Source organism: Ipomoea triloba, chromosome 15, assembly GCF_003576645.1.
Source record: "Ipomoea triloba cultivar NCNSP0323 chromosome 15, ASM357664v1".
NCBI lineage: Eukaryota > Viridiplantae > Streptophyta > Magnoliopsida > Solanales > Convolvulaceae > Ipomoea > Ipomoea triloba.
The window spans coordinates 26440372-26510107 of NC_044930.1; the positions used below are offsets into that span (position 1 = coordinate 26440372).

Below are 69736 nucleotides of genomic sequence, written 5' to 3' on the forward strand. Positions count from 1 at the left end.
CAATATCTTTGTCTATCTTGGCCTCTACTACCAAAGCTTCGACAAAACAATCACTATACGTACGAGTCCAACTCAACGATGGATCAGAATTAAATGAACCTGTTTTAAACAAATAAAAAGAATGCATTATTAAAAGAATTTTCTGTACTTTGACATAGCTTCTATTTAAAGCAGAGTTTATGCTAATCGTCATCAAGAACCTAAGCTAGGGCTTATAATTGTAGGCTTAATTCTGAAGATTGTTGAAAGAGAAGGGGGAATCTGAGCAATAAGAGCATACTTTCTGGGGTTATATTTGAAACTTCAACCATCTGATTATCTTTTATTTCCTGCTGTTCTTTTGTTATGACATGAACCAGAACAGGACCCATGGAATCCAGTGAAGCCACTTCATGCAGAACACAGATAAGGTCAGCAACGTTGTTCCCATCAACAGGCCCAATGTAGTACAAGCCAAGCTCTTCAAAAAGAGTCGATCCAGGTGGACCAATCATACCACGTGCATACTCATCAATCTTAGCTGCCCACTCATGCATACCTTTACCAATTTTCTTAGTTAAGACCTAAAATAAACATAAAACGTGAGCATACTCATAACACAGAGACAGATAATACGTATATAATGTTGTACATAACTGGTTATAAAATGAGACAAAAGCATGTACAGATGAAGACCTCACTTTATTATCATTTATTGTCTCTAATATCTCAATTGAATACAGTCATACAGACACGTAAAATGTAACATAAGCATAAGAAACAGACGTATTTAGTTCACCACTAGGGTATTAATACAAAATTAGCAGGTGATCATTGGTCTTAGTACACTGGAAACTTGCTATGACAATAAATTACTATATCATTAGTTTTAGCATTCATATAATCATTTCTATTTATCACTTTCTTTGTTAAGTCAGCATTTTCTGGAATGTGGGCTTAGAAATCCATGTTTCACTTTTCTAACAGCTTTAGACTTAAAAATAAAAGGACAAGCAGCATGGATACCTTAGCAAGCTCTCTAAATCTTCGAAAAAGTTTACTTGACTGAAGCTTGCTTAGAGTACTAGACAAAGCATTGATTGGTGTTTCAGGAGCCTCCTCAAGCTTTGGATGCAAAGAGTGACGATTATCGTTTAATATGACAATCATATTTGAATCTAAGTAGCCAGCATTACTCATTGCCTCATAAACTTGACCAGCCATAGTTGTTTCATTGCTAATGACTGCAACTATGCGGTCTCGCTTCCCTTTAATATCTCGAGCAACAGCCATTCCTAATGAAAAATAAAAAGTGCTGTAAAGTTCAACTAAAAATGTTGATGATAATGAAAGCACAGGGGAAAACTTTTTTAAGATTTTAATACAATCATAAAGGGGGTTGATTGTAAAAGATACTACTAAAGGCATGACGAGAAATAGTTTATTTGCTGACGAAAATAAACAAGAGAATGTTATTACCAAGTCCAGCAGATATACTGTTGCATCCATGTCCTGCTTCAAATGGATCAAATTCACTTTCAGAGCGGCACATGGGACTTGTAAAACTGTTTGATTGTAGATGGGAATGCTTTAGAGGCATCCTTCCGGTGAGAATCTTGTGTGCATAAGTCTGTCAAGTCACAGCAAAATAAAATATACTAAGTGGGAATTGTCCCAATTAATACCTGAAAAATGTCAACAGCTTTCATTCTGCTTTGCTTTCTTTTTATCACAAGTAATTTCGATATTCAATAATAACTGTGAAGCGAATGAGTGGAATGTTCCATATTGCAAGGTATGGGGTAGCATACCTAATGCCCACTTTTTTTCTTTTGTTTAGAAAAAAGGAGTTTATGAGATTCATTAGCGTTTCTAAGTATTTTACAAACGGAATCTTACTTGTTCCTCCATATCCCACAATATCTTGTCCACTGGAGCATGGAAAACATGGTGAATAGCTACAGCCAACTCCACCACCCCGAGACTAGCTGTTAAAGGTTTCTCAGTATTTGACATGGCAAAGCGCAATTCTGAACGGATTTCCTCAGCTAGCTGCTTCAGTTCCTGTATGGTTCCACTCTAGGTGAGCTAAACTTGCCAAATTTGCATATTTGATGACATATATGGTGTTATGTCAGACACAACTTCAAACCAATATTTAATGTTTCCAAGTAAAAAGGAATGAACAAAATCCAGTCGCTTAACCTTCAAAGATAAATTCTTTAAGTGCATGGGATTCTCAATAGTATCAAGTATCCTTCTTGGTGGATCATCAAACTTGAGATCAGCATCATTGGGCAAACAATATACTTTACTGTTGTCCTGCATCAGGAATGCCAAATTTCAACTCACTGTTCTTTACAACACTTCCTTTATGGCTATGAGCACAGAGAGAACTATTCTTTCACACTTTATCATGGCAAATATGGCATTATTTTGACTAATCCAAATATAAAAGAGAACTACTAAGACAAAAGCTCATAAGGGAAGAAATGGGTGTTTGGTAGGATGGAACTGTAATTCTAGGAATTACAATTTCATAGTTTGGTTGGAGGGAATTGTAATTCCATCCATGGAATTGCAATTCCTAAGTAGCTTAGAAATTGCAATTCCACAAAATGTGAAAATGTAATTCCATAGTAAATGACTATTTTATCCTTCTTCTTATTATTATATTATTATTATACAAAACCATTTTAATCTTTCCTCACTTCTTGCCTTTCATTTCCCAATAATTATATCATGTCTACCAAACAATTTACTTTAAATTTCACCTTATTCTTATCCAACTGAATTACAATTCGTTTCCTTCCTAATTCCCTACTACCAACCAAACGCATGTTAAAGTACAAAAATCATACAAAAATGCAATAAAGGATAGTTATTGCATACCATAGAAGAAGATAGGATTGAAGAAGAAGTGGGGTAAAGATTCAATCTTGAAATACCAATGTTAGAAGGGAAGTTCACTGTTGGGGAATCCGAACCAGACGACAATTTTCTGGAACCTCCATGGAAAATACCAACCGGATACTGAGCAGTGGCAGCACCCATCAAGAAATGCAGAAATGGAGAGACCTACTTTGGTAAAAACTGGCTTGACTAGTTTCAAGAAAAAATTGGAAAATAAAGGAGATTAAAGGTTGGATTTTTCGGATTGTTTGAATACCCAGGTTCAAAAGTGGAATTTTGTGTCTGGGATTACTCTAGATTTTTGGAAAAAATCAAGCGGAAATGCGAAGGAGCTACATGACAAGCAGAGCACTGTTTGGCATCTCGTGTAATGCTGAAGACCCAGGATGAAGCATATGGGCTAATTTTTGGGCTTTGTATGTGTTAATTGGACCTTATTTTAAGTGGGCCAAGAAAAGGCCCAATAGATTACTCCTGACAAATTATATTGTCGATCATAGTCCACATTATAACATGAATCGAAGATAAATGTTAGAGAGTTTTTTTTTTAAAACATTACAGAGTATTTTTAATGTATTGAAAGTACTATTCTAGCGATGAATAGTAGGATAGCAACGAGGTCTTCTTCAGGATTGAAAGAAGCACTCAATTGAAGAAGCTCGCTCATGAATGCATATTGTGATCGACAATTAGTTGATATCAATTCTATACTCTATAGCTTTCCTGTTTGATGGCGTCGTCTTCGAGTAGTATTAAAGGGAAACCACGTACTAATATCAAGAATATAATTGACAAGCACTTAAATGATACATAGTATATAGGAAAATAGACAAAGAAGTGTTATTGGGTCAAGGAAACCAAATATTGTATTAGATCGTAGTTGTCAAGTTATTACAAAGACAATGTAACGCTGCAGACTATGATAAAAAAATGGATACGAATGTCTTAATGAGACAATAGTAAAGGGACTTATACATAGTAAACCACCTAACCACCCCCTAAAAAGGAAAGTTGGTTGTAACAACCTTGGACCACGTCCATCTGAGCTCACCTCTGACCGTGCCCCTACCGAGCCCTCCCCCGCCTAAGCTCGCCTCTTACTGACCTGGGCTCGGCTGAGGCCGACTCGAGCACAGCCAAACCTCGGCCAAGGCCTCCCAACAAGATCGATTTGGGCTTGGTCAAGCCTTGGTAAGGTGCCAACCCGAACTTAGCCAAGCCTTGGTCAATGCCACGAAAGCGCTGACCTAGGCTCGGTGGAGGCCTAAGGTGACTGCCCCGGCCATGGCCAAGGCCCAAAGGGTCCGACCATGGCCTTGGCTACCCGGGCCAAGCATGGAGCTTGATCTCAGGCCCATGTCCGCTCGGATCTTCCTAGCTCCGCTCTTCCAGGTCGGTTATTCTGGTCCATTTCTTAATATATCCATCATATATATTTATTTATTATTTGTCTTCGCCTGTAACCGCCATCGCCATATGACAAGTTTTTTTTTTTTTTTTTGAACTTCTATTATCCTATCTATTATGAATTTTACATGCATAGGTGTGTTTGTGTATACATATGCCTATTAACTTAAGGTTTGTTCTTAGAACAATTATAGTATAACTCTCTGATTATCTGTGTATCTAGATTGTTTACTGTTTTATGTTTTGTGATGCTATTTTTTTATTTCCTCTATCTTGTGTATTTATTAGTTCCTTTACTAGTTTGCTTCCTTACGTTTTATAAATTATGAACTCTAACAGGAGAAGGGAGTGAATTGAAATGAGGTTTGTGTTACTCTAGTAACATTGCCGATCATTACAGTAATTTGTTTATGATTTTGTTTTGTTTCTAGTAAATTGTTGTAGAAATATTTGCATTGTTCTGTGTTTGGCATTGTGAACTTTTATAAAATAATTTGTCGGTTGTGTGCACTTTTACTAATGCATGCCACCACATCGTAACTTTTAATTTTGTAGTCGTATCCCCCTCAAGTATCACAGTTATATATAGATACAACTCTGACTATATCTATGTACGTATGGTTGATTATTTACTGTTTTATGTTTTGTGATGCTATTTATTGATATCATCTTTTGCATTTGTTAATTGTCTTACTAATTTGCTTCCGTACGTTCTGTAAATTGTGAACTCTGATATGAGTAGCGTGAATTGAAGTGAGGTTGTGTTGTTCTGATAATATTGCTAATCAGAACAAGTTCTACTACACATACTCTCAAATTCTACTCCCTAACTTCTACTCCCTGAGGTGACAAATAAACATTGGTTATTTTCATCATTTGGACTCATAGAAAAGTGTCTACATCAAAAGCATATAAGAGGGAGTAGTATAAAGTGAGAGTACAGCAAATATTTTCCTAATTTAATTTGTTCGTTTGGGCGAGCTGTATGTAGCGTTGGCGGTGGTCGTAAAACCAAGAAATAATAGAAGCCAGACAAGAGAAATAGATGGATCATTTATTATATTCATGACAACTACAATATTCTCCCATGCATGTTCCCAAGATTATAAACATATACATAATTATATTATTGATGTCTTTTCTATACATGCAACTTCAATTCATTATTCCAGATATGCATGCATATATGCTTGAATTGATGCTACAGATTGGGTTCCTTGGATAATGGTGGCTTCACTATGAGAATGGGGCAATGCACATGATGTGCGCAATAGTCACTCACACTTCCTAGAAATGCCCTGCACCATGCATTATCATACTAAACATCATATCCTTAGTTAATCCGAAGACTAATACCATATATATAATGATTATAATCAATTAATTACCTTTTGATTTTGCCAAGGCCTCGACTGCCCACCACAAGAAGATCAACATGCATCTCCTCAGCAGCCTCACAAATTCTATCCTTTGCGTCCCCTTCAAGAATCAAGGTTTCTGCCCTCACCTAACCCCAAAAACCACAACCTTAAACAATATATATACAATTTAAGGATGTTTAATCCATCTTAATTAATTAGATGGACCAAGAATGTCAATAGTCCTATGAAGTGTAATTATCAAATTAACAATCAGATCATACCAACTTTGAATTGTAATTACCAAATTAACAGTTAGACTAGTTTTGAATTGTAATTACCAATACTCATGCATATATGTACCTTATTTTCCCTGCAGATTTGAAAGGCCCTAGAAAGTACTTCACTCGCGTTATGTTCTTGGCCTTTCTTCACAGCTTCCACCACCATAGGCGTTAATTCCACAGCTATACATGGGATGAATACATGAAAAGATTTATGAACCAATTAAGAATTAATATAACTTTTGCAAGTAAATGGGAACAAAGGGAAGATCATGAGTTTGAGTTCCACTTGGTAGTATTTATTCTGTGTGATTCAATAAGTTTAAAAAAATATATATAAACATATACTACAATGTAACAGAATTAATAATACTAAAAGAATACTAAATTTTTGCAATTAAATGTTAAATTCTGATCTGTGTGTTAATTTTAGCTTACGGTCTGGGCCGGGAGGATAAATCAGTGGCCGGAAAGTAGGCTGGACATTGACCAAGGTGACCATTGGGCCGGCCGGGGTCTCGTCGGCGGTGTCAGCGGCAGAAGGGTAGTTCCGGCGGAGCAAATAGTCGATGGCCCATTTAAGAGCATAGAAACTCTCGCCACTGTCGTCGATGGCCACCATCACCTTCCACGTCCTCGTCGCCGTCGTCTCCTTCACCGTCGTCGGCACCTGAGCATGCATGGCTTCTCCGGGACACGCATATGCACTACTCTCAGTTCTTGTTTTCTCCATTGTTTCTTCTTCCTCGCTACGGTAATAATTTCAGTGCATTTCAATAAATATTTTTTAATTATTTATACATAAGTTCATTATAAAATATGGCTTAAATCTTAGAAGAGCTACGTAACCCAGAAAGAAATTGAAGGTGGCAGAATAATAGCGTCATTGTGACAAGTGGTGAACATGCAAAACCTTAAATTAACATGCATAATGCGACGTCGCCGGAAACCATGACACGTAGCGCCTTGGTTTTTATCCATTTCCAAACACGATATACATGTAATTTTGTCCAAAATAACAAATTTCTCGATTCTTGTTAGCGCTCGATTTTGTATCTTCATCTATAATTTTTCACTCATTTATTAATTGAATTGCGATTTTTTTTATTAAACTCTAATTTTATCTATATTTTTTTCATAATTTCCCACTTAATTACCACAGACAATATCGATGTAACACAATATATACATGACGTCACGTTTACCAATAAAAATAAAATAAAGAAATAGTACAATATATTATAAACTTAATTTAAAAGCATATATATATTATTACTTGAATTAGATTGTTGCATAAACGGGAAAAGGGGTTCGGAAATGAGAGCGTTAGTGGGAATAGACGACAGCGAGGAGAGTTTCCATGCACTCAACTGGATTCTCCATAAGTTCTTCTGGAAATCCGATGACCCGACGGCCATGGACGGGTCGGGCCTCGTCGGGGACTTGGTCACCTTAGTCCACGTCATGGAGCCGTGGCCTCACAATTCCGTTCTAGGAGGACCTGGTAGGTTCATTTCGTTTTTTCAACCACTAAATTTTAATTATATTAAGATTTAAAATAGTTTTTTTTTTAAGTATTGTTGACTAGTGTATCTGTTTAGAGAGCTAATATCGTCTCTGATGATGCGAGAACCCACCCCTCACATGTGAGGGTGCAACCGGTTGCCACTAGACCACAAGGTCTTTGAGAGATTTAAAATAGTTTAAAATGTGATGAAATTTAATTAATTTATTCTTGATCTGGGTATGCATGCATATATATATGCTTTGAACTCCGGCCATCTGCAGCGGCTGAATCTGTAAGCAGGACACAAGAACAAGGAAAGCCCTTTAACCACTACTTAAATGTGTATATATTGAATAAATTTCAATCTCTTGAGAAAAGAATGTCAAAAATGTAAGTCATCAGTCTAAGTTATTTATAATTGACGAGTTTAAACTAAAAAACTTAATAGCGACTCTCCGTTAAAGTAGAATTTGTAACTTTGTGTCTGAAGTTCAATGACCAACTTGATTGATCTTTGACTAACTTCATTGAGATGCCCTTATTAAGGTGCTAATAGGTCCTTTTGTTGAAGTCGAACTTATAATTTCTTGATTATTAAGGCAATAGTGTAACCAACTTCATTGTGATGTCCCTATTAATGTATTTTCTTGATTGATTTTTTCATGAATATGAAATTAACCTGCAGAGAGTACGTATACTATGTAATTATGTATGTATATATGTAGGTGAAAGCAAAAACCTTAATTGTGGAAGGAGATCCCAAGAATGTGATTTGTCAAATGACAGAGGAAATGGCTGTTGACCTTGTCGTTGTGGGTAGTCGAGGACTTGGCCAAATCAAAAGGTATATATGCTGCCCGCCCTATATATTAACTTCAATATATAGTTTTACACCAAATTAGAATTTAGAATGATACAAATATACATACATATACTAAATTTGATTGATAATATTTGCAGAGCTGTTCTGGGAAGTGTAAGCGACTACTGCGCGCACCATGCAAGATGTTCAGTTCTTATTGTGAAGCCACCTACGAAGTCTCATGGATAGGTTGTAAATAAAAAGATGTAATAAAGGTGAATCTTAATTCTCTTGTGCTGTACTGTAAATCTGTAATGGTGGTATAATGAGCCTAAGTTTGGGCAAACAAAAGTGCACCGGTCCAATTTTGGTCCATTTCTATCTGGGTATTTGGGTTGATCTACCACATGGACAGTCCAATGAATAATGGAAGAGGAAGATCAGATTGGAAGTAAAATAAAAGAATTAAATGTTTTTTTTTTCTGGGCTTTCTTGCTATATGTTGTAACCTAGATAATAAAAACAACTATCACACAAAAGACGAGAGAATAAGTGGGATTCGGAAAAGAACAATGAAGCTTGAAGCGCATCTTCTGAAAGCTACAACGTACGTACATGTTTCAATGTAACATTATTAGGCAAAGTTAATAATTGCATGGAACATTGCACCATGTTCATGGTGAAGCAGCTAATAGATGCATTGATTGAATAGTGCCGATAGTAACTTCAAACATTTATAGTTTAATTTGATCTTTGAGAAATTTTGGCATTATTTTATTTCTTAAGTAAGGCAAAATTTTCTCGCCTTAAGACCCTACAAGTCACATCTCTGCTTGATAGGATAGTGAATGAGTAAATTATGGTGACGGTCAATTATGTGAGAGGATCAGTGTCTGATCTCTGCTTGATAGGATAGTGAATGAGTAAATTATGGTGACGGTCAATTATGTGAGAGGATCAGTGTCTGATTGTCTAGTGCTCATTAAAAGTCCACCACATTAAATCTTCTCAGTGTCTGGTGCTCATTAAAAGTCCACCACATTAAGTGATCACAACTTCACAATGTATTTCAACCAGTTAATTAAGATAATTATACATCAACAAGGATAATTTTAGTCAAGTTGGATAAACAGTTGACGTGATTGTCACAAAATTAATCAAAAGACCACACATTAATTAATATTATTCGTGGCAAGCAAAATTTTAAAAGTAACAAAATACTATGTGGTCTAGTGGCACTTGGTTGCACCTCATATGGGAAGAGGTGGATTCTCACCTCAATAGAGATGATGTTGGCTCTTTTTTGTGCTTTATTTGGTTGAGAAAGTAGCTATGAACAGATACTACACTTTAACAGAGTCATACAAGTTTTATTAGATAAATAAAAGTGAATGAATAAAAACGCAAACAGAAAATAAAAGATAAAGTAAAAAGTAAGAATAAATGTAATATTACTCTCAAGCAGATCTGAGGACTTCGGCGAGACAAGCCACGCTGTTGAAATCCGGACCGGAGCTCCCATATCCACACATTACAAGACATCGATGTTAACATAGTTTGAGGCTAAACTCTTAACCCGGTCCACTTCAGTAAATTCGCAGGTTCTAAGCCCCACTTTGGTGTCGGCTCACATACAATAAAGCCCAAAAACAACCCATGATCATGGTTTACGAATCTGATTTTGTGTCCCAAATGTGGGTCCCTTTTCAGATAACTGGCCCCGCACCTCAGATGACCTGTTTTCTACAAGGCAAATGCAAAATGCAAATTTTGTAGTATCTGTAATTTGTGATTTTGTGGTTGTTGACAATGTCACCATGACTCCAGCTACAATGATTTTATTGAATAGGGTCAAAGGATTTTTTGGTCATTTGCATCAATGATACATTTGGAAGTTGAAACCAAAACCTATAGGTTTCATTTGGTAAATCCTAAGATTTAGGAATGAGAATTATTCATCTAATAAATCCAAATTCATCATTGTTGTTATATATGTATTTAAGTAATTTTTTTTAATTATAACAATTTTTAATCTCTATATTATTGTTGGATGCATACTTAAATGATCAATTCTAGCATCGTCATTAAAATATGATATTGATTGTTATACATATACATACATACACACACATATAGATATAGATATATATAAAGTTGTACATTCACTATTAGAGCATCTTTACTAGTTTTAATTTTTTGGTGGTTTTTTGGTGTTCATGTAGGCTAGGAAAGAGATTAGGAGGGGGGAAGAAGCAAATAAATAAATAAATAAAAACGCACCTGCCTTGTTTTTCCATGTTTAATGCATCAGTAGCAGGGCCCACAAAGATCTATTATTTGTAGAGATTAAAAACTACAAGAAAATCCCTTCCCACACTAATTAAAAACTAACCTTTGGTTTTTTATCTGAAAAAACCTCCTATAATCCACAAATGTGGATGCTCTTAGATATAATATTTGGTGTAGTGATAAATATTACTTAATCACAAAATAAGTATAAATTCACAAATTCAACTACTACATGAGTTTATGAAAATAAATGTGTGCCAAATTATGATGTAGTTTAATGATTGTGTTGCTATATGCATTAAAAGTAAAGGAATGTATTAAACTAGTAAAATGGCTTATGGAATAATTGAGCGACTGAATTGTAAATTTTCCATTGAAATATTTGTAAGTGAGTTGTATGTACTTCCTGTCACGTCAAATTAAAAGAAGAAGCATTATTGATTATGATTTTAGTTTCTAATTAATAGTTCTTACGGAGTATTACTCAACAGCAATTTATATGGTATTAATATGTTTTTTTTATTAAACAATGTAACCACTGTTTACAATGTCCTATAATATTGTATACTAATTTAAAAATAAAAAGAATTGCATTATTAATTGATATTACCCACACAACCACCCTTTCCAGCTTTCGAGCATTACACGAATTGAAATATATACAAAATGATCACAAATGAGCTTAATTATTCGAGGGTGTGCATGTGTGTATTACAAGAGCATTACCCTCCACTATAAAGATTATGTGCAATGAGCTTAATCGAAAATATGTTAGTGAATCAAACTCTTGACTATTTTATATTACCCACACAACCACCCTTTCGAGTTTTCGAGCATTACACGAATTGAAATATACAAAATTTCCACAAATTTGTAGCTGAGCTAAAGAAAATATAGGCTTCATGAATATAAGAATTGTCTTTATTGTTTAAAAATCATAAAGGAATTCAAATAATTATACGACAAAGAAAGAAAAGCTGAATTATGAAATCACATGTGGCTGTCGCAATCTGAAAAAGAAGGCTTCAAATTTAATTTATAAAATTAAAAAAAAAAGAAGAAATAATGTATCATGTATATTTAAAAATGTTCATATGTGTGTGTGTGTGTGTGTGTGATGAGCTGAGTAATATAACATATACAAATTTATATAATAAACTTCATATGATAATATATTAATAACATCTAGAATGTTTTATCTTAAAAATGTTTATATAAATTTTTATAGACACCATATCTACTACTAAAAGTAGGAAGGGTGACCGTATTTTTATAAATAATTATCATTATATTTAGCAAAATGTTACTAATTTTTTTAATTTATAACAATAGGTACAATGCCATTTTAATATTACAATTTTTTTTTTAACTTTTGAATAAAGAGGGAAATCCATTCTCGTTAGTTAAAAATTGATATATTAATTTTATGATTTCCATTTATCAAGTTAACATGCTGATGAACTTGACTGATCTTATCCAATATATATATATATATTATGTGAACATTAATATATTACGATTTGATAGCACATGTCATTGTTGTGAGGATGTTTATCACATGCATGCATCTGATGCCTGTCTAAAAATTAGGATAAGTATTAATTAGTATTTTGTAACTACCCACATTAATGATATATGTTTCATGATTTTATGGTAGTTTTAATTAAGATATTAATTTGACGGCTATGATATCTTGAAAATGAAATTATAATCGGAGTTGGTAAGAGTTATTTTATACTCCGTATGTTGTATTTTCGTATACTAATAACGTTTTAAGTTGCATGCAGAAGTGTCGGCCAATCTCGCATGAAGTAAAGACAGTCATCATGATTTTTGGATGTACAAGGTACAACGTTAGCTCACATGAATAACTTTTTATTTGTCTTGTGATATTTAAGTCTTAATTTTTATTACTCCAATAATTATGAGGGATATTAATGGTAATATTTGACCTTAAATTTTAAGTAATGATTTAATTCTATTTTTGATTTTAGATTTATAAGTGACAATCCACTTTTAGTCATTTTTTATTAGAATATTGGTTTTAGTATTATTGTGAGATAATCATTTTTAGTCATCCATCAACAAAATCGTTGAAATTTTAAATACAATTCAAAGATATTTGAATCTTTTTTATACAAAGTAGGTTGAACCGCACTATATTTTTTGTGTTTATTTTTTTTTTTTGAAAACATCCCTAATGGAAGACCAAAATGTCCATGTATTTCAAAATATTTAAACTATTTTGTTGATAAAGGACCAAAAATGGTCATGCTACAATACTATTATGTCCAAAAGTGGATGTTCTAATACAAAAGGACTTAAAATGGATTGCCATGACAAAAAATATGGAATTAAATTATTTAATGTTGAATTGGGAGAATTGTCACAAGGTCTGATGATGTCTAGCTCAACAAGCAAACCTAACAGCTTAGCAAGGTTAATTACTAGCCACACATATCCAGGCACAAAGTAAACATAAACCGTGCTAGTAGCTTGGCCGCATATATTCAAAAAGGTCCAATGGTTAGTATGACACTGGCCAGGATTAGCAAGTGAAAGCTCCGATCATTGACTTTGGGTATGAAGCATCTTTAAATCTCCAGATCAGCTATTCTACTCAATAGAGGTGTCTACAATATAGTGAGGGGATTAGTCTCTGTGTCCGACGGTGAAAACCCTAAGCTACATCCGAAAAAATCAGCGAATTGTGCATTGATACGTCTTAAAACATGTCGTAAAAAATATATAAGTAGAGGATATGTGTAACCACCTTGTTTATTTGACACCTATAACATATTTAAATTATTTATTTGACACCTATAGCACATATTAAACCCCTTAAGTGCGGTCAAAAAATGACGCCCCTTTCGTCCGGCAATGATATAGTTTCCTAGGAGAATAAGAAGAGGAATTTCAGGATACATCTTTGAAAAAACTGCAATGTAGATTTTCAATGAAGTTTTATGATGCCACCTGCATTTTTGTTTTTGGTTTTTATTTTTAATTTTTAATTTTTAACAAAGTTTTATGATGGAGTTTATAGCACATGTATGTTCAGGTAGCTATATAAATCAAAGTATACTGTGTATTAAATAGGTCATGACCACATGACACATATGATGGGTAACTATATAAATATAAAATTTTAAAGGATGATAGGATAGATATTGAAAGTTTCATTGTAGATATTGCTTCGACCGTCAACAAAGGCACTAAAATAAATATTTCGTTCAATCTCCATATGCCTAATCAACATGGACAGTAGTAATTAAATTTTGAACTAAATTAAACTTGGACCAATTCTTTAATTTAAAAATGTAAAGATAATTTAAAAGAACCTGAATCTACTTTAACTCGATTAAAATTAAGAATAATGAACATATTTAAAATTATATATATCTCAAAAAGACTATTATAAAATATAAATATTAATTTTTCTGACATATATAATCAAACAGTATAGCATATGAAAGTGACAATTTTTATGAATTTTATCACTGCAAGACCGTCATATATATATCACGATATGCACTCTTCTTCTATCTTGAAAATAAAAAATTTTCTGAAATAATTTATTGATGAGCTGTTATGATCTCATGTCCAAAGAAGACAATGTACAAATAAAACGCAATAATGGATTTTTGTATTTTTTGACTAGTAGAAAAATGGGCCTTTTAGATAATCTTAAGGGGAAAAAAAAAAAAAAAAGTGTCACGGTCCTAGTCTTAGATGCTTTGCATCATTTTGGGAGGAAAGTGCATGTGACATTCATCAGCTTCTGTCGACCTAGATAAATTATTTTCCACAATTAGACCCCATTTCATAGAATTTCTAAAATTAAAACCCAAAACAAAAAAGAGGAAAATTATAAAAACATGTAGAAAAGAGTAAAATGACCACTAAAAACCTACTCACACTCGCAACTGTAAATGGTTAAGGTGATACTTTTTTCTCAAGTACTACATACTGATTGTATTCTAAAATTAAAACCCAAAAAAAAAAAAAGAGAAAAGTTATAGAAACATGTAGAAAAGAGTAAAATGGCCACTAAAAACCTACTCTACACTCGCAACTGTAAATGGTTAAGGTGATACGTTTTTTATCGAGTACTACATACTGACTCTGTTACAATGTAATATGTGTTCATAATTATTTTCTCAATCTACTTCGTGTCACTAGACCCCAAACTATTCTTCTCGGTCTAGGAATTTCCAAATGATCAGTTGTTCACATTCTTTTTAGCAGAGGCTCAATCAATTAACTCCAACTATTGCTATGTTGAATTGCCATGTTTGCCAAGATGTGGGATTTTGTTAAATGATGAACATATATTATGTGAAGGGGTAAAAGTGACATTACGTGGTAATAAATACAAATTAAACATGAAGAATTGACAAGCTGGTAAACAAACATTGGTCTGTAAGTGAAATTTAGAGTTGGTTTAATTTTCTTGAAATGATGCATGTCTTAGTACACAAACTAAAAGATTTATTTATACTTTTAGTTGAACTATTGAGGCATTTGGTATATACTTTTCAACATTAGTTTAGTTTTAGTTATAAAATTGTTATATTACGAAAACCGGTGCATCTTAATTCAAGTACTCAATTTTAAAATATTCTAAATATATTTTCATTACTTTCTACTTAAATATGTGACATTTTTAAATATGTGCATTCACCTGTTTTCGTGAGTCTCGTGAGACCCTTCGTAAATGTACAAAAGTTACTACATAAATGCACAAAAAGGTAGCTTGTGTGTATTTATGTTGGACAACTTGCGCACAATCTAATATATGTGTATTCATATAGTAGTTTGTGTGCATTTATGAAAAGTCTCACGGGACTCGCGGGGAGTGGTGGTTTTGTTTGATTATTACTGTATATATATGTTTTGGATAGCAATTTTTTTTTGAACAAAAAAGGATAAAGAAAAAACTATAGGGACAAAATTGCAATAACCCCAAAATCCATGCCCCTTATTGAGGGTGGGCATGCATAAAAGGACACCTCATTTCAAACCAAAACACGAATCCCCCTTTTCAGACTCTCTCCTCCCTTTCTCACTTTTCAAAAGCCAAATGAAAATGCAGAGTAGTAGTTCAAAAGCGCAAGCGGTTGTTTTACTGGCGGTGCTGCTCTCCGCCGCCTGCCAAATCTCCACCGCCCTCATCGACGGTAAGCTCCTCTTCTCTCTCCGGCATCCATATCACCTAGCTCCCATTATTACCTATTTATATTCACACTTAATTTCCACTACTTTTGCACTTATATGCTTCAAAATCTTTGCCGCATTATTCATAATTGTACTACTTGAATCCTATTCAAATTAATATTCTTACAATAATAAATATATTAGTTGGTTAGGTGCATAAAATAATTTCATTGAAAACTCGTCATTTATTTCTGGAAAACATTTATGAATTTTGTATTTTTACCTTTTTTTTGGAAAAATAAAAGAAGAGAAAATATTGGTGGTGGCAGTCACTATCGGACTGGGTCATTTATGAAGGTTACAGATTGGCTAATTGGTAGCCTGTTTCTCTATGGCCTATTGGTCCCAAGTGTTGCATGTACATCTATTAAATGACTAAAATAACCTCGTCCGGTTGAGCCTGTGACTCTAGATGAAAGGGTGTTCATGTCAATTACAGACAAGCATTTAGTACTCATGACTTAGGTAGTTCGTATTACGTAGGTGTCGGACTGAACAGCTATGCTCTTTGTTATAAGATTTTTGTCCCTCCCGAACTCCAATGTGAACGTGATTATTGTCCTTCCACCAATTAATTATCAAACGTGATTCTGTATCTGTAGTTTACACATTCTGTATTTGCAGTTGACAGTTTTTGTAAAAAGTAGCGTTTTTACTGTGAATGCGAGGAATTACTGCAACATTTTTCACGTTTTAGCGAGGTGAGGTGCACGTGCACCGACGTGAAAGGCACGTGAGCGTGATTAATTGGACTCCATTTTGATTGATTTTTGAATGGTAAAAATATGACTCACAGGACTACTAGTGAACGGAAACTTCGAAGCTCCGGTGAAGAAAACGGACCTAAACGGCACAATCGTGACCCGACACGACGCCGTTCCGGGATGGACCGTCACGGGGTTCGTGGAGTACATTCAGGCGGGGCAAAAGCAAGGCGACATGCAACTAGTGGTGCCGGAGGGCTTCGCCGCCGTGCGGCTGGGCAACGAGGCTTCAATCAAGCAAACGCTGAACGTCTCCAAAGGGATGTACTACTCCATCACGTTCTGCGCCGCCCGGACTTGCGCTCAGGAGGAGAGGCTGAACATCACGGTGGCGCCGGACTCCGGCGTGCTGCCCATCCAAACGCTGTACAGTATCAACGGCTGGGATTGCTACGCCTGGGCTTTCCAGGCTGAAAATGCCCAGGCTGAGATCATAATTCACAACCCCGGCGTGGAGGAGGACCCGGCTTGCGGTCCGCTCATCGATTCTGTTGCGATCCGAACATTGTATCCTCCCAAACCTACCAACGGTATGTTTCCTCAGTTTAAATCCTTATTTTAATCAAGTTTTTCCAATAGTAGTCGCAATCCTACATAGTATCTCATGACTCATTTAGGTGTTAGTATCCACAATTTACGTACTAAATATTCACAATTTTATATATTAAATGTTCACAATTTACATATGCAGGGTTACAATAGGCGCTAAGCACTAGTCGAGCAGTAGACTAGCGTTGGGTGCTTAAGTGGTACCTAAGCAACGACTTATAAAAATAAAAAAAAGTATGTGTGTAGGCGTATGTCATATATTATATTATATATATATATCTTACTTATCTTATTTATATAAATAAATAAATATAAATATAATAAAAATAATTTACAAGGATGACTCGCCCAAGTTAACTCGGTTAACTCTGTTTAGTTGGGTAAGTTAACTTAGCTGAATTCGGCCGAGTTAAGCGCTAGGCCGCAAGACACTTAGGTGGACGCCTAGGGAAAAATTCGTCTCAGTCTAGGAAGACCTAGTGGGCAGTTGATTTTTGCAACAGTGAACATACTGAGTGCTTATAATTTAAATTGGGAACATTTCGTATGTAAATTGTGAATATTCAATATATATTTTGATTCGAATTCATCTGTGAACTAGGTCCATGTCATAACTATTGATTTATATTATTTATTTTGCAGTGAACTTGTTAAAAAATTGGGATTTTGAGGAGGGCCCATACGTGTTTCCGAAGGTAGACACCGGCGTTCTTTGCCCGCCGTTCACGGAGGACGACCACTCGCCGCTACCGGCGTGGACGGTGGAGTCTCTGAAAGCCGTGAAATACATAGACGCGGAGCACTTCAGCGTGCCGCACGGCCGGAGGGCGGTGGAACTGGTGGCCGGGAAAGAGAGCGCCGTCACCCAGATCGCGCGCACCGTCGCCGGCAAATTCTACGACCTCACGTTCCTCGTCGGCGACGCCAGCAACAAGTGCGAGGGGTCCATGGTGGTCGAGGCCTTCGCAGGGCCCTCCACGCTCAAGGTCCCCTACGAGTCAAAGGGCCAAGGCGGCTTCAAACCGGCCAAGCTCCGGTTCAGGGCCACCGCGAACCGGACCCGGGTTATGTTCTTCAGCACGTATTATCACACCCGGAGCGACGATTTCGTCTCGCTCTGTGGCCCCGTCGTTGACTTCGTCAAACTCGTCAGCGTTCGTAACCCTCACCGGAGACTCGCCTGAAGTACACGCCGGCGCCGGCGGCATTTGCCTACGTACGAGGTTGTTTTATGATTGTTTGATTATACTAAGGAGATTTTTGTTGGTAGTTTGAAGTGATGACGGGGAGAGTTTTATATATATATTAGCTTTTAATATATATATATATATGTACCTTCAAGAAGCTAAGCTAAGCATGCATGTTACTTGCATACTTTGATAATCTATCTCTATATATAATATGATTAAGCTATTGAAAGTTGAAAAGATATATGTATGTATATTGTGTTTTGCTCAGTGCTATATTATGTAATTCAACACAATAATGGAGAAAATTCATAATATAATTAACTCCGAGTTTAGTTTTGTTGAATGAAAATATATTTCTTTGATTTAAGATAAAACACATTACCACTACTTAATCAGTCTAGATTATTCGTACTTGATCTGGCTTGTTTAGATTGAGAAGGTCCATAAGTGGCTTTTGAGGGAGTTGAATTGGTGTAACCGTGTAAGAGGTGTAATTAGACAATTATTGATGAATAATGACAAACACCTTACAAACCTAAATAAAGGTTGAATTGAGGGGGAACATGTTGGGTTAGATTGATGGCAGGCCACATGCTATTGTGGCATAAACATGTCATTCCAAGGCTTGTATGGATTAGGCCCTCCCTCGGCCATGTCCCTTGATGTTGGCTTTGGCACTCTTACTTTTTTAATGAGCATTTAGGCCTCCATTCTTATTCTTCGGCTAAACAAGTTGGCCTATAATCCCCATTGATTGTAAGGACATTTCTAATGGTTTGGAGATTTTGACAAGCTTTTATCAAATTTATTATAAAATGAGAGAAAAGAGAAAAAACAATTAAATAATGCTCCATAATAATATTTGAAAAATAAAGAACTTAAAGTAGTATTCGACTAACTGAAAGCTCAAAAACTATGCAAAATTGAGTATTTAGCCAAAAAAAAAGTCTACTTTCTCTTACCCCTCTTCCAAGTAATCAATTTTTCTCAAAAATGGTGAAGAATCCCCCATTGGGAATACTCTAAAAAACAAAAGTTGGAGTTTGTTCACCAATAAACTAAATGTGATTTTATAAAAAATAAAGTAAAACATAAGAATAAGAATAATAGTAGTTGATAGTGTAAATTAGATTGAATTATGAGTCATATTCTTATCATTGATTAAGTACAAATTAAAAATTGTATGACCATATAATGTGACCAAAAAGGGTCAACCAGGTGTGATCAAACAACCACTCTTGCAAGGGTCAACCACTCTAGCAAATGAACTCACCCAATAAAATAGGTTTTCACACATACCCACATAGATATATGATGGGTAACACTTGTGTAAGACCGTCTCACGGATCTCAATCTGTGAGACGGGTCAGATCAAATATTTCATTAATAGGTCAAATCTTTGACCTCATTAATCAAAAATCCAACCCGTCTCACAAATTGAAGCCGGTGAGATCGTCTCACACAAGTTTTTGCCATATAAGAAAATTGAAATCAAAGCACAGCCAAAATCTTTGGCAAAAAACTGATAAAAGTATACAAATTTATGTAAATTGAAATGCGCCATGGCACAAGTTGACATTAATCTCACTGAATTTGAACGTCCAATAAATGGTACATTCAAGCACAAAAAGTTTATTTTAAAAAAAAAAAAAAAAAAAGTAGTCTACAAAAAACAGGCATTTTGCAGAAGGAAATAGAAAGGTTTTAATGGAGCCATGATGCTTGACAAAGGCACGTTCTCTCTACTTTGCAGATTCCAAGAAAACAAGAAAAGCATTCAACTCTTGCCAACACTTTCTCCAGTCTCACATCAACATGTTAAACTCCTAGAAACAGTCGCAACAAGTTACATTGTCACCCAAAATATGATGTTTTATTCTCTCTGTTCGAGAGTTGTCCCTTATTCGGAACAACACCACTGCCTCGATGCCCAAGGTAGAGCATTCAGACTGCAGCCAGATAGAACCACAACAGTTATTAGCAGTTTGAGAGTTGTCCCTTATTCGGAACAACACCACTGCCTCGATGCCCTAGAATCACAACAGTTATTAGCAGTCTGACAATGAATAAAGTATAAGAAGAAGAAGAAGAAGATGGTGGTTCAGATATAATAGCTCAACCTTCACCATTTACATGAATGTTAATGAAGGTAGTCCACAACAAACGAATACCACAATTAACAATAAGGACAGAAGCATCGATTTACAGCATGTATTCAAAAGAAGTACCTGGCAGAGTCGTAGGATCAGGCTGATGTGCAGGTAAACACTATACAAAGTTCAGGGGGTAAAGTGCACTGGAAAATTTATATGTAGTAAATTGCAATGGATCCTAAACTATTGTATTTCAACAGTGTTATAGAATAGCAGGCAGTGGTTAGTGGTACTACTAAATGACTTCAATCAGAAATTGTTCATCTAAACCTAGAGATTAGAGACTAATCATTTATTCAATTTATTTGTTTAAATCTAATCATTATTATCAACAAATTTACAAATCATTCAAACCCAAGATTACCACTAAGCCCAATAAGTCCGATTATGCTCACCAAATAAGCATGGAAAAAAGCACAAAAACAATAACCGCACTCATGGAAAAAAGCACAAAAACAATAACCGCACTCATAAAATATATGACGTTAGACTTGAACCTGAGACCTCGGCTATCCAAATGCCAATTCAACCTCATAAGTGTTGGCAGCAATTCACTGAACTTGAAATTGTACCTTCTTTATTTACAAATTTTAAGGATGTTGCGGGAATGAAAAGTAAATGAAGCTACTAACACTAAAAATGAATTTCCAACAGGTTAGGGGAAAAGGGTATTGTTAAAAGTTCATCAGTCATAGAAGTAGATAGACATTCTAGAAATGCACCATTCCATTGAAAATTGAAATGCATCCAGAATCAGCACAAAAGTAATACTATTTTGATGAAGATATAAATAATGGACCTATCAATAAGTGAGCAATGTCAGCTTACCAGAGGCTACCTTCAAGAAAAAACCAGACAAAAGAAATCCCGCAGCATGAACTAAATAGTGTATAACAACCAATAGAGTAAATAATACCAGGGATTGAACATATTGTGTGGAAATTGGATGGATGCATTGTCCTGTAGTATGTTCCAATAGAATGGCTGGTAACCCCAGGCATCACTTTTGAATTAAGAAAGGGACGCATCATGCATCCACCAGTGTCCCTGGAAAATGCAGGGAGGCTAATCAAAAATATCCTTAAAAGCAGAATTCATATGCTGCCAAGCAGTGTGGAGAGAGTAAATGTACTTCAGTCCAAGCATGCATGCATGCCAAAAATTAAGCAGATTCACACATCTCAAATACATAAATGAAAAAGAATAGTAGTTACAGGAAACATGAATCCATATACTCATTTGAGTCATTTCAATGCAACATTTCTGTAATTTTTTTTATAATAAATATTACATAATCCCATAGTTACAAAAATCAACTTCCCAAAAAATCTGAGAAATAACAAGACTAAATATACAAAGTGCAACCTTGCTTTTTAAAATATATAGGGAAGAGGGATGAAAATTACCCAACTAGAACAGAAGAGACATGAATCCTAATTATCATATGGTGCCTTAGCAGATATTAGGTTTTTTAGCTCTGTCAAATGTTCATCATCTGAAATATGGAGTTCAGTAAGGAGATTTGTTAATAATGCTTCTTTTTCCCAAGTTAAGGGTCCAGAAGCATATAATGCCTGCAGAGTGCAGCGATAAGCTTGCAACTCTAACCTATGAATAGTTTCTCCCAAACCATCATCTGGAAGAAGGGAATGACTTGAATCCTCATCTCCTAAAGGACAAACTGACTCTGCATCACTGACAAGGGCATCTGACACTTTACGATGAACTGGAACAAAATGGAAACCAGGATTAATTTGACTATTGCTAGCAACACTACAACTACCAACAGAGCTACCACTATCAGAATCACTAAATTCTGAGGTTGTCGATGAGGAATGACAAAAGACACCATGTAGTTTTTCTTCGTACATTTCATTATATCCATTTGATATAACATTAACGGAAGTATGCATGTATTTTTCACCCAGTGTTTCTCTTGGGTAAGCAACAGCATCTACCTTTTCAAGTGATTGTGATGGAGCTACTACTCTTTGTCTCTTGCAATTTGTCTCCAAGGCTCTTAGCTTCTGAGAGTTTCCAGGATATGATTCAACAGTGGATGAGTAGTAAGGAGACTCCCGCTTCAAGGATCTTGAAGAGACCACATGAGAGTCCTGCAATCTAGTGATGTCTTCAGAGGCAAAACACTCCTTTCCTCCACGTACATTAGCCCAATGATCAGATGAAGGTGACTGGAAGTTCAACTTTTTATGACAATTATAAGATGATAATTTATGTGCTTTTAGAGCTTTAAAATTTCCAGAACCCTGTTAAAGGAAGAAAAATAGCAGATTAGAATCTTATTGAAGCCATGTCGCAAAGAAAACTGAAAATAAATATTTCTGTGTGCATTAGTTTTCTTTTTTTTTTTTTTAATAAATCAACTAGCCAGTAACATAATGAAACTGCATTTATCCGGTCTAATACTAAATCTAAATAATGTTATCAACTTATTCATTAAAAAAGAAAAACTCTCATAATTGCAGAGACAAGGCCAAAAGTACCTTAGGCAGCAAAACCCATTTTCCATCTTGCCAATATTGTCGGCTTCTCATCTGTGATCTGTGGATGGAAAATTCCTCAGAGCATCCAAGTAGTCTCACCAAATAATGATCTCCTCTCAAAACCTTGAGAACACATGCAACTTTCCATGAGTATTCTTCATTAGATAAACATACCTCCACAAGGTCACCAACTACCCAATTTTCTCCACTTCGGACTGGAGGGGGGCAAGGTCTAATAAGCTTCCTAGGAATTTTCACCTTCCTTGATGGACTTCTAAACATGGAACAAGAATCATATCTCACAGTGTAGGTATGATCATTTCCAGAAAGTACCTCAGCAGTATGCCACGAGATTGGCACCTCCGAGGTGTTCATTACCTCCACTTTGTAACCACTTTTAAGCCTCATTGTGGCTGTGATTCTTCAAATAAAGCAACCTGATTGTAAATAAAAGCCAGTGAGAAGCAGGCAAATGCAATTCCATCACACAATCAATATGAAAATCAAACATACATCTTCTGGACAAAAATACAAAATAGATTTTTAAAAAACTCTACAAACACAATCAACATTATACAATAATATACTAAACTCTTTCAAATCAAATCTAATGAAAATTTACAAGGGAATAAGATGTTAACAGTGAAACAGTGTATACTGAAAGCTTTGTCAAACATGGAATAAAAAGACGAAAGGCATAATCTTTACAGAACGAATCTAAAAAAGAGGCACAAGATAAAAGTAATTGCTCAACAATGATCCTTGGCATAGCATAAAAATAAATAAATAAATACATAAATAAAACTGATCAGCTTGCCAATCCAAAAATAAACGTTAGGAATTAGGATACATAACTAAAATTTCATTAGCAAAGAATTAAGTACTCAGATTAAGCTCTAATAACAGTTGATCACAAATATATACCCATCAAACAGAAATTGCACAAAAAAATAAAACAACAAATTGGTAAATATAAAAATTTATAACCAGTATGAATTAAGGCAACAAAACAAAACCAAAATCAATCAATCAAAACTGAAACTTACAAAAATAAAATAAAATAAAAACAAATAATATTGCTACACATGAAATTCAACCGAAGAAAAAACTCACCTTTTCGAGAAATTGAAAGAAATCTTTTGATAAAATCTGCTCCCTTGAGCTCTTGATTGCCTTCTGTATTATCTGCGACGATCCAAATTGAATTGGGAGTTACTAGGGTTTGTTTCAGATTGTGCTGGTCGAGATGATGATAAAATTGGGGAAAACTTTAAACTTGGAGCAGTGAATAAATATGGGTCGTGGAGTCGTGAGGGTATTGTTGGAAGATCAGGTCAAAAGGTGGTTTTAGTTTAACTTTATAAATAATAATTTAAAAAACTAAAAATTAACCAGAAAATAGGATTGTGCGTAACGCACGACACCTATCATAAATCGTCGTGTAAGTGTAGGGAGTTACTAAGCCACGCTCCTGACTTGGTGCGTGGTGCACACGATCTGTTTCAACGTTGGTGATGATGGAATGGAGAAACCGAAATGTTTTCAAAAGTGGTTTAATTTTAGTTTGATTAGGTTTGACGTGATAATTAAATAGTATTATAATTATAATTTAGATTTCTCTCTATTAATTTTATGTGTATTTATTTATTATTTAGTATGATTTGTTTGTTAAGTTATTTGTTGGTTAAGATAATGATTGTTGGGTGAAGGTTTTTTTTTTAATGGTTTAATTTTTATAATTTATTAGTTGGATTGATGAACATATGTATTTGTATTGGGCCATATTCATTTCATTTGGGCTCTTTTTTTGGGGCGGGTGAGGGGTTGTCTATTACATCCATGTCCAACACATGTTACATATTTTGAAAGAAAGTTTTTTTTTTTTTTTTTTTTTTTTTTTTTTTTTTTTNGGGGACCCCGAGAAAGTTATTGCCTCCTAACAATAACATGATCGACATTGAACAATAGCTCCTAGTTGGTCGTTGAAGAAAACTTCTCTTACTGGGGTAGGAGGGTCATTGAATTCGCACCTGTCAAGATACCACCATTTAAGGCTACCTTGGCTAAGGTATTGGCCACTTGATTTTGCTCACGATAAGTATGTATAATAATTCAATTACGTTTCTTTTAGACCTCATTAGCCTATTGATGTTTTTAGTGAGTGCACATAGTCTCCTAGAGCACAACACAATATCCCGTTTGTTGTCCTTTGTGTCTACGTATTTGTCTCGTTAAATTAAATCACCAGGCATTACCAAAACAATCAGATTTTGTTATATTTAATAATAATTATTAGTTATTGTTTAAATAAAAAGATTTAATAACTAAGAAATAATATATTTTGTTATTAACTTACCTATTTTGACAGAGGTTTGAAATTTTGTATGGACAAATTTGACCCTTAGTTGATGTTAGGGGGATTTGGATTGTTAATTAAGCGCATGAATTTAGAGTGTTGAATTTTAATCATAGCTATTTATTACTTATTTTCTATATGTACCATCTCTCCATTCCATAGTTTTTATGTGGGATAGTATTTTCATAGGAGCGATATATATATATATATATATATATATATATATATATATATATATATATATATATATATATATATATATATATATATATATATATAGAGAGAGAGAGAGAGAGAGAGAGAGAGAGAGAGAGAGAGAGAGAGAGGGAGAGGATCGCGTTCAAATGAGAACGGTGCGCCCATGAGAGAACTGAGAATGCATGATATCCGTCCACGTGTCCAGATCTAACAGATGAGAAATACTGATTTAAAAAAAAAACGCGATGACATTTTCGTAAATATTTGAACATCGAAGTGCAAGTAAAATGTATTACAAGTGCAAATAACAGTTTCATATAGTGCACCTAAGTGCAAGTAAAATGTATTATAAGTGCAAGTAAAATGTGTTACATGTGCAAGTAAAATGTACACTGAGCATCAATACTAAGTGCATCTAACATTATAACTAGTTGCAGCTAACGTTATCATTAGTTGTGCCTAGGTGCATGAATGTTAACAAGGTAAATTAATAGTGCAGTTGGGTTAAAAGGATACTGCAGTTGTGTTGAACTGATACTGTAGTTGTGTTGAAAAGAACTACAGTTGCGCGGAACTGAGGTCGTTCATCCGTTCAAAACCACTGCATTATCCGTTCAACACAACTGCAGTATCAGTTCAACACAACTGCAGTTCCAGACGGATGAAACGGTCTCTGTTACGCGCAACTGCAGTTTCCTTTCAACACAACTGCAGTATCCGTTCAACACAACTGCAGTATCCTTTCAACACAACTGCAGTATCAGCCATGACCCATGGTCCACGGTATAACTACTGTAGTTTGAATAGTTGTGATGACCATAATTAAAATATACATTTTTAATATATTAAAAGTATATTATTTGTGTATGTACTGAAGTCTGAAGTTACATTATTTTGTATACTATCATGGGTTCTCTCGAAATTCTTCCCCACAAAGAGAGTTCACTTGCCACTTGAGCTACCCCACGGGGTTAAATGTTTTCTTATTGATTATTCTTTCAATGTTATTTTATTTTTTCAAAATATAAAATATAAAATTTATAATGTTAGGCCCATTTCAAATATGAGTTAATACCATTTGAGGTCCTTCGAATATAATAGTTTTATCACGTTTGGTCATAAATTTTCAAATTGACAACGCATTGTCCTTCGACTTTCAAATTGTTATCATCCGTAGTTCAAATTAACTACCCATGATCCTTTAACCTTCAAAATTTAACCAGCTGTGATCCTCCTAAATGACCATGAGTTGTTAAAATTTGATATTTGAAGGATGGTGATTAACTTAGACTACAGATGGTAACAATTTGAAAGTCGAAGGATCGCGAATGATAAATTTAAAAGTGTAGAACTAAATGTGCCAAAACAACTCTACTCGAAGGATCCGAGTACCCTAAATGATATTAAGGGAGCGTTTACTAACCTTCTCTGTTTTCTATCATTTGTTTTAATTGTCTGTTTTTAAATTTTCAGTTCAAAACTTGTTTACGGATACTTATTTTCAAAATTTAATCTTCACTTACTAAATTATTTCATGACAAAACATTCCATACCAGCAAATAGTAAACACATTCCACGACCCTGCTCTCTGCTCTCCTTCACTTTCTCACTAGCAAGTCGCAGCCTTTCCGGCAACACTCCACCGAAACCCATTTCGGTAAATCCTCTGTTATCCTCAGCCGACGTTCGCACACATATTTGATATTTCAACACAGTTTGTGGCAGACAAAGTGTACCCAAAGAGGAAACAGTGAGACAAGAATTTTCAAGAGAGAGCTGAAGGTTAGTTCTTTTACATTCACTTCAAAAGATTTAATTTGATGGTTTAGCGAATTAGTGGAGCTTGTTGCTTGTAGTCTTGACTATGCATAATTAATACTTGAGACTGATAAATTTGATATATGATATCTGATCTGAGTTTCAGAAACACTTCAGAGTTGTTCAATAGCTTTTGCTGTTGTAAACTCTCTACTGGGAATTAGGCAAAAGTTTTGGCAAAGCTAGCGATATTTTGCTTAGATATAAAATATTTTGCAACTATTTTAGTTTTGAAGGTAGAATGATATATTATTTGAAAACCTAGAAATTGTATTACTAGTTGAGACTAACAGCTGTTGAATTTAAAGAGAACACTTCTCACCATTTGTGCTATGCCCTAAGCATTTCTTGTTCAATTGTTCTAACCATCTCTGCTATACCCGTTCCAGTTTTTTGATACAACAATTGGGACTAAAGCTCTGGTTTGAGTTTCAAGAACAGTTTAGAGTTGTCCAATGGCTTTTGTTGTTGTAACATCTCTACTGGAAATAGTAGAGCAACAGCTTTTGAAGCCCAATTCATGTATGATTATTGATGATAGAGAAATGATCATGTTGTTGTCTGGCAAGCTCCGCTTTTTGCAAGCGTTTCTAGAGGAATTTGGTACAAAAACAGATGATCCTCAGGCTAAGCAAATTTTGGATGCAGAGATCAGAGATGTGGTTGCTGAAGCAGAAGGTAAAATTGAATCAAAATTGAGAGAAGTTTATTTGGCAGCTAACAGAGGAAAGTGTGTAGTTGAGACTTGTAAAGGACTTCATCAGACCTTGCAACAAGTAGTAAAAGATATTGAGGCAGTTGAACTAAAGACCCTGGTGCAAAAAACAAATATCACCTCACTTGTTGGTTCTTCAACAAATGATTTCAAGGAAGAGAACATCATGGTTGTGGGAACTTCACAAAATGCTGTAGAGTCTGAGGATGAAATTATTGTAGGGTTCGACGATGAAATAGAGACAATAAGGAACAGGTTTTTTTGTCAACAAGAAGTTGAAGTTATCTCACTTGTGGGGGTAGGAGGCATTGGAAAAACTACTTTAGCCAAAAAGTTGTATACACTTTATCAAATTCGGGAGCACTTTCAAATTCAAGCATGGGTTTTTGTGTCTAAAGAACATAATGTAAAAGAAATGCTCATTGGTCTTTTACGATGTATTTTGCCAATCACGAGTGAAATCTCCAACAAAGACAATGCTCAGTTAGTAGCACATATATGCGGAAGTTTAATGGGTCGGAGGTATTTCATTGTCTTAGACAACATATGGAGCACCGCCGCTTGGGATGCTATCCAAGGATGTTTTCCACATAATTCTAATGGAAGTCGAATCTTGATAACTACTCGGCTAGAAAAGGTGGCTGCATATATTTGCCCAGGTGTGCTTCCACACTTCATCAAATTGCAAACTACAGTTTGTAGCTGGAAATTATTCCGGTCGAAGGTGCTTGGGGAAAGAGCTTTTTTCTCCCCCGAATTTGAGCAACTTGGGTTACATATTGTTCAGCAATGCCGTGGATTACCACTATCAATTCTTGTGATTGCTGGACTTCTAACCACCGCCAAAAGGTCATTAAAAATATGGAGACAAGTTGCTAAAGCTTTGGATGGAATAGAAAGTGATGATAATAATAGAACTTCAAGAATACTTTCATTGAGCTACAACTACTTGCCCAGTCATTTGAAAGCTTGCTTTCTTTATTTTGGAGTTCTCCCTGAAGGCAGGGACATTCCTATTAAGAAACTAATCAACTTATGGATTGTAGAGGGATTTCTGAAGCCAGAGAAGAATAAAAGTTTGGAAGGAGTGGCAGAGAGTTACTTGCAAGATCTTATTACTAGAAGTTTAGTTCAAATTGAGAAGCGAAGTATTGATGGCAAAAGCAAGTCATGTATGATTCATGAGCAATTGCATGAGATTTGTGTGAGAGAAGCTAAAAAGGAGAACATGTTGTCCGTCATTGATGAAAATCATAATCTAGAATCTAGTCGTTGGGTAAGCTATGGATCAAGTCATTGGCCAATCACTCAAGCAAGTCATGGGAACCAAATTTCCAATAAAATCCGTTCCATTATTCTTCACACAAGTAAAGATGTATACCTTTCTAAATGCAAGTTTGCACATCCATGTTTCAAATTGCTAAGAGTATTGGATTTATCTTTAATAACATACTCTCATGGCACCCCTAGTGGGATTGAGGATTTGGTTCATTTGAGATACCTAGCTTTAAGGACTATAGGTTCTCTTTACAAATTTCAATTGTTTAAGCTTCAAAATTTGCAAATTCTCATTGTTTGTTCATGGATGAAAGAATATACTTTGCAACTGCCATGCGATATTTTGGATTTGCCACAGTTAAGGCACTTGCACCTTGAAAAGAGATCTTCACAATACCTCCCAAGCTTGGTTCGAGAAAATCTACAAACTCTTTATTGGTTAAAAGTTGCTAGCTCGGACCAAAAACCAAACTTTAGAATGGTTCCAAACCTAAAGGAACTAGGGATTTACATTGAGGGTGAATTGGCGCCTAGTTGTCTTAAGAGCCTCATCTATTTACATCTACTTGAGAAGTTAAAATTTGAAATGGGAAGAAATGGGCTCTTTTATCTTCCTAATAGTTTTCCACCAAACCTAAAAAAGTTGACACTTCGTTATACCTATCTTCCTTGGGAGAAGATGGATATAATTAGCAAATTGCCCAACCTTGAGTCATTGAAATTGAAGGATTTTGCTTTTTGCGGTCCAAAGTGGGAACCAAAGAAGGGGGGCTTTCGGAGATTAAATGTACTGCTTATCGCGTGTTCAAATCTCAGATTCTGGACTGTAATTTCTGATCATTTCCCAGTTCTCACGTGCCTAGTCCTAAGATATTGCTGGGATTTAGAAAAAGTTCCAATTGCTTTTGCAGAAATTGAAACACTGAAATTAATTGTGTTAGAAAGCTGTTATTCTTCTCTTGTATGTTCTGCATACGACTTTCGACGGAGGGTAGCTCCTCGTAGAATTTGTATTCGCGATCTCGGAACTAAGGTCTTCCTCCTTCCTATTCACATTCATGATTAAATATTAATTTTGTGTCTTCTGATTAATCTTTAATTTTTTATTTTTTTTTTTAAAATTGTTCTCATGTTGAATTACTTTCTAGGTTGAATTGCCAAATAATAAAAGCTATGAAGAATTAAGTGTTGTGTTGCCAAATAATGAAAGCACTGCAGAAGGAGGAAGTGTTGAATTGCCAATGAAGAAAGTGTTGAAAGCTTTGAAGAAGAAAGTTTTGAATGCTCTAAAGATGAATAAAATGTGACTGAGAAATTTGTTGCCTTACCAACAATATGTCCATGTATCATTGCTTTCATTAGGTTTGGTTGGGTCCAAGAAGAAATTGGTGGCTCTAATGTTGACTTCAAATCCCAGGGATTCTTTATGCTCAGTTCAGACTCAAATAATTTATTCATCTGTTATTTGTATTAAACACTTTATTTGTTTGTACTAATTTGACCATTTGATTCAAATTGAAAATTTATCACGATAGTCCATATTGTGGTAGATGTAAATGGCATCTGATAATATAATTTATTTCGTGATCCGAAAGAAAGATTAACGGTCAAAGACCAAAACTGCAAGGCAGACTAATGGCAATTGTCATTTGCTATATATGTTGTTTATTTTCTGATTTTCTCTTGGCCATGATGATATTGTTGGTGATCCAATTCATTTACTTTGATAGTAATATCATAACTCGTCATTTTGCAGCCTGAGTTATATGCTTATAATACTTTTTTCTCCTGAATTATTCAAGTATTCATATTTGTTCCCTCATATCAGTTATGTTAAAGTGACGATTTTCTTCATTTTATGTTAGATGGACATTTTTACCCTTAAAATAAGTATTTCATTTATTTTTTTCTCTAACAAATTATTGCTTATATGTATGAATGATCACAGTTCGATTCGAATCTAACCCTAATACTGTAGCAACCGAACCAAAATAGTACAAACGGTTCTTGTTACAATTCAAAACCGGAAAAAATAAAATAAAATAAAATAATTGTTGAATTTAGACTACTTTAAAAATAAGAAATAGAATTTACAAAAATAAATAAATAAATAAATTTTGAAGTGGCGGTTCATATTGAAACTGGAACCTTCCTAAAGGGTTTCCGTTCTGATTTATCATTTCCAAGAACCGTGAACCGGCGGTTCAAACCAAAACTGGAACCTTCATAAACGATTCCTGTTCTGATTTATCATTTCCCAAAACCGTAAACCGGAATTGATAAATCGATTTGGTTCGATTTCAATTTTAGTTTTGAACCGCCGATTCAAAATTTATTTATTTAATTATTTATTTATTTTTGTAAATTCTATTTCTTATTTTTAAAATAGTCTAAATTCAAAAATTATTTTATTTTATTTTATTTCACTTTTGAATCATAACCAAAACCGTCCCTATCGTTTCAGTTCGATGGTTACAATGCCCGATTAGGTTTGAATTGAACCGTACTCATCCTACATATAAGCAATAATTTGTTGGAGAAGAAAAATAAATAAAATACTTATTTTAAGGGTAAAAATGTCCATTTAACAAAAAAAGGGAAAAAAATCGTCACTTTTAACATAATTGAGGGGTAAATATGTATACATGAATAACTCAGAGAAAAAAGTGTTATAAGCATATAATACATGTCATTTTCCCTATATTTGTTGGCATTTCCAGATTTGCTATAGTTTAATGGTGACTATGCCAGGAAAGATTAAATATGACTTGGTTGAGCAGTCTTCTTCCAACTGCTATTTAAAAATGAAATAATGATGGCATATTCCATTCCATTCCATAGCAATTGCAGATGATGAATGATTAGTCTTCATTCTGAAAACACCCCCTAATATACCTCAAACAATCTCTTCATCGTTTCCGCCAAGGTATGTTGTATATTTTCGCCAGTCCATTATAATATTGCTTGTTAGCATAGCATAACTTGCTTGTCATTTTTGCTGTCTGAATTTGTTGTTTTGATAGCTTGGCTTCAATAAAACGTTTACTTTGTGTCACCTTTAGTTGTTTCACATATGAAATTCTAAATGGCTAAAGTTTTTATTATGAAAATTATTAAAGGAAATAAGCAAGAACAAAAAAAGATCTCCAAATAATGGATAAAATCAAACACAGGAAATGAGGAATACTATTTAGTCAATAATTAAGGCTAACTTTAATTTGATGTATCTAAGTTTCAGAGACTAACTTTGATTGAGTTGCTGAATGGGTTTTGTTGTTGTACCCTCCCTTTTGGAATTAGTGGAGCAACAACGTAACTTTTGCAACCCAATCCATTTTTGGTTCTTGATGATACAGAAATGGTTGGGTCATTGAGGGATAAGCTCCGCCTTCTGCAAGTTTTTGTGGAGATCAGAGATCTGAGTTGAAAACTGAAGATCCCTAGGCTAAGAAAATATTGGACACAGAGATCCAAGATGTAGCTAGTAGCTAGTAAAGCAGAAGGTCAAATAGGATCAAATTCTGATCAATGAGACTCACATTGGTAGTCACAGTGTGAGTGCCAGCGTGAGGCCTAGGGATCAGAATCAGATCAACACACTCACGCTGACACTCATGAGTCTCCTAACTTTGAAAGAAAACATTAAAAATCCATAAGGGCTAAAAGTTAAGTACATAGTACGTACTCCAAATATATTTGATAGAATAATTATAAATGGGTTCGGAGCGAGATAATGTGGAGCGAATCACGTTTAAAGCACCAAGATCAGACCTGACTGCCTCGATGGCCAAGCTCCGCGCTTGGCCACGGGGTCGTCCAAGGCACAAGGTGGACCACCTTGGCCGAGGTCAGCCATCGGCTGAGCCCGCCACTTGGCTGAGCTCCGTGCTTAGCCGAGTGGCGGGGTCTCCGCGCAGTACGTCCGAGTCTTGCGACGTTTGTTGCGGTCCAAAGTGGTAGGGAGGACCCCCATTTTCTCCAGGGTAGTTATGATGGAATTGAGTATAAAAACCCTCATTCATGTCTAATTGATACACAACTTGTCTTTAGCAATCACTTTGTCTTGTTATCACACAATTCCTACATTTGTAATGGCATATCACTTGATTAATACAAAAATCTAGTCTATGTGATTCATAATTTTGTCTCACTATTACATTGTTCTTTGTCTCAATAATATAACTTGTCATATCCTTAACTTTATCGAGTTAATTGAATAGGACCACGGGTCAATATAATCCATCAATATTTAATTGAATACAATTAAGTGCAAGACAGCCTGATTTGGTGACTATGCCTGGAAAGATTAAATATGACTTGGATTGCACAGTCCTCTTTCAATTGCGCAGTCCATTCCATTCCATATGCAGATTCCATATATTGCAGATGATGAATGATTAGTCTTCATTTTGAAAACACCACCTCCTACTATACCTCACATATTTTTGCCAGGCCATTATAATAGTCATTTACTTTGTTAGCATAGCATAACTCACTTGCCATTCTATCTGTTGCCTGAATTTGTTAGTTGTTTTTATATAGCTTGGCTTTAATAAAATGTTTACTTTGATCTATCTGAGTTAGTTTCAGAAACATAAATACAGTAGATTGATCGAGTTGTTGAATGGCGGCTTTTGTTGTTGTAACCTCCCTTTTGGAGTTAGTGGAGCAGCAGCTTTTGCAACCCAAACCATGTTTGGTTCTTCATGATACAGAAACAGTTGTGTCATTGAGGGATAAGCTCCGCCTTCTGCAAGTTTTTGTGGAGAGATCTGAGTTGAGCTGGAGAAATAGACATCCGAGATGTGGAGAGATCGATCCCGAAGTTAAAGAAATGTTGGACACTGAGATCCAAGATGTAGCTACTAAAGCGGAAGGTCAAATAGGATCTAAACTAAGGCTACTTTATTTGGCAGCTAATGCTAATTCTAATGCTAAAGGAGGAGATGAGTGTTTAGTTGAGGAGGCTTGTCAACAGCTTTATCAGACAATGCAACAAGTACTCAAAGATATTAAGGCAGTTGAAGTAAGGATCCTGATGCTAAAACCAAACTTACTAAGTTCATCAACAAATGATTTCCAGGGAGACAACATCATGGTTGGTGTTTACTCCCCAAGCCCAAGTGATTTAATCCCTGAGGATACACCCATAATTGGACTTGATCCGGAAGCATGGGAAGTAGTGAAGATGCTCATATATAAGGGGTCACCATTGAAACGAGAAGTTATAGCAATGTGTGGGCTGGGAGGCATTGGGAAGACCACATTAGCCAAAATGGTTTATGAACATCGTGAAGTTAGGCATTACTTTCACATTCGAGCATGGACTGTTGTGTCTCGAGAACATAATGTAAAAGAGATGCTCATTCACCTTTTGGATTGTATTTTGCCAGTCACTACTGAAATCTCCAACAAAGATGAGGTTGAGCTAGCAGAGCAATTACGCAAAAGTTTGGTGGGTAAGAGGTATTTAATTGTCTTAGATGATATGTGGACTGTTAAAGCATGGGATGTCATTCAATTATGTTTTCCAAATAATTTCAATGGAAGTCGGATTCTAATAACTACTCGATTAAGAGAGGTGTGTACATACTTATCTGAACAAATTTTTGACGTGAGGTCCCTTTCAACCGAGGAATGTTGGCAAATAATTAAAAGAAAGGCGTTTGGGAATAGAGGTTATACATCCGTTTCCTATGAGTCATATGGAAGAAGTTTTAGTAGACAATGCAAGGGAATACCCCTGGCAGCTGTTTTGATTGCTGGACTTCTAGCTACGACTAACAATTCGTTAGAAATATGGGGAAATATTTCTGAAACTTTGCACCGTAAAAAGGTAATAAATTATAAAGACGTCGGTTTGGAAGCGATTACATCTGTGTGTTACGATTTCTTGCCAAATCATCTAAAAGCTTGCTTTCTTTATTTTGGAATTTTCCCTGAAGATAGCAGTATTCCTTTTACGAAACTAATCAACTTGTTGGTTGCTGAGGGATTTCTAAAGCCAGAAAGAAATAGGAGTTTGGAAGAAGTGGCAAAAAGTTACTTGTATGATCTCATTAATAGAAATCTAGTTCAAATTAACAAGCGAAGTGTTGATGGCAAGATTAAGAGATGTATAATTCATGATAAAGTTCATGAGATGTGTCTGAGAGAAGCTAAAAAGAAGAACATTATGTCTCTTCTCAATGAAAAACATGCTCTAGAAGTTTGTCGTTGGATAAGTTGTCAATCAAGTTATTGGCCAATCACTCAAGCAAGTTTTGAGAATCACACTTTCGATGGAATCCGTTCTATTCTATACTTCGGAAGATATTTCTACCTTTCAAGATGTCGGTTGGTGTACCCATTTTTGAAACTGCTAAGAGTATTGGATTTATCTTTACTTAAATACTCTCACGGCATGCCTAGTGGAATAGCGGATTTAATTCATTTGAGATACTTGGCTTTAAGCACCATAGGTTCTGTTTATAAGTTTAGATTCTCTAAGCTTCAAAATTTGCAAACTCTCATTGTTTCTTCATGGATGGGAGGATGTTATTTGCAACTGCCAAGTAATATTTTGGATTTGTTACAGTTGAGGCACTTGCATCTTGAAAAAAGATATTCACAGTGTTTCCCAAGCTTGATTCAAGAAAATTTGCAAACTCTTTATTGGTTGAAAGTTGCTAGCTCAGATCAAAATAAAAATTTTAAAATGTTTCCACAATTGAAGGAACTAGGGATTTACATTGAAGGTGAGTTGGTGCATGGTTGTCTTGAGAGCTTTGTTCATTTACATCTACTTGAGAAATTGAAGGTTGAAATAAGATGGGTGGAACGCTTTTATCTTCCTACTTCCTTTCCTCCAAATCTTAAACAGTTGACACTTCGCTATACTTATGTGCCATGGAAGGAGATACACATTGTTAGTAAGTTGCCCAACTTGGAGACTCTCAAACTAAAGGATTTTGCATTTTGCGGCTCAAAGTGGGAACAAACAGAGATGAGATTTAAAATATTAAAGGTGCTTCTCATTTCATGTTTAGATTTCACACATTGGAATGCAAGTGCTAATCATTTTCCTATTTTGGAGAAATTAGTCCTGAAATATTGTTGGGAATTAAAACAAGTTCCAATTGATTTTGCCAACATCAAAACATTGAAATCAATTGTGCTAGAGAGTTGTTATTCTTCTCTTGTGAATTCTGCACATGACATTGAAAGGAGGAAATGGACAAATCGACGTGCATTTTTTGTTGTTAATGATCTTGGAACTAAGGTCTCTCTCTAATTCTTTGTTTTGATATACAAATATTAGTTTTGGCTTATGGTTCTGCAGATCAGATTAATTTGTTGTATTTTGCTGTTCTCATTTCGAATTATGTTTCCAGGTTGAATTGCCAAATAATGACTGCTCTGAAGAAAACAGTGTTGAATTCCCAAATAATGAAGGCACCGAGGGAGGAAGTGTTCAATTGCCAGAGAAGAAAGTACTGAAATCTCTATCTGAAGAAGGAAAGTTTTAAGCTCTAAGAAGAAATTGGTAAAAGCTCTAAAGAAGAAGAAAACATTGACAGCTGTGAAGAAAACATGACTTTGGAAATTTGCTGCCTTACCAACAAAACGTCCATGTACCATTGCTTTGATTGGATTGCATATTCATTTGATTTTAAATTATGTTTGTATGTTAAAGCATTTTAAATTATGTTTGTGATATTAAAATACTACTAGTTTTGGCTGTATTTTTTTTTTTTTTGGCTGTGTTTGAATTGCATCTTATAGGGTTACACCTCTCCATTTGCCTTCCTCTATTTTATGTTTTTATTAATTTGATTGTCTCATGTCAAAGTTTATGTTTTGTTTAGTTAGTTGAAGATCTCCATCCCACTATATTATTCAATTTTGATTCTTGTAATTAATTTATATTCAAAGACAGTTTTATTGGAGTTAGATTTCTTGTTCATGCTGTGTCCTAATGATTGTTTTGAACTAGGCTTCATGTTCATATGTGACAATGGACATGGAGTCCAATTCAAATTTAAGTTAAAATCTTAATGGACATCAAGTTTGTCCCCCAAAAAAAATCATAATTGCTTTTAAAGTGTCAAACTTAAAATTTAATCAGCATGACAACACAAAAGGAGGGTGGTATTGACTATTTGTGCTTCAGGAGGTTGAGAAAATAATTACAAACATATACTACATTATATCAAGTCATTAGTACTCAAAAAAATTATAGTTTTCAAAGAATATATATAATTTTTAAATGTAGGTGTCAATGGCCAAGTGACACGGGGCCATCCCTATATAATTTTTAGGGATGGCAACGGGGCGGGGCGGGGGCGGGGAGTATACTCCCCGTCCCCGTCCCCGGCGGGGAATTTGAAATATTACCCATCCCCGTCCCCGCGGGGATTTAGGCGGGGACGGGGATTCCCCATTCCCCGTCAACTCTTAGTCAAAATGTTAAATAATTATAATTTTTAATAAAAAAATATTTAAAATCTTAATCCTAGTTTCAAAAATTAAAATACTAAACTCTATATATATATAGGCCTATGAAGCATACAGTATTACAATACTAACTCTAATCGCATGTTTGGTTCGCGGAATAGGTCTGAAATGGCATATCATTCCCAGTAATAGACATATTCCTTACATATTCCATTCCTTATGGAATAGTATTCCTATTCCCTCAAAATTCATTCCACGAACCAAACGTGCTGTAAAAGAAATTAAAATCTTAATCCCGGTAGTACATAGTATGAAGCATGCAGTATTAAATACTAACACTAAAAAAAAATTAAAATCTTAATCCAGTAATGCACTATACTATGTACGGGCATAAATAATATATATATATATATATATATATATATATATATATATATAAATTATTCGGGGACGGGGCGGGGCGGGGAGGGGTATCCCCGTCCCCGTTCCCCGAAATTTCCCCATCCCGTCCTCGACAGGGCGGGGACCGGGGATCCCCTTCGGGGACGGGGCACATTGCCATCCCTAGTGACACCCTAGTCTGGAGCTATATATCTTGTTTCGAAAATAGGGAGCTTACCTGGATTAAAGGGGAGCACTTAGCCTTGTGAAAGTTTTTCCAAAAAATTGCCAAAAACACCTACATGAAACTGTCTTTTTGTATATATATGAGACCTTTGACCTGCACCATATATCTTATTTACAGCCCAGCCCAGGTGGATTCTTCATGCTCAGTTCCAATCCGTGGTGTATCAAAGTGTTGTATTTTTGCTTCAATTTCCATTTGATTTGACGAGTTCAACCAACCTTAATTAGCTTGTGTGTAGGATATGATTGGTATGTCATCTCACCTGGGAATATATTTTGAACTCAAATCACATGTTCCCTAGCTCATCTGTAATTTCTACTGATTATTGAAGGCTTTGTACTAATGGACCATTTGATTCAAATTGAAAATGTATGAGTTATCACTATATATAGTCCATAATCAATAGTTATTGTGTGGACCACGGTCCAAAGACGACGTCATTTCGGGTATTTTTTTTCCACGCGACTCACTGCAGTATACATTTTTATAACTCAGAATGTACATTATTCTAACACATAATGCACATTATCTTACCACAGAAGTTTCATTATTCTAACTCATAATATACATTATTCTAATACATAATGTTTATTATTTTACCCCAAAAGTTTTATTATTCTAGCGATGTCATTTTGGACTATGGTCCACACTGCTGTGTGGACCGTTTTACCGTTTATAATATGGTATAGTTTGCAATTTAGCATAAGATAATGTAGTTTATTCTTAGCTTTAAAAGAAAAGATTAAAAATCCATAAGGGCCAAAAGTTACCTATATATATTTAATTGAATACAATTAAGTGCAAGACAGCGTGATGGCATTTGCTATATTTTAATGGTGACTATGCCTGGAAAGATTAAATATGACTTGGAAATTGCGCAGTCCTCTACCCAATTGCTATTTTAAAAATGAAATTATGATGACATATTCCATTCCATTAGCAGATTCCATATATTGCAGATGCTAATAGTCTTCATTTTGAAAACACCTCCTAGTCTCCTAGTATACCTCACGCATCTCTTCATCATATATTTCCGCCAAGCTAAGGTATGTTAGTTAGTTGTATATTTTTCCAGGCCATTATAATATTCATTTACTTTGTTAGCATAGCATAACTCACTTGCCATTCTATCTGCTGCCTGAATTTGTTTGCTGTTTTTATATAGCCTGGCTTTAATAAAATGTTTACTTTGATCTATCTGAGTTAGTTTCAGAAACATACATAAAGTAGATTGATCGATCATATCGAGTTGTTGAATGGCGGCTTTTGTTGTTGTAACCTCCCTTTTGGAGTTAGTGGAGCAGCAGCTTTTGCAACCCAAACCATGTTTGGTTCTTCATGATACAGAAACGATTGTGTCATTGAGGGATAAGCTCTACTTTCTGCAAGCTTTTTTGGAGGAATCTGAGCTGAAACCCGAAGATCCTGAAGCTAAAGAAGAGTTGGAAAGTGAGATCCAAGATGTAGCTACTAAAGCGGAAGGCCAAATAGAATCTAAACTAAGGCTACTTTATTTGGCAGCTAATGCTAATGGAGGAGATGAGTGTTTTGTTGAGGAGGCTTGCCAACAGCTTTATCAGACCATACAACAAGTACTCAAAGATATTAAGGCAGTTGAAGTAAGGATCCTGATGCTAAAACCAAACTTCTTATTCACTTCATCAACAAATGATATCAAGGAAGAGAACATCATATTTGGTGTTAGCTCCCCAAGGCCAAGTGATTTAATCCCTCAGGATACACCCATAGTTGGATTTGATAATGATGCAAGGACACTAGTGGACTGGCTCACAAATGGGTTAATGGAACGAAGAGTTATTCCAATCTGGGGGATGGGAGGTCTTGGGAAGACTACATTAGCCAAAATGGTTTATGAAGATCCTGAAGTTAGGTATCACTTTCACATTCGAGCCCAGGCTGTTGTGTCTCGAGAACATAATGTAAAAGAGATGCTCATTCAGCTTTTGGATTGTATTTTGCCAGTCACTACTGAAATCTCCAACAAAGGTGAGGCTGAGCTAGCAGAGCAATTACGCAAAAGTTTGGTGGGTAAGAGGTATTTAATTGTCTTAGATGATGTGTGGACTGTTAAAGCATGGGATGTCATCCAAATATGTTTTCCAAATAATTTAAATGGAAGTCGGATTCTAATAACTACTCGATTAAGAGAGGTGTGTACATACTTATCTGAACAAATTTTTATTTCGAAGTTCCTAACATATGATGAATGTTGGGACCTAATTAAAAGAATTGTGTTTGGTGATGAAAGATGGAAGCCAGATCCCTACTTTGAGTCACTTGGAAGAAGTATTAGTATACTATGCGTGGGAATACCCCTGGTAGCTGTTTTGATTGCTGGACTTCTAGCTACCGTTAACAATTCATTAGAAATATGGGAAGATGTTCGTGAAACTTTGCGTACAGCACAATTAAGGCATGAAAATAACAATTTGGAAGCGATTACATCTTTGTGTTACAATTACTTGCCAAATCATTTGAAAGCTTGTTTTCTTTATTTTGGAGTTTTCCCTGAAGATAGCAGTATTCCTTTTACGAAACTAATTAACTTGTGGGTTGCAGAGGGATTTCTAAAGCCAGAAAGAAATAGGAGTTTGGAAGAAGTGGCAAAAAGTTACTTGTATGATCTCATTAATAGAAATCTAGTTCAAATTGACAAGCGAAGTGTTGATGGCAAGATTAATAGATGTAAAATTCATGATAGAGTGCATGAGATGTGTGTGAGAGAAGCTAAAAAGAAGAACATTATGTCTCTTCTAAATGAAAAGTATGCTCTAGAAGTTCGCCGTTGGATAAGTTGTCAATCAAGTTATTGGCCGATCACTCAAGCATGTTATGGGAATCACTCTTGCCATGAAATCCGTTCTATTCTATACTTTGGAAAAGATTTCTACCTTTCAAGATGCAGGTTGGTGCACCCATGTTTGAAACTACTAAGAGTATTGGATTTATCTTTACTTAAATACTCTCATGGCATGCCTAGTGGAATAGCGGATTTAATTCATTTGAGATACTTGGCTTTAAGCACCATAGGTTCTGTTTATAAGTTTAGATTCTCTAAGCTTCAAAATTTGCAAACTCTAGTTGTTTCTTCATGGATGGGAGGGTGTCATTTGCAACTGCCAAGTAATATTTTGGATTTGTTACAATTGAGGCACTTGCATCTTGAAAAAAGATATTCACAGTGTCTCCCAAGCTTGATTCAAGAGAATTTGCAAACTCTTTATTGGTTGAAAGTTGCTAGCTCAAACCAAAATAAAAATTTTAAAATGGTTCCACAATTGAAGGAGCTAGGGATTTACATTGAAGGTGAGTTGGTGCATGGTTGTCTTGAGAGCCTTGTTCATTTACATCTACTTGAAAAATTGAAGGTTGAAATAGGAAGGGTAGAGCGCTTTTATCTTCCTACTTCTTTTCCTCCAAATCTTAAACAGTTGACACTTCGTTATACTTATGTGCCATGGAAGGAGATACACATTGTTGGGAAGTTGCCCAACTTGGAGACTCTCAAACTAAAGGATTTTGCATTTTGCGGCTCAAAGTGGGAACAAACAGAGATGGGATTTAAAAAATTAAAGGTGCTTCTCATTTCACGCTTAGATTTCACAAGTTGGAATGCAAGTGCTAATCATTTTCCTATTTTGGAGAAATTAGTCCTGAAATATTGCTGGGAATTAAAACAAGTTCCAATTGATTTTGCCAACATCGAAACATTGAAATCAATTGTGCTAGAGAGTTGTTATTCTTCTCTTGTGAATTCTGCACATGAAATTAGTAAGATGTCTACTTATGAGAATCAGAGGAGGGGAGATGAACCTGCATTCATTGTTGATGATCTTGGAACTAAGGTGTTTCTCTAATTCTTTATTGTGATATTCAAATACTAGTTTTGGCTTCTGGTTCTGCAAATCTGATTAATTTGTTGCATTTTCCAATTCTCATTTTGAATATTGTTTCAAGATTGACTTGCCAAGTAATGAGATTTTTGAAGAAGAAAGTGTTGAATGTTCGATGGAAGACAGCGACGAAACATTTTGTTAATTTTGTGTTTGATAAAAGCTTATGAAAATCAAGGTATGTATTTCAATGAAACATCTCCACCATCCTCTCGTTGTATGTGTTAGTGTGCATGTATCTCCATGGAGCTACACCCCTTAATTTGAGATTTTTCCAAAGTATATTATGCTTTTATTTAAACTTTAAATCCTCAATTGTATTGCCATTAACGAAATATTATGATAGCAAATAATGTATATTTTACGTCATTATATTTATATATATATAATCTTAAAATTTTGGTAATATTACTCACTTTGGCTACTTTAATTTTCTCTACGTAGAAAGATGATCTCTTTTTTTTTAGTAAATTTACAGAGTCTTTCTCTTCGTCCGTGTAACGGTCCGGGGTTCGGGGTCCACCCACGTTCGCTCCGGGAGGCACGGGAGCTGGCCCAGGGGAAATCGTCACTTATGGGAATTGAACCCGGATTCTCCCGAAATTCCTCCCCACAAAGAGAGCTCACTTGCAACTTGAGCTACCCCACTGGGTTAGAAAGATGATCTCTGATCTCTAGCAATGAGGGCGTTGTTGTCTGCATTAGATCCCGGCTGACTGGATTTGGTGTCATCATTTGCTTATCTGATGTATGTAGAGTTTATGTTTGTTCGGTTGGTTGAAGGGCTAATGTTGCAGTTGATATTCTCCATTCCACATTGTTGTTCAATTTGTCTCTTGTTCATCTTTGAGTATTCTTGTAATCATATTTCGAAGAAAGTTGTATTGAACCTACCAAAGTGTATGTTTTAGTTGAATGTTATTTGAACCATTGCATGCTTCATCACCATAAGTGCTACGCATAAGTTTATTTGAGTATGTACATTAGCTTACTTGTTCACTTTACTTAATGATTGTTTTGAAATAAACTTGATGCTCTTATGTGATAATGCATGGTTGATATTAAAGTTAAATCTGAATGGACAAAAAGTTAGATTAAATGCAATTCATTAAAGACAAATTCATCTGCAACTATGACGACCACTTATGCTTACCATTAATCAGAGTAGTATGGATTACAAAATTGGGTCCGGCGATTGATTTTTAATTGGTAATTACACAGTTTTAAATTTTACTTAATGTAAGAATTGCCTCTTGACCTTCTTGATTTGAACCGATTAGCTATTGACAACTTAAATTGATTTATCTCATTATCATTTTTTGCCGGCTAGGGTCATAAGGTAAACTTTTTCCAAAACGTACTTTCGAATTGCGCATGTCAATTTTCTCATAACTCATATCAAAGAGTAGTACAAGATATTTTCATTTATTAGTTGCTAAGTTCATTGACTCTATATATAGTTGTTGTATGATATTTTACATTTGCCATATATAGCTAAAGCAATTGCGTTAAAACAAACAAACAAACAAACACTTGTGCTTTGAAAAGAGACGTAGTTCTGACTGACGTAATAAATAAATGATACGTCGTCAGTTTTTTAAAATTGACATCATATATTATTTTTAAATTTTTTAAAAAATACATACGATATCGGTTTTTAGAAAAATAAAATTAAAAAAAAAAAAAAAAGCCGACGCCGTATAGTTAATTATTTTGTTTAAAGAGAGATACCACAACTGACGTGGTATCATATGCTTTTTAAAAAAATTAAAACATATGACACCAAATTTATTTAAAAACTGACGTCGTATCTATTTTTTAAATTAAACAAAAAATAATTTGAAATATAATTTAATATAAAACTAAAATTAAAGTTCATCATAATATTTAATACACACCAAGTTTCACAGGAAATACAAAAAATACCACCTATTATAAACAAATAATTTGAAATAATTTTAAAATATTTATAACAATTCACACAAATTTAAAAACATAATTCGAAATAATTTAAAATTATTATTTTCAAATAACAAAAATTCACAAATTAAAATAATACTTAAAAAATTTTTTTAAACTCAAAATGAAAAAGGAAGGTGGTGGTGGAGTGGCGGACCGCGACAGTGAAAAGAAGAAGAAGAGGAGGAGGAGGATGAAGAAGAAGAAGAAGAAGAAGGAGGAGGAGGAGGAGGAGGTGGCAACGATGACGATGGCGGTGAGGAGAAGAAAAGAAGAAGAAGGAAAAGAAAGTGAATAAGAAGAAAAATAGGCGGATCTAGATTTAAAAAGGATACGACGTCGATTTGTTAGTATAACCGACTTTGAATCGGTTTTTCAAAAAAAATCGACGTCGTATATATTATTTATTATTTTTTTAAAAAGTATATGACGTCGATTTTTAAAAAACCGACGTTGTATCTTTATTAAAAGAATTTAAAAATTTAAGAAAGGATTTAAAAATTTTAAGAAACACCGTCATATCTTCATTAAATTTTTTTTAAAAAAATAAGTAATTTACTTTTTTAAAAATGATACAACATCATTTAGAAAAAAAAATTGACGTCGTATGTTGATTTAAAAAACATTTTAAAAATTTAAGATATGACGTCAGTTGTTTTAAAAAATCGACATCGTATACTTTTTTTTGATGGGTTTTATATCGTGAACTCACGACCACGTAGTTAAAAGCCACGCGCTACCACTGAGCTAGTGGGGCTTGGGTGACTTAAGCAAAACGCCATTTGTGGTGATCGAACCAACAACCACGTGGTTAAAAGCCATGCACTCTACCACTGAGCTAAGACGGCTATATCATGGACCCACGACCACGTGGTTAAAAGCCATGCGCTCTACCACTAAGCTAGGACGGCTATATCATGGACCCACAACCACGTGGTTAAAAGCCACACGCTCTACCACTGAGCTAAGACGGCTATATCATGGACCCACAACCACGTGGTTAAAAGCCACGCGCTACGCGCTCTACCACCGAGCTAGGACAACTATATCGTGGACCCACGACCACGTGGTTAAAAGTCACGCGCTCTACCACCGAGTTAGGACGGCTATTCAATGTTCATACGACTCAATTTGGTGGGGAGCTTGGGCGACTTGACCACGTGGTTGACTATATCATAGACCCACGACCACGTGCGCTCTATCACCGAGTTAGGACGACTATTCAATGTTCATATGACTCAATTTCGTGGGGAGCTTGGGCGACTTGACCACGTGGTTGACTATATCATAGACCCACGACCACGTGGTTAAACATGCCTCGCGCTCTACCCACGTGGTTAAACATGCCTCGCGCTCTACCACCGAACTAGGACAGCTATTCAATGTTGCGCTCTACCACCGAACTAGGACAGCTATTCAATGTTCCCATGACCACGTAATGGGGGGCAAAATGCCGTCATACAGCTCACTCGTGGGGGGGCTTGGGCAACTCTAGCAAAACGCTTCCACGTGGTTAAAAGCCACGCGCTCTACCACTGAGCTAAGACGGCTATTCAATGTATTTATTTCTTTATACAGTTATATCTATGAATGAATGGAGCAATAAACCTTCGTTAGTGTAATTTTCTTTCGTTATAGTCTATGAAAGCAGGAGTACGTACTCTCGGTTACGTGAGGAAACTAAAATGTTGGGGACAATATTAAATTATTTAGTACGTACTCCATAGTTATTTATCATTGTATGGTCGTGTTTCTTTTTCAATTTAATTGTAGATTTTTTTTTAAAAATAAAGTGATTTAGTAAGATGGGAGATTCTAGGTTTTTAACAATTAAATATTTAAATTTATGCTTGAAAAGTATTGTCGAGTAGGTAGAGCATAATTTCCGCACTTTAAAAGTCACAAGAATTATTTGATTATTATCAGCACTCTCTCGGTCAGACTTGTTGCATACGAGCGAAGGAAAATATTAAATTTATGTTATACCTTATAAATTAATTTGAATTTACAATAGTAACACTTCTTCACATTTTAATTTTTAACTATTAATTTTTTAAAATAGTGTTCCAAACATTTTCAATTTAAAAAAAAAATACATAGACTAAAGCGTCTTTTGGTAAATTCACTTTCACTCCGAGAGGCACAGGAGCTGGCCCAGGGGGAATAATCGCTTGTGGGAATTAAACCCAAGTTCTCTCGAAATTCTTCTCCACAAAGAGAGTTCACTTGCCACTTGAACTACCCCGTTGGGTTATAGACTAAAGCTGATTGATGTAAGGTTTAACATTTATAGTTTAGATGTAAAATTTAGAGTTTTTATTGATTTTATATAATTTACCAGATTTGCATATTTTTAGACAATAACGCTTTCACTGAGGCTCAAATCCACTCCCTTCCACATGAGGGTGCAACCGAGTGCTACTAGATCACAAGGTCTTGTTAAAGATTACGGCTATGTTTGGCAAACCTAGCTGAAATGGTAGCTGAAAGCTGAAAAGTTATAAGCTCGAAGCTGAAATCTGAAGAGTTATTAAGCTAGCTGGTATGCTTAAAAGTGTTTGGTAAAATTAGCTTTTTGATAAGTTGATAAATGTAAAAAGACTAAAATGTCATCTACATAAAAGTTAAATAATTTTAAATTTAAATAGGTTTGTTTACATATTAAAATATAAAATAATAAAATCAATATAATTTAATAAAATATAAACTAAGAACATATATTTAAAAATATATAAAGTAAAACAAAATGTTTATAATTCATAAAATTAGTTCATAGAAAAATTATTGTTCAAACACAAATATCAAATTAAAATTACAACGAAACATATTGAAGAAAAAATGCCAAAAGAGTTTTAATTGGGAGGGATAAATGATGTCATTTATTTAAAATAATAAGGATAAAGATGGAAAAAAGTTAAGAAGCTACTAGCTTATTTTTGAAAAGCTACCTGAAGTAGCGTTTCAAAATAAACTCTTATTTTAAGCTACTAGCTTACTTTGAGAGCATTACCAAACAAAGCTTATAGCTTATTAGTAGCTTAAAATAAGCTATAAGCTCCTAAATAAGCTCTGCCAAACACAACCTACATATTTAAGTGTTAAAGTTTGCAAGGTGGAGTTGATGATAATTAAAAAAATATCACGGTGTATTTTTTTTTTTTAATTTGATCATCCATCGAATATTAGTTTTTATTTCTGTCCTTTAGTAGTGTTCTCACAGGATTCGTGTGTGTGTGTGTGTATATATATATATATATATATATATATATATATATATATATATATATATAAAAGGGGGTGGGGAGGAATACGTGAGGGAGGCAACTGCCCCATTACCTCTCTCTAGATCCGCCCCTGAAGTCGATCACGCCAACATTCATTTTAAAGTCTATTTTAAGCAATGATAATGCATGCAATTAAGCTAGGTATGAACATGTTAAAATTTGTTTTTTTTTTTTAATGTTTTTTTTGTTTTTGTTTTTTTGAGTAGGTTAAAGTTTACTTTAGCACATAATTAAGAGTGAAATAGTTTATGTAAAATATTAACTTTTTCAACATGTAACTAATATTTTTCTTTACATACCTCACGGGAATAACGTTATATATAATGCCTATCAGCCTATGAAGTATGAAATATACTTCATGTATATTATATTTCATGTGAGGAGTTTTTCTTTAATTTACCTACAAAAGGTAAATTTCTCTGGGTAAATCGTAGTGACTCAACGGCTTATTAGCTGGGAGGGTCGGTGTATGGATGGTGTCCACAATTATCAGGTACGATCATGTGTCCTTGTATGTCCATAATTTTTCACCTAAGAACCAATTGAACTGCCCTCGTAATCGAGTTTTCTTTAATTTGACTGTATATAGTAAAGCTCCAATACTTAAAATTTGTGGGAACATACACAAAATATGGGTGCATCGTTATCATCATCCTGCATTCAAAATAACAAGCACTCAACTGCTGCAAAACTTTACACAGTCCTCAGCATTGATGGAGGTGGCATTAGAGGAATCATTCCTGCTACGATTCTTGAATTTCTTGAATCCCAGCTTCAGGTTTATTCATTCATTCTGCTTCTATGTTCAAGAAATATATTATATGAATATATATAAATATATGAAAGCAATTAATTGGATGGTGTTTTGATAGGAGGTGGATGGGGAAGATGCGAGAATTGCAGACTACTTTGATGTGATTGCAGGAACAAGTGTTGGTGGTCTCATAGCCACCATGTTAGCTAGTCCCGATGAACATAACCGGCCGGCCTTCTCCGCCAAGGATATCACACCTATGCTTTTTGAATATGGCCCTTTTATCTTCCCATCAGGAAGGTCTTAATTTTAATTTACCATTTTTGACTCCCATCAAAGTCTATTGATTATCTTTGATTTGAGCTTGTTAGTTATAGGTAATTTAAGCTGATTTATCTTTTTGTGATTTTTTGTTGACTAGAATTACATGGCGAGATATATGTTATATATGTTTGGTAAATGGTTGTTAGCTGATTAAGTTATAGAGTATAACTAGTTGATAACCTTAGTTGATTGTAGTAATGTGTTTGGTAAATTAGCTGATAGCTGTTTGATATAATTTCTTTTCTCAAAAAACCTAATCGAAAAAATTGTTTTGAGTAACTTTTTGAATTTTAGCATTTTGAAGTTACAAAAAATTGATTAACCAACACTTATATTATTTTTTTAACCAAGTCAAATAGTTAATAGTGGTCAAATAAGTCAAAATTGACTGATAGACTAACTATTTTACTAAACAGACCATATCCATCCTATGCAAATTATCGGATAATAATTGTGAATTTCTCTCGTCATTAGAAAAAATAAAATTTTAAGGTGTCGATTTACACAGATACAATAGAAATGCAATCCAAGCTAGCTAACATAATTGTAACCTAAACAGCATTGTTTGTTGCACCCAGTGCAAATTGACATAATCTCGATCAACACCTTAGACTTTGGGGATATCACCAAGTTCGTACACTATACAAACATGTGTGTCGTGTTGTGTGTTTGTGTCATGAGTTTTTTTATATGGTGTGAATTAATTATGTATGTTTGATAGAGGGATCCAAGATATGCTGAAAGGTCCCAAGTATGATGGAGAGTTCCTTCGGCAAATGATAAGGATAAAGCTAGGAGGCATTCGGCTACATCAAGCTTTGACTAATCTTGTCATTCCAACCTTTGACATCAAGTCTTTCAAACCAATTATTTTCTCTTCCCGTGAGGTAATTAACCAATGGGCTTTTTGATTACTTGGTTCGGTTAATCTTGTATGAAACTATCTCGATTACATTGATTTCAAATATACAAAATTCTTTATTTTGCTTTTGTTAATTAGTAAGTTTTAACGTTAAAAGTTGGAACATTACATTATATTGTATAGGCTAATGTGTGTGCTGGTATGGATGCTTTGCTATCGGATGTGTGCATTGGGACGTCTGCAGCGCCGACATATTTCCCTCCGTACAAATTTGTGAATCACGACATCCTAGGCAAGGAGTACGAGTTCAACCTCGTAGATGGTGGCGTGGTCGCAAACAATCCGGTATCCTCATCACCTCCTTTACATACCAAATTTTTTAGGCGAGTCGATTGCACAATCTCACATGTAGCACTAGATGTGCTTGAGATTCAACCACTACAACAATATTTCTTTAAAAAAAAATAGAAACTAATACTTAACCGTAGTTGAGAATAATATCCCTGACCTTAATTTGAGACTTGAGGATAGCTTGTTATTAGCTTGGGCTCGGGTTAGCAATATGAATCAAAGGGTTAATTCATTCTCACCTAAGTATTTGAAAGATGGGCTAACCAAACGACTACTCGCTCGGTAGAGATGACTAAGCCTGTTACATATATTATATTTAATATATTAAGCTTAACGAAATGTAATTGAGAATAAGAGAGAGGGAATGTAAGATGGAGGCTAAATTCTCTCTAATAACTTGAAATTGAAGAATGTTATTACAAGTCTATTTATAAGTAAAGAAAAAACTAACCACTACCCCACTAACACCTACCACTAACCATTACCGTGCCCTACTAACAAATACCACTAACCATTACCCCACTAACAAATGCCAGTAACCATTACCCCACTAGCTAGCTAACAAATACCACTAACCATTACCCTACTAACAAATACCTCTAACCATTAACTAACAAAACTTTATTTTCTTTTGAAGAGTTAGCTAGGCCGGTTTAATAATATCATAACAGCCTCTAATGACTTAAAGACATGGAGTTTGTTGTAACTCTCCTATATATATTCTTGCTAACACCAACAATCACAAGGATAATAGTCTAAAAGCACGTGTAATCATTTTCATTTGTTATAGAATAGCGATTTAAGGCTAGCTAGTCTATAAATACTATGTTGTATCCCAAAAACTTTTTACGTAGGTTTGGCTGGTCCGTTTTGACACTTCTACTAAAAAAGATATAAATTCTGTAATTCAATATAGTTTCATTATTGTAGCTCTAAGTTACCAAGAACTTCACTCTTGTGCAATATCAATCATCTTACATTTAATATAGAATATGAATCAATGTTGGGTACTTGTAGTGCTTTAATTTGCACCACCACAGTCAATGAAACTCTACTAAAAAAACGTGTTATTAGTTATGATTATAAAGTTATTAAAAAGTTATAGTATATATATATTATGGATTTATGGTGCTTGTTGATTGAATGCGGTTGAAGACCTTGGTTGGCCTAAGTGAAGCAAACAAGGTTGGGATGGAGAAAAATCGCAAGTTTCTGTCAAAGAAGCTCAAGGCTATGGACTATAGTCAGCTTTTGGTCATCTCTTTAGGCTCAGGTTCCCGGAATTTGGAGAACAAATACAGTGCTGAGGTGGCAGCCAAATGGAACATTTTAGATTGGATGGTTCAAATTGACACTGGAATCCCTACACTAATTTCAAGCCCTCTCATCAACTTGGTTTCCTATGGAATGGCAGATATGGTTGATTATCACATTTCTACAATCTTTCAGTCTCTTAATGTTGGGGAGAATTATCTCAGAATTCAGGTAACACAATTTCCATATGTACTATATATATATGCTTCCATAGCATTATAGAACTAAGTCTGAGATTTTACTGAGTAACTCAAGAGATGACTCGATTCAGTTAATTATTGTTGGGGTTTATGATGATGTATACTCAACACTTATAACAGGATAATGCCTTAGAAGGGACAATTGCAGCAATGGATAATGCTTCTTTGGAGAATATGATACACCTTAGAGAAATCGGTGAAAACTTGCTTAAACAACCAGTTTCAAAAGTGGATCTCAATTCCGGAATATATATGCGAGTTTCAAAGGATTACACAAACGAGGACATTTTGAAAAAGTGAGGATCCTATATACTCTACATAATGATATGCACACATCACTACCCTTCCCCACCCCAACCCCAACCACAGACACATACATAATTATATTATTCTGGAGAATATATATATATATATATGGTCATTAGCTAAAAACCTTGTGGTCAAACAGTATAACTGTTGCTCTACCAAATGGAAGATCATAGGTAAAATGAACATAACATTTACAAAATAATAGTTATAATAACTTGGTATTGATTTTCTGTGTTTCAGATTTGCAAAAATACTGTCAGATCAGAAGAAAAACTACCCAAGAAAAGGACCCAAGTAAGATCACACAAAAACTCTCAATGAAATCCATTCGATCCGAAAAGGAGAAAACAATCAAACTAGAGTATTTTTGTGTTAAATGTAATAATATTCCATGCAAGCACATAACTAGTAGTATAATAAGATTTTTCTTTAATTAGCTTGGTTGGGGTTAGTGGTTGAGCACTCTTGACCGTTAAAAGAGGTTGGGAGTTCAAACCCCCCTTAATTGAATTGCAGGTACCACGTGATCTATTTAAAAAAATTCCATTTTTGTTTGTTTTATTCAATAATGGAATTAATTTTTTTTATCTCACAAATATAATTATACTTTTATTTTAAAATTTTAATATATATATATAGAAGGATGGACCTTCACTATTAAAAATTGTATAAAAGTATTATGTTAAATTTTTAGTGGTTGAAGAACCATTTCTATCTAATTTTTAAACTAGATGAGAAAAACAGAGTAGCAAACATTAATTCGGTGGGATTGTAATTCAATGAATAAAGTAGGAATTGAAATTACAGTGTTTGGTATGGAGTACAGGGAATTGAAAAGTAAGAAGCGACAAAATGACTAAAATGCCCTTATGTTGTGGTAAATGTTGTAGTAATAGTAATAATAATAATAGTAGTAGTAGTAGTAATAATAATAATAATAATAATAATAATAATTCAAAATAATAATAATAATTCTTTCAAAATAATAATAATAATAATAATAATAAGTATTATTATTAATTATTATTATTATTTCAAAAAAAAAAATTTAAAAATAAAAAAAAACAAAGGGTATGGGAGGAGGGGCAAAATTGTCTTTACACCAACAAATTGCCCCTCCTCTCCACCGACCCATGAATTGCAATTCATCATTTGGAGGGAATTGCAATTCTGCAGAATTGCAATTCCCTCCAACCAAACACTGTAGTTTAAGAATTCACTAAATTGCAATTCCTCCCAAACTACATCCAACCAAACAGGCCAAAAAAAAAAAAGAGGTGTAAGGGTTTGCTTGTTAGATTGATGATTGATATGGGGTTTTAGTTATTATAAATAAACTAGTATTTACACCCGTGCGATGCACGGAATGGGTTTGTTATAATATATTAAGAATATTTGAATGAATATATAATTATTTAAATTATAACATCAAATATTATATAGTGCAAGTGAAGATATGAGTTGGGTCAGTTATGTTTATTGATGTTACCATTGCTTGAATTGGATTAAATAATTGCTCAAATTAATTCTAAACAAGTCTTCAATGTCCACGGAGGATATAATACCTCTAATATAATGCAACACATTGAAAATTTGAAATGGATTTGCACACACATTAGCAGGGGAAAAGAAAAACAACAGAACACAGTAGCATTACGTGTAAATTCACCCCTTAAAAGAAAGAAATGAGCTATGCATTAACCAATATAGCTAAATCAAGACTCCAATATCAAATCAAAGCATATATGCATTTAAAGCTTCTAAGTAAAGTCTAGAGAAATAGTATGGAAAACTACCTAACCAATATAATTCAAAATTGGGAAACAAAAACTACAACTAGAGCGAAAAAAAATGCAGAACGGAAACGTAAAGGTTGAAAAGAGAATCAGAAGCATATGAAGTAAACAAGTTCTGCTCAGGAAATACCTTCTTGTTATCTAGTCCGACATCCTCAAATGCCAAGAAAGCATCAGTAGACAAAATCTCCGCCCACTGCATAACCATCATCAGACTACTTGTGAATTGTCATGTTTATGATAAGAATTTTTCAAGTTCTGCAAGCAATAGAGTATAGAGCATTCAATAGCTTAAAGATAAAAATCATACTTTTTAACCATAGATCCTACTGAGTGAAGGAACACTGCAAATTCCAAGTGTCAGCCGTAGATCCTACTTTTAACCCAAGAATAATAGAATTTATCTTTTCACTTGAGCAACAGTTTTTCCCCAACAAAAATGCATGTTAGAGTAAAGAAACATGAACTGACTGAAGACCATAATCATTGCCTCAAAACCAATTTTCTCATTATAAAGGTTTTTTAAGAAATTCTAATTCTACCATCACTGACCATTTTCAGAGCAGCATCCCTAATTCTACCATCACTAACTACAAAGAAATTTCTAAGAAATAAGTTGGAAAGTAAAAAAATCAAGAGCAAATGAGCACAATGTCAGATTGAACCAAATAAACAAAGTTCAACAATTGGGAATATTGGAAGAGAAAAGTACCCTAATCCGAGCAGTAGCATCCTGACCCTAATCTTAATGCGGCTTATTTCATGCATTAAGATTTCAATTTCTGAGTAAGAATAGGAATTGAATTCTCAAGAGTGAATACCGAATTTGTAAGTGCAAATTTTTGTTTGAAAGAAATACGAAAAAAAAATTACCGCTGTATGAGAGGCGGCTTTGGACCGATTCTCAGGTAGCCACTGGCTTGAGCTATCTTCAAGTAGCCACTGGCTTGAGTTATCTTCAAGTAGCCACTGGAGCAGACAGAGACCATCGCTGTGTTCTCGTGACCCGAGTACATCACGCAGCCGCCGGTGGTCTCAACCAATAGAAAAAAATAAAGCTTTAACACCCCAGAAAAATGAAAACTAACACACCAGAAAAATCAAAATCAAATTAAAACTCCACATCACCGCGCAGCTCCGTACATCCAACCACTCCATCCACACAAAAATGCAGAAATCCACATAAACAAACACAGATCTACACCGTATACATTAATGATTTATCCAAAAACAAGCAGAGAAAACCGGCTATTAATGACATTTCGGTCGCTCCTGAAGGCGGAGAAGACATATTTGATATTTATTTTAAGAAAAAAGAAAAAGAAAAGACAGATCTGAGTTTACCTTTGAGCCTTTGCCCTTTAGTCTCGGCCGATTTGAAGGTGTGAGAGTACGAGTCGGCGGCTGTGGAGGCACCGCGGTGGAGGCATCATGGTGGCGAGGAGGCGTCGCAGTGGAGGCGCCATGGTGGCGAGGAGGCGTCGCGGTGGCGGCATAAGCGTGAGAGTGAGAGAGAGAAAGGGAGAAGGTGCGGACTGCGCAGGTGCGCGTATGCGATGTATTATATATTATAATCCACGACCGTTTCAACTTTGAACGGTTGCGGAATATAAAAAGCTTTTTTTTTTCCCTTTTAAACCGCTACCGTTTCATCAAACAACGGTAGCGGATTGTCACCGCGCGTTTTTTTAAAGAATACACTACCGTTCTTATATAACTAAATGTGGTGTTTTATGTGCTTTTTTGTACTAGTGTACTTTTGGCTTACTGAGTGAACTTGAAGTGAGAAGCGTAACAAATAACCTTCGCAAAGCATACGCGGATGCCCAATAACTCGAATCAATAATGCCATCAATGTACTCCTTGTCATCATCTAATAATCCATATTCATAACACCCATCCCAAAACAAATTATGAATGACTCCTGCAACAGTGCGAATATCTTCATGGCTAAAAGGTCCGCGTACCAAATTTAAAAGACATCTAAGATAGTATAACTCTCCACACCCTGGCGAAACATAGAACAATCGTCATATGGAGGATCTTAAACCGACTTCGTGACAGAAATGAGACATTGTACTACCGAGTAAGTTTAGTTACATATGGTGGTTGTAAATAGTAAGCAGTTATCAAATTAATGTCACCCTACAATTGCTTCATTTTCTTCTTTTTTTAGGATTTCTTGTTTTAATATTATTGTAATTTTAATATTATTTTATTGTTTTAATTGTTTTAATGTACAATATTTTGGGCGGGAAATATGATTTCGTTATGGAGGAGACACTGGAATTATTCCAGTGGACCAGATATACTCCAGATTTCTGAAGTATCTGAAATATCAGATGTAATTTCAAGTATATCTTCATTAATGGTGTTTACTAAGTTTGCTTCTTCATTAAATAAGTTATTTCTGTTTGGGCAAACAGAGGATAAGTGTCCAGGTTTCTGACAAGCATAACAAGTTATTGTTTTCTTGTAGTTTTTGTTTGGATTGTATTTAGTAACATGTTTGTCTTTATTAAGATAAGGTTTTTTAGCAGTTGATTTTCTTATGTATTTTCTTTTGACATAGTTTCTTTTAGGTTTCGCAGGTTGTCTTCTGGGAGTTGGATCATCAGGATGCCTCCCATATTGTTGCGGAGTGTAGATATTTTTACAAAAACCTACATTCTTTTGTTTTAAGTCTCTCTGGATTTGTATATAAGTACATCTAGTTTTAAGTTCACTAATAACATGTTGTATTCTAGTTCCCATGTTATCAAAAAGTTCTTCTTTAGGTATTGAGTTCCAAGAATCATGGATTTCTTTTCCTAAAGGTCCAGGTAATTTTGAAAAAAGTCTTTCTCCAAGGTCTTTAGAGAAATAGTTTCCAGAGGTGCAAGCTAGTGATAAAAAGTCTATTAAGAAATCTATAACCTTATGCCAATCATACAATTGGATTTGTTCTAGATCTCTCATGGCTTCTGCTTGTCTTATAGTTAAGCCAGTGTTTGCTTCTCTTCCAGTGAGAAGTGTGTGTATTTGATAAGCAAAGTTGTGTATACTATTTCCTTGCATTGCTAATTCTGCAAGCTTATCAGGAAATTTTAGTTTAAAAGCTTCCCATGCTGCTCTAGCAGTTCCGCCTAAGTAATTTTCAGCTATTTTAATCATTTCTTCTCCGTCATTTACATAAGGGTGTTTTGATTCAAAGTCTCTTATTATAAGTGCAGTCCATTGTTCAATATAGTTATCAAAAAGTTGTGGATGAACCCTAGTTATGTTAAGTATAGTTGGTTCATTACTGAGTATTTGTACTTCATGAGGCATTTGTTTTCCTAAAGTTCTTCTGTTAGGATTATTTTGGTCATAAATAGTTACAGCTCTTCTGGGAGGATGTCCCAAGTTATAGCTCATTTGTTCAGGATTAGTTCTGGGATATGAAGTAGTAGGGTGTGATGAAGCAGTTGCTTCGTTTTGTCTAGAGTTTATTGTTTCAATATCTGCAAAGTTTTTGACAGACATTGGTTCAGTTTCTGATTTTGTTTCTTCAACAAAATCTTTTTTGAATTGTTCAATATCTATAAGATATTGGTGAAGTATTTCTTTCTTTGCTAAGTTTTGGTTCAGTTTTTCAATTATGTTTGTATCTATCTTGTTTTCTAGTTCTTCATTAAGTAAGTTCATTAAGTGTTCACTATGTTTATCTTTTGTTGGATTTGTTCTTCTGTTAAATCCATTAGTTTCTTCTTCTAGATCCTTTTGATCAGAAGCTTCATAGTTTCCAAATCTTAGGCAAAGAGGTCCATTTTTTCCTTCTGAGTAAGAAGTTATTTCAGTGGGTTTTAAAGTTTCAGGTTTAATTTTCTTTCAAAAAAGTTCATAAAAAAGTTTTATCAATCTGTAAATTCAGTTATAAGGCTTCTAGTAGCTCTTATAGATCTTACCAAAGCTTTTTGGTAAGGGTGTTGTCTAAAAGCAATGGGGTCTTGTATCTCAAGTTCAAAATTTCTAAGTTGTCTGTATAAATAATCAAGGCTTGCTTTGGCATGCTTGATATTTATAAGAAAAGTGTTTCCAGAATACCTGGGAGTATCCATATTAATGAGTTATTTTTGCAAAAAGTCTTTCAAAATAAGTTTTTTCTCTAAGTAAATGTTTGTAAGCATAATAACAGTGTCTATCATAAAGGTTTTTCTTACTGAAGTTTGGATTTTCTTCAACAAGAGGTCTGTATATTTTAAGTTGTCTTATGACTTCTCTATATTGTTTTTTCATGACAGTAAAAGTATCAAAATAAGTATATTCCATTTTATGTCTCAGAAATCGTAAAAGCTCTGATACCAAGTAGGGGGGGTATGCTCCCGCAGGAGTGGAGTATGCCTTTAGTAAAGGTTTATAAAGTTTTAGTCTGTCTCTGGTCCACTGGAATAATTCCAGTGTCTCCTATCCCAATCATCAGTCTCATGATGATTATTATAAGTGGGAAAGTTGAAAATTTGGAGTTTGTTACCAAGGTGGTAAGTGGCGTTTACCTCAAAAGGTCTAAGGAAACCTCTGAAGTCTGATATGTGATTTGAAGTAATTACAAAGTGGGATAATTCTTTGAGTTTAAGTTCTAGTTCGTGTTTTTCAAAAAGTTGACCAGTAGATTCTGTAATTGAATCTAGACATAAGGTTTCTTGGAAGGTTTGGAATTCTAACTTTGAAAGTATAGTATTTGAGATTTCTGTAGGGAAAGTTTTGTCTAATCCTTGTTTAATTAAGTTATGATTTGGTACAGTGATGTTGTAGTCAAAGTATGTTTCTGAATTTGGGTCTTGATAAAAAGTATGGATTTCATCAGTTTCCTGATGTATCTTCTCAGTTAAAAAGTTTTTAGTACTTCCAAAGTGTTGTTGAATAAGTTTTTTATCCATGATGATAAATAAGTTTTTTAAGAAGTTTAAGTTTTAAAAAAAACCTTCTGGTTTGAAGATTCTTCTTCTCTCTTGCATCACAGGTTGCTGTACTAAGAGTTTTATTACTTATCTAGATCTTTTTAGTTTATGTTTGTTCTTACTTTTATTGCTTTATTATCAGATTTGTTCTTTTTATTTTCACCTTATCATCCCTAACCTACTAACCAAAGGATCCCATGACCCTCCGTCTACAACCTTAACAACATCTAAGTATTCAGACTCAGGTTTCTCTTTTCCCCACCTGGGTACTTTCTCTACCTGACATATAAACTTAGACTACACAGGTTGCTTCGGCTCAAGCAGGATTTACGTCTTTTAAATATGAACAATAAGAACAATAAAACATAATAATAAGAACAAACACAAAGTAAAGAGATCTGGTTTAAGTAATATTACCTCTTAGTAGCAATCTGGTTTGCAGAGAAAAGAAGAAAGTTTTTAGAAGTGAAGTGTTTTCTGAAAAGGGTTTTTCATTGATATTTGCTGGTATTTTTCGTGTGTTTTTTACAAATGTACAAGCTTCTCCTTATATAGAAGGAAGAAGAAGAACCTAGAACTACCTTTACAGCTGTCTACTAATTACATTATTGACATTCCGAAGATAAGATATATCTTATCTCATATCTTCGGTCGAAGTGACAAAAAGATAAGGAATCTTATCTCCTTACCCCATAGTCAAAAAGTGTACAGCAAAGAGTGGTACAGTTAAAGTAAAGTTGAAAGGGACAGGCCCCCTTATCTTGGCCAAAGTAAAGTGGTGCTGTCTTCTCAAGATATATTCATATCTTCTGATTCGGAAGAAGACAAAGTTCTCGGTAGTATCCTCCTGATCCTTCTCTTGTAGGAGTTGACAAGTCTTGGATTGGGATGAGTGATTTCAAAGGGAAAAAAGTATCTTGATCCTATGCTTGGATCACAGTAGATCTTCCCTTGAGAGTCCTCCCTCAGTATGTTCTTGTTGGCAAATTTAAATTTTGTCCAGTTGAAGTTTTCAGCAAGTATCTTGGCCCTGGCCTGGTCAAGTTGTATCTCCATTGTTTCTTCAAGTTTCAAGGCCCTGGGATGCTGATGTTCTGCCTCAAAGTCTTTGTATTCATCATCCACCTTTTGAAAGTTCACTTCTAGTAGATGATAAGCAGGTTTATTTTCTTTGAAGTCTGGGTAAAGGGAAGTGAAATCCAATCTGAATTTTTTGGGAAATTCAGGGATGATAGTTTCAAAAGTTTCTGCCAGCATTTCTGGAAGTATTCCAGAAAATTCATGGAGTGGAGAAATATTGGCTGACTTAACCAACCCATGTTTTAGAAGTGTAGAAAAGTTGACTGGATAATCCTGAAATTTAAAAGGTTTAAACCCAGGAATAAGAAGTCGAGCTCTTCTAATGGCAAACTCAAGTTTACAAATAAGAAGTCGAGCTCTTCTAATGGCAAACTCAAGTTTACAAAGACATTCTCGAGCTCTTCTAATGGCAAACTCAAGTTTACAAAGACATTCGAAGGCTCTTCTAATGGCAAACTCAAGTTTACAAAGACATTCGAAGTCATCTCTAATGGCAAACTCAAGTTTACAAAGACATTCGAAGTCATCTGATTGTTGGTTTTCTGGACAATCTGGATATTGTAAAGAACAAGTTTTGTAGAGATTGTAATTGAAATCCCAAGAGATTGAGATTCCAGGAGTCGAAATGTTTGAATTAGCCAACTGGGCTAAACATTCCTGTAGTAAGACAAAAGTTTTCAAGGAACATTCTCCAGGACAAACTGGATTTTTGTTTAGTGAAGGTGAAGTAATGGATTTGAGAGAAGTGACTGGAGCTGGAATTTTTCCAAGTGTAGGAATCTCCTTTTCCTTAAGTTTCAAGGAAGTTTTCATTACTTCTGAGAAAGTGTTCTCAAGTTTCTTTTTAGGAGTTTGAGGTTCAAACCTCTGAAGTTTCATTGAGCTGGAAGCTCCAGTTTCTAAGTTTTTCAGAAGTTCCTGATCAGAGAACTGATCCAAGTGTTTTAGGTATTCTTTATACCTAAGTATCTGTTCAGAAACAACAAAGTCATTTCCAAACTTTTGAGTTAGCATAGAAGTAGCTTCCTCAATACTGTAATATCCTTTATATAAAGGATTTCCAGATTTTGGATCTTTCTTAAGTNGAGACCAACAGTTGAATTAAGTAGTTTACGCAAGTAGCCTTCCTTCCGGAGGATTGGGCTATAGTTGACAAGCTCCAAATATTGTCAACCAAGCATTGCTCTTCTTCAGTAAGTTTCTCACGAAGTGGAGTTTTGAACTGATTCCTTTCAGGAATAACAGCAAGTTCATACCTGTCCACCTTGAAAGTTTTCTCCATAGTAAAGTCTAGAAAAGTTCTGCAAAACTTTAGACAAATTGTTAAAATGATTTATGGAGGATCATAAAGTTTATAGTCTAAAATGTTTCTGGAAAGGATATCAGCAAGTCTATTATCTTTTCCTTTAGTATGTTCCCATTTAATATGAAAACCTCTAGTTAGCACAAATTCTCTGAATTTGAGCCATCTGTTTGCAGTAAGTTTCCTTTCATTTTTAGTGTCTGCAAATTTTACTATGGACTCGCAATCTGTCCTTATAGTAAAAAATTTTCTTGAAAGTATAAAAAGTGCAAATTTTTCTAAGACATAAATAATAGCAAGTAGTTCATAATCCATAGAAGTTAAATATCCTTTTTCCTTAAATACACCAGAAGTGTATCTACAGAGTTTTTCAGTAGATTTAGGAGAGTATTCAGTTGGTTTCTTAATAAGTATTCCTCCCCATCCATATTTACTTCCATCAGTTTGTACTATTAAGTAGTCTGAATCTAATGGCAAAGCCATAGGTTCAAGTTGTTGGATTTTTTCTTTTATTTGTTGAACAATTTTAATGTCTTGGTCATTAAAGTTTCTATATCCTTTAGTTTGTGATTTATTGTAAAGTGGTGTAGTAAGTTTTGCAAGATCTTTAAAATAAGGTCTAGTGTAATTTACTAATCCTAGAAAGGATTGTAATTGTTTGAAGTTTTAAAGTTTATCTGGGAATTAAAGTATTTTCCTAGAAATATGTGGTTGTAGTTTAATAGTGCCTTCTCCTATCTCAGCTCCTAAAAAAGAAATATGGTTTTTGCAAAGTTCCATTTTCTTTTTAGAAACAATAAGTCCATATTTTTCAAAAATAGTAAAGATAGTGTAAAGATGTGCTCTATGCTCTTCTTTAGTTTTTGAAAAAACAAGTATATCATCTATATAGATGCAAGTAAAGTCATAGCAATCCTTAAAAAATTCATCCATCATTCTTTGAAATTTTTGAGGAGCGTTTTAAAGTCCAAATGGCATTACTTTCCATTCAAAAAGTCCTAATGGACATGAAAAGGCTGTCCATTCTATGCTTTCTGGATGCATTTTAACTTGCCAAAATCCAGATTTTAAGTCAAATTTTGAAAACCAGTTTCTGTTTTGTATTTTGTTAATTAAAGTATCTTTGTCAGGGATACAATACCCATCTTCATAAGTATTATCATTAAGTCTTCTGTAGTCGAATACCATTCTGGATTGACCACGTTTCTTTTCTGCTTCTTTTTGGACTATAAAAGCAGGAGTTCTGTGTCTAGAAGTTGATCTTATTATAATACCAAGTTTTAAAAGTTGGTCAATGTGCATTTTAAACTCATCTTGTTCCCAAGGTCCATATTTAAAGTTTTGGGATTTAATAGTTATGTCTGGGTTAATAATTTCAAGTTTACATTCAGTTTTGTTCTTTTCCCAGAATTTTACAGGATTTTCACCTATAATCTCTATTTGTTCAAGTCTCTTAACCAAGTTTTCTAAGTCATTTTCCCTTAGTTCCTTTTTGAATTTAGTAGTTTCTACTAAATGTAAGTTTAATTCAATTCCCTCAAGATTCTCTAGATGTTCTGGAAAATCTTGTAATTCTTCAGTGTTTATCTCTAGATGTTCTGGAAAATCTTGTAATTCTTCAGTGTTTATACAGTTACGTTCTGGAAAATCTTGTAATTCTTCAGTGTTTATACAGTTACAATCTGGAAAATCTTGTAATTCTTCAGTGTTTATACAGTTACAATCTTTATTGTTACTGCATTTACAAGTGTTTATACAGTTACAATCTTTATTGTTACTGCATTTACAGGAGTCTAATAAGTTACAATCTTTATTGTTACTGCATTTACAGGAGTCTAATACTTTAGTTTCAAAAATTTTAGCAGGAAAGTTTGAAATAATAGGAATTTGGAAACAATTCCTACTAATAGTTAAATAGTCTTTGTTAATGGTCATTTGACCATTATTATAAAGTATGAAATCTAGTCCCATAATTACAGGAACATTATGGTTTTTAAGTGTTCTTACCCAAAGTTTTGGCCAATAAAAAGATTCTGACCAAGTATTGCAGTTGGTTTGAAATTTGGCTTGTATATTTTTAAGTTGAGTATCTATGGATACTTGAGTACCATCAAATTGAGTAGATTTGACAGGAGTAANTGTTAATGGTCATTTGACCATTATTATAAAGTATGAAATCTAGTCCCATAATTACAGGAACATTATGGTTTTTAAGTGTTCTTACCCAAAGTTTTGGCCAAAAAAAGGATTCTGACCAAGTATTGCAATTTGTTTGAAATTTGGCTTGTATATTTTTAAGTTGAGTATCTATAGATACTTGAGTTCCGTCAAATTGGGTAGATTTGACAGGAGTAACTTTAATAGTTTTTTGTTTAATTGTTTCTGGTAATATTCCAGAATCAATTGTTGAAGAAGTAGCTCCAGTATCAACAAGTATTGGTACAAGTAAATCCATTCCATGTATTGAAAGTTTGGATGGAATAATTACCTGAGTTATTCTTGTATTATTGCATACCAAAGGTATATTGGTGCTACAAGTTTTTTCAGTTTGAGTATTAATTATGTTTTGTTCTTCAGTAGTTATTTCAGTTATCTTGAGATCAGTTTCAGTTATGACTTGTTTTCTTTTTTCTAAGAGTTCAAGTATTTTTTCAAGTTTTTCTTCAATTTTAGCCATTTTGTTTTCTAAAGTAGTTACTTGGTTTTCCAAGGTTTTTATTTTTTGGTTTTCCCATTGAGTATTATTAAGTGTAGTATTTTCTGGGATCGGTATATTGAAGTTTTTTGTAATACAGTTATTACAAATTTGTTTAAGGCAAGTCTGGCATTTCCATCTTCTGTCGAAGGCTGGATACCATTTACAGATATGACAACAAATGTTGTCACTACCTGACCTATGTTTCCAGGAATGTTTACATTCCATAGTTCCAATTATTTAGTCTATCCATAAGGATATTAAGTGAGTCTCCTTCTTCAGGAATTTCCACCTCTTTGGTTTCAAATCCTTCTAAAGAACATATACTCCAGATTTCTGAAGTATCTGAAATATCAGATGTAATTTCAAGTATATCTTCATTAATGGTGTTTACTAAGTTTGCTTCTTCATTAAATAAGTTATTTCTGTTTGGACAGACAGATGATAAGTGTCCAGGTTTTTGACAAGCATAACAAGTTATTGTTTTCTTGTAGTTTTTGTTTGGATTGTATTTAGTAACATGTTTGTCTTTATTAAGATAAGGTTTCTTAGCAGTTGATTTTCTTATGTATTTTCTTTTGACGTAGTTTCTTTTAGGTTTTGCAGGTTGTCTCCTGGGAGTTGGGTCATCAGGATGTCTCCCATATTGTTGTGGAGTGTAGATATTTTTACAAAAACCTACATTCTTTTGTTTTAAGTCTCTCTGGATTTGTATATAAGTACATCTAGTCTTTAGTTCACTAATAACATGTTGAATTCTAGTTCCCATGTTATCAAAAAGTTCTTCTTTAGGTATTAAGTTCCAAGAATCATGGATTTCTTTTCCTAAAGGTCCAGGTAATTTTGAAAAAAGTCTTTCTCCTAAGTCTTTAGAGAAATAGTTTCCAGAGGTGCAAGCTAGTGATAAAAAGTCTATTAAGAAATCTATAACCTTATGCCAATCATACAATTGGATTTGTTCTAGATCTCTCATGGCTTCAGCTTGTCTTATAGTTAAGCCAGTGTTTGCTTCTCTTCCAGTAAGAAGTGTGTGTATTTGGTAAGCAAAGTTGTGTATACTATTTCCTTGCATTGCTAATTCTGCAAGCTTATCAGGAAATTTTAGTTTAAAGGCTTCCCATGCTGCTCTAGCAGTTCCGCCTAAATAGTTTTCAGCTATTTTAATCATTTCTTCTCCGTCATTGACGTAAGGGTGTTTTGATTCAAAGTCTCTTATTATAAGTGCAGTCCATTGTTCAATATAGTTATCGAAAAGTTGTGGATGAACCCTAGTTATGTTAAGTATAGTTGGTTCATTACTGAGTATTTGTACTTCATGAGGCATTTGTTTTCCTAAAGTTCTTCTGTTAGGATTATTTTGATCATAAATAGTTACAGCTCTTCTGGGAGGATGTCCCAAATTATAGCTCATTTGTTCAGGATTAGTTCTGGGATATGAAGTAGTAGGATGTGATGAAGCAGTTGCTTCATTTTGTCTAGAGTTTATTGTTTCAATATCTGCAAAGTTTTTGACAGACATTGGTTCAGTTTCTGATTTTGTTTCTTCAACAAAATCTTTTTTGAATTGTTCAATATCCATCAGATATTGGTGAAGTATATCTTTTTTTGCTAAGTTTTGGTTTAGTTTTTCAATTATGTTTGTGTCTACATTATTTTCTAGTTCTTCATTAAGTAAGTTCATTAAGTGTTCACTATGTTTAATCTTTTGTTGGATTTGTTCTTCTGTTAAATCCATTAGTTTTCTTCTTCTAGATCCTTTTGATCAGAAGCTTCATAGTTTCCAAATCTTAGGCATAGAGGTCCATTTTTTCCCTCTGAGTAAGATGTTATTTCAGTAGGTTTTAAAGTTTCAGGTTTAGTCACAAAAGTTTCAATCTTCCATTCTTCTCCAGCTAAAAGAGAAGATGAGATTGGTTTAGGTCCAAAGAATTTTATCCCTTTGGACTCAATAGTTTTGACAATACTGTCAATTTTTATTTTATATTTAGGACAGACTTGGGTAGATAATTTTCCAATGAAAATTATGTCTACTGACAAGTTTGCTCCTTGAAAGTTTCCGAATCCTTTAGTTTGGATTTGGAAAAGGAATTTGTGAATGTCTTTTAAAGCTATAGTGTAATCAGGAAGTAAATAATGTACTCCTACATTATTGTTCATGTCTACCTCAATTGCTCCAATCATTTGAGCTGAGTTGAATCTTGATTCTAGTATCTAAAGCAGTTATGAGTACTTTAGCTCCGTACTCTTTTCTGATCATCCTTTGATCACAACAGTTATCATTCCAAGATGAACGTAATTCATCTTTTTAAGTTTAAGTTGCTTAATACTCTCTTCAGTCATAAGCTAAAAGTTTCTGCTCTTCCGTCTGGAATTTCGACGCCATTCCAGTAGATAGTATGTAGTAGTTTGATTAAACAGAGTCATTCTCTGTCACTGGTAATCCAGTGTCTGCTATCCAATCAGTCGAAGGTCTCAGAGTATTGATGAAGTCATAAGTTGAAAATTCTGAGTTTGATATTAACAATGTAGTGGTTTACTCAAAGTCTAAGTATCTGAGTCTGATATGGTTGAATAAGTTTCTACCATAAGTGGATAATCTTTGAGTTTGAGTCTAAAGTTGTGTTCTTTCAAAAGTGAAGAACTGTTTGTCAGAACATAGTTCTTGGAGTTATGAAAGTTCAACTTTCATATTATTTAGTCTTCTGTAGGAATCTTTAAGTTATTAGCTAAAGTCTTGTTTTTCAATTTATTTGGTAAGTGCTATGTTGTCAGTCAGTATGACTTTGAATTTGGGTTTGAAAACGTATTGGGATTCATCAGTTCCTGGATTCTCATTAAAGTTTTGTACTTAAGTATTGCTTAATAATCTTTTGGTATCATGTTGATAATAGTTTCTTTAAGTAATTAAGTTAAACCTTCGTTGAATTTTCTTCTTTTGCATCAAGGTTGTGTACTTAGTTTATAGTTATAGTTTTTAGTTCTTGTCTGTTCTTATTTTATCAAGTTTATTATCAGTATTTGTTCTTTTTATTTTCACTAGTCTCCCTACTATAACCAAAGACCATGACCTGTCTCAATAAAAACAAGTATTATCAGTTTCTCTTCCACCTGGTACTTTTCTATACATAAAACTGGTAGCTGACACAGTTGTTGGCTAAGAGTGTTGTCTTTTAAATAGAACAATCTGATAATAAAGCAATAAAATAAGAACAAACACAAAGTAAAGAGATCTGGTTTAAGTAATATTACCTCTTAGTAGCAATCTGGTTTGCAGAGAAAAGAAGAAAGTTTTTAGAAGTGAAGTGTTTTCTGAAAGGGTTTTTCATTGATATTGCGGTATTTTCCGTGTTTTTACAAATGTACAAGCTTCTCCTTATATAGAAGGAAGAAGAAGAACCTAGAACTACCTTTACAGCTGTCTACTAATTACATTATTGACATACCGAAGATAAGATGTAATCTTATCTCATATCTTCGGTCGAAGTGACAGAAAGATAAGGAATCTTATCTCCTTACCCCATAGTCAAAAAGTGTACAGCAAAAGTAGTACAGTTAAAGAAAAGTTGAAAGGGACAGGCCCCCTTATCTTAGCCAAAGTAAAGTAGGATGTCTTCTCAAGTTATATTCATATCTTCTGATTCGGAAGAAGACAAAGTTCTTGGCAGTACTCTCCTGATCCTTCTCTTGTAGGAGTTGACAAGTCTTGGATTGGAGTGAGTGACTTCAAATGGAAAAAAGTATCTTGATCCTATGCTTGGATCACAGTAGATTTTCCCTTGGGAATCTTCTCTAAGTATGTTTTTGTTGGCAAATCTGTATTTTTGTCCAGTTGAAGTTTTCAGCAAGTATCTTGGCTCTGGCCTGGTCAAGTTGTATTTCCATTGTTTCTTCCAGTTTCAAGGCCTTGGGATGTTGGTGTTCTGGTTCAAAGTCCTTGTATTCATCATCCACCTTATGGAAGTTCACTTCTAGTAAATGATATGCAGGTTTATTTTCTTTGAAGTCTGGGTAAAGGGAAGTGAAATCCAATCTGAATTTTTTGGGAAATTCAGGGATAATAGTTTCAAAAGTTTCTGCCAGCATTTCTGGAAGTATTCCAGAAAATTCATGGAGTGGGGAAATATTGGCTGACTTAACCAATCCATGTTTTAAAAGTGTAGAAAAGTTAACTGGATAATCCTGAAATTTAAAAGGTTTAAACCCAGGAATAAGAAGTCTAGCTTTCTAATGGCAAACTCAAGTTTACAAAGGCATTCGAAATCATCAGACTGTTGGTTTTCTGGACAATCTGGAAAAAGTAAAGAACAAGTTTTTAAAGGTTATAATTGAAATCCCAAGAAATTGAGATTCCAGGAGTTGAAATGCCTGAGTTGGCGATTTGAGCCAGGCATTCTTGGAGTAAAGCAAAAGTTTTTAAAGAACATTCTCCAGGAGAGACTGGAGTTTTGGTTAGTGAAGGGGAAGTGATAGTTTTGAGGGAAACGGCTGGAGTTGGGATCTTTCCAAGTGAAGGAATCTCCTTTTCCTTAAGTTTCAAGGAAGTTTTCATCACTTCTGAGAAAGTGTTCTCAAGTTTCTTTCTGGGAGTTTGAGGTTCAAACCTCTGAAGTTTCATTGAGCTGGAAGCTCCAGTTTCTAAGTTTTTCAGAAGTTCCTGATCAGAGAACTGATCCAAGTGTTTTAGGTATTCTTTATACCTAAGTACCTGTTCAGAAACCACAAAATCATTTCCAAACCTTTGAGTTAGCATAGAAGTAGCTTCCTCAATACTGTAATATCCTTTATAAGAAGGATTTCCAGACTTTGGATCTTTCTTAAGTTCTCAAGTTCAGTGATCATTTCTTCCCAAGTTAAGTATAAACCAGCATTCTTACCAGTATAAAGTGCATAACAAGTAAATGGTTTCTTGGTCTTATGCCTTCCAGAGACCAAAAGTTGAATGTAGTTTACGCAAGTAGCCTTCCTTCCGGAGGATTGGGCTATAGTTGACAAGCTCCAAATATTGTCAACCAAGCATTGCTCTTCTTCAGTAAGTTTCTCACGAAGTGGAGTTTTGAACTGATTCCTTTCAGGAATAACAGCAAGTTCATACCTGTCCACCTTGAAAGTTTTCTCCATAGTGAAAGTCTAGAAAAGTTCTGCAAAACTTAGACAAATTGTTAAAAATGATTTATGGAGGATCATACAGTTTATAGTCTAGAATGTTTCTGGAAAGGATATCAGCAAGTCTATTATCTTTCCTTTATGTTCCATTTAATGGAAACCTCTAGTTAGCACAAATTCTCTGAATTTGAGCATCTGTTTGCAGTAAGTTTCCTTTCATTTTTAGTGTCTGCAAATTTTACTATGGACTCGCAATCTGTCCTTATAGTAAAAAATTTTCTTGAAAGTATAAAAAGTGCAAATTTTTCCAGGACATAAATAATAGCAAGTAATTCATAATCCATAGAAGTTAAGTATCCTTTTTCCTTAAATACACCAGAAGTGTATCTACAGAGTTTTTCAGTAGATTTAGGAGAAATTCAGTTGGTTTCTTAATAAGTTATTCCTCCCCATCCATCTTACTTCCATCAGTTTTACTATTAAGTAGTCTGAATCTAATGGCAAAGCCATGGGTTCAAGTTGGATTTTTTCTTTTATTTGTTGAACAATTTTAATGTCTTGGTCATTAAAGTTTCTATATCCTTTGGTTTGTGATTATTGTAAAGTGGTGTAGTGAGTTTTGCAAGATTTAAATAAGGTCTAGTGTAATTTACTAATCCTAGAAAGGATTGTAATTGTTTTAAGTTTTCAAGTTTCTGGGAATTCAAGTATTTTCCTAGAAATATGTGGTTGTAGTTTAATAGTGCCTTCTCCTATCTCAGCTCCTAAAAAAGAAATATGTTTTTGCAAAGTTCCATTTTTTTTTCGAAACAATAAGTCCATATTTTTCAAAAAAATAGTAGATAGTGTAAAGATGAGCTCTACATGCTCTTCTTTAGTTTTGAAAAAAACAAGTATATCGTATATAAGGAATTTGTGGATGTCTTTTAAAGCTATAGTGTAATCAGGAAGTAAATAATGTACTCCTACATTATTGTTCATGTCTACCTCAATTGCTCCTATCATTTGAGCTTGAGTTGAATCCTGGATTCTAGTATCTAAAGCAGTTATGAGTACTTTAGCTCCATACTCTTTTCTGATCAATCCTTTGATCACAACAGTTATCATTCCTAGATGAACATAATTCATCTTTTTAAGTTTAAGTTGCTTAATACTCTCTTCAGTCATTAAGCTAAAAGTTTCTGGTCTTCCATCTGGAATTTCGAGCATTTCTGATCTATGAGT

General features: G+C 34.4%; 9 protein-coding genes and 1 long non-coding RNA gene across 15 annotated transcripts in view; 6 read left to right on the forward strand and 4 right to left on the reverse strand.

Annotated features, from left to right (window-relative positions):
* Positions 1 to 3220, reverse strand: part of LOC116005486 (probable 1-deoxy-D-xylulose-5-phosphate synthase, chloroplastic) — a 4856-nt gene extending 1636 nt beyond the window's left edge. The window contains exons 1-7 of the mRNA XM_031245690.1: positions 2872 to 3220; positions 2185 to 2301; positions 1879 to 2043; positions 1459 to 1609; positions 1006 to 1274; positions 281 to 563; positions 1 to 99 (exon numbers count right to left, since the gene is read on the reverse strand). The exon at positions 1 to 99 is cut by the window's left edge and continues 188 nt beyond it. Of these exons, the coding sequence (XP_031101550.1) occupies positions 1 to 99; positions 281 to 563; positions 1006 to 1274; positions 1459 to 1609; positions 1879 to 2043; positions 2185 to 2301; positions 2872 to 3033 (1246 nt within the window). The 5' untranslated portion in view covers positions 3034 to 3220. The remainder of the gene's footprint in view (positions 100 to 280; positions 564 to 1005; positions 1275 to 1458; positions 1610 to 1878; positions 2044 to 2184; positions 2302 to 2871) is intronic.
* Positions 3221 to 5490: 2270 nt separating this feature from the next.
* LOC116005961 (universal stress protein A-like protein) lies at positions 5491 to 6674 on the reverse strand. The gene is made up of 4 exons (XM_031246193.1): positions 6380 to 6674; positions 6021 to 6124; positions 5688 to 5806; positions 5491 to 5597 (listed from the first exon to the last, which is right to left on the reverse strand). The coding sequence occupies exons 1-4, from the start codon at positions 6672 to 6674 to the stop codon at positions 5501 to 5503; spliced, it is 615 nt and encodes a 204-aa protein (XP_031102053.1). The 3' UTR covers positions 5491 to 5500.
* Positions 6675 to 15560: 8886 nt separating this feature from the next.
* LOC116006898 lies at positions 15561 to 18590 on the forward strand. Its single transcript, XM_031247406.1, has 3 exons — positions 15561 to 15719; positions 16553 to 17050; positions 17712 to 18590. The coding sequence occupies exons 1-3, from the start codon at positions 15623 to 15625 to the stop codon at positions 18251 to 18253; spliced, it is 1137 nt and encodes a 378-aa protein (XP_031103266.1). The 5' UTR covers positions 15561 to 15622; the 3' UTR covers positions 18254 to 18590.
* Positions 18591 to 21622: 3032 nt separating this feature from the next.
* Positions 21623 to 24215, reverse strand: LOC116007043. 2 transcript variants are annotated; one of them, XM_031247617.1, is made up of 4 exons: positions 24030 to 24215; positions 23250 to 23353; positions 22917 to 23039; positions 21623 to 22679 (listed from the first exon to the last, which is right to left on the reverse strand). In XM_031247617.1, exons 2-4 carry the CDS (start codon positions 23322 to 23324, stop codon positions 21846 to 21848), a joined length of 1032 nt encoding a protein of 343 aa, XP_031103477.1. In that variant the 5' UTR covers positions 23325 to 23353; positions 24030 to 24215; the 3' UTR covers positions 21623 to 21845. The 2 variants fall into 2 exon arrangements, with proteins under 2 accessions (XP_031103477.1, XP_031103476.1); XM_031247616.1 differs by having other exon boundaries at positions 22917 to 23353; positions 24030 to 24213.
* Positions 24216 to 27743: 3528 nt separating this feature from the next.
* LOC116005962 (putative late blight resistance protein homolog R1A-10) lies at positions 27744 to 30588 on the forward strand. Its single transcript, XM_031246195.1, has 2 exons — positions 27744 to 30314; positions 30430 to 30588. Exons 1-2 carry the CDS (start codon positions 27744 to 27746, stop codon positions 30586 to 30588), a joined length of 2730 nt encoding a protein of 909 aa, XP_031102055.1.
* A 3527-nt stretch (positions 30589 to 34115) lies between these two features.
* Positions 34116 to 36836, forward strand: LOC116005963 (putative late blight resistance protein homolog R1B-14). Its single transcript, XM_031246196.1, has 2 exons — positions 34116 to 36542; positions 36655 to 36836. Exons 1-2 carry the CDS (start codon positions 34116 to 34118, stop codon positions 36787 to 36789), a joined length of 2562 nt encoding a protein of 853 aa, XP_031102056.1. The 3' UTR covers positions 36790 to 36836.
* A 2765-nt stretch (positions 36837 to 39601) lies between these two features.
* Positions 39602 to 41325, forward strand: LOC116005964 (putative late blight resistance protein homolog R1B-19). Its single transcript, XM_031246197.1, has 3 exons — positions 39602 to 40401; positions 40594 to 41130; positions 41250 to 41325. Exons 1-3 carry the CDS (start codon positions 39602 to 39604, stop codon positions 41323 to 41325), a joined length of 1413 nt encoding a protein of 470 aa, XP_031102057.1.
* On the forward strand, positions 41271 to 42956 carry LOC116007352 (putative late blight resistance protein homolog R1B-14). Of its 2 annotated transcripts, none has more exons than XM_031248012.1 (3): positions 41271 to 42211; positions 42324 to 42437; positions 42727 to 42956. In XM_031248012.1, exons 1-2 carry the CDS (start codon positions 41339 to 41341, stop codon positions 42402 to 42404), a joined length of 954 nt encoding a protein of 317 aa, XP_031103872.1. In that variant the 5' UTR covers positions 41271 to 41338; the 3' UTR covers positions 42405 to 42437; positions 42727 to 42956. The 2 variants fall into 2 exon arrangements, with proteins under 2 accessions (XP_031103872.1, XP_031103873.1); XM_031248013.1 differs by having other exon boundaries at positions 42738 to 42756.
* Positions 42957 to 47531: 4575 nt separating this feature from the next.
* On the forward strand, positions 47532 to 52202 carry LOC116005503 (patatin-like protein 1). 3 transcript variants are annotated; one of them, XM_031245708.1, is made up of 9 exons: positions 47563 to 47643; positions 47837 to 47995; positions 48092 to 48280; positions 48375 to 48556; positions 49302 to 49467; positions 49626 to 49787; positions 50949 to 51278; positions 51428 to 51603; positions 51857 to 52202. In XM_031245708.1, the coding sequence occupies exons 3-9, from the start codon at positions 48134 to 48136 to the stop codon at positions 51912 to 51914; spliced, it is 1221 nt and encodes a 406-aa protein (XP_031101568.1). In that variant the 5' UTR covers positions 47563 to 47643; positions 47837 to 47995; positions 48092 to 48133; the 3' UTR covers positions 51915 to 52202. The 3 variants fall into 3 exon arrangements, with proteins under 3 accessions (XP_031101571.1, XP_031101568.1, XP_031101570.1); XM_031245710.1 differs by having other exon boundaries at positions 47626 to 47643; positions 47937 to 47995; XM_031245711.1 differs by lacking the exon at positions 47837 to 47995 and having other exon boundaries at positions 47532 to 47643; positions 48204 to 48280.
* Positions 52203 to 53270: 1068 nt separating this feature from the next.
* Positions 53271 to 54929, reverse strand: LOC116005504. 2 transcript variants are annotated; one of them, XR_004094980.1, is made up of 3 exons: positions 54757 to 54929; positions 54286 to 54446; positions 53271 to 53608 (listed from the first exon to the last, which is right to left on the reverse strand). It is a non-coding gene; the product is annotated as an uncharacterized LOC116005504 (long non-coding RNA). The 2 variants fall into 2 exon arrangements; XR_004094981.1 differs by having other exon boundaries at positions 53271 to 53670; positions 54286 to 54929.
* Positions 54930 to 69736: the final 14807 nt, after the last annotated feature.

Coding starts and splice junctions, on each gene's coding strand:
- LOC116005961 (XM_031246193.1), bottom strand. CDS start 6,674: ATGGAGAAAACAAGAACTGAGAGTAGTGCATATGCGTGTCCCGGAGAA. Junction 5,807..6,020: donor AAATCTGCAGGGAAAATAAG/GTACATATATGC, acceptor TTTTGGGGTTAG/GTGAGGGCAGAAACCTTGAT. Junction 5,598..5,687: donor GGCCTTGGCAAAATCAAAAG/GTAATTAATTGA, acceptor TGCATGGTGCAG/GGCATTTCTAGGAAGTGTGA.
- LOC116006898 (XM_031247406.1), top strand. CDS start 15,623: ATGAAAATGCAGAGTAGTAGTTCAAAAGCGCAAGCGGTTGTTTTACTG. Junction 15,720..16,552: donor CTCCACCGCCCTCATCGACG/GTAAGCTCCTCT, acceptor TATGACTCACAG/GACTACTAGTGAACGGAAAC. Junction 17,051..17,711: donor TCCTCCCAAACCTACCAACG/GTATGTTTCCTC, acceptor TTTATTTTGCAG/TGAACTTGTTAAAAAATTGG.
- LOC116007043 (XM_031247616.1), bottom strand. CDS start 23,324: ATGAGGCTTAAAAGTGGTTACAAAGTGGAGGTAATGAACACCTCGGAG. Junction 22,680..22,916: donor AATGGGTTTTGCTGCCTAAG/GTACTTTTGGCC, acceptor TTCCTTTAACAG/GGTTCTGGAAATTTTAAAGC.
- LOC116005962 (XM_031246195.1), top strand. CDS start 27,744: ATGGCTTTTGTTGTTGTAACATCTCTACTGGAAATAGTAGAGCAACAG. Junction 30,315..30,429: donor TTCGCGATCTCGGAACTAAG/GTCTTCCTCCTT, acceptor ATTACTTTCTAG/GTTGAATTGCCAAATAATAA.
- LOC116005963 (XM_031246196.1), top strand. CDS start 34,116: ATGTTGGACACTGAGATCCAAGATGTAGCTACTAAAGCGGAAGGTCAA. Junction 36,543..36,654: donor TTAATGATCTTGGAACTAAG/GTCTCTCTCTAA, acceptor TTATGTTTCCAG/GTTGAATTGCCAAATAATGA.
- LOC116005964 (XM_031246197.1), top strand. CDS start 39,602: ATGGCGGCTTTTGTTGTTGTAACCTCCCTTTTGGAGTTAGTGGAGCAG. Junction 40,402..40,593: donor AAAAGTTTGGTGGGTAAGAG/GTATTTAATTGT, acceptor CCTAATTAAAAG/AATTGTGTTTGGTGATGAAA. Junction 41,131..41,249: donor ATGTCTCTTCTAAATGAAAA/GTATGCTCTAGA, acceptor ACTTTGGAAAAG/ATTTCTACCTTTCAAGATGC.
- LOC116007352 (XM_031248012.1), top strand. CDS start 41,339: ATGCCTAGTGGAATAGCGGATTTAATTCATTTGAGATACTTGGCTTTA. Junction 42,212..42,323: donor TTGATGATCTTGGAACTAAG/GTGTTTCTCTAA, acceptor TATTGTTTCAAG/ATTGACTTGCCAAGTAATGA.
- LOC116005503 (XM_031245708.1), top strand. CDS start 48,134: ATGGGTGCATCGTTATCATCATCCTGCATTCAAAATAACAAGCACTCA. Junction 48,281..48,374: donor TTCTTGAATCCCAGCTTCAG/GTTTATTCATTC, acceptor GTGTTTTGATAG/GAGGTGGATGGGGAAGATGC. Junction 49,788..50,948: donor GCGTGGTCGCAAACAATCCG/GTATCCTCATCA, acceptor ATGCGGTTGAAG/ACCTTGGTTGGCCTAAGTGA.